At 44.5% G+C, this 72,089-nt stretch overlaps 1 protein-coding gene across 1 annotated transcript; it reads left to right on the top strand.

The window, feature by feature from the left end:
- Positions 1-35,979: 35,979 nt before the first annotated feature.
- Positions 35,980-44,659, top strand: BAMBI (BMP and activin membrane bound inhibitor). Its single transcript, XM_078664361.1, has 3 exons — positions 35,980-36,377; positions 41,595-41,882; positions 43,870-44,659. Exons 1-3 carry the CDS (start codon positions 36,299-36,301, stop codon positions 44,286-44,288), a joined length of 786 nt encoding a protein of 261 aa, XP_078520487.1. The 5' UTR covers positions 35,980-36,298; the 3' UTR covers positions 44,289-44,659.
- The last annotated feature ends 27,430 nt before the right edge of the window (positions 44,660-72,089 follow it).

Below are 72,089 nucleotides of genomic sequence, written 5' to 3'. Positions count from 1 at the left end.
CATAAACTTGTGACGTAAAATAAATGTGAGGAATAACTGGAAAATAAAAATTAAAGATAATAGAATTTATGTTTAGTAGTTTTATTGTATTTCAAATTACCATACAGGTATGTATGATCTTCATATGAAGCCCCAGTAATTATGGAAATAGATTTCCAACTTTACACTGGTAAATCTGTTTGTAATGATAGCGGACCATGATGTTCTCAATTATGGCAGATCATTGTTGTCTGTAATGGCAAAATTCAGCCACAATTATATTTAAGGACTTGATCCCAAGGGATCTTATTATTCATTTCTGTAAGATAAGTATTTAAGATAAACATCCAATATACCTCTCTCCATTTACGTATTTTCGTACTTGCAGTACCTGAGGTAGTTCGATTTTTTTCCAAGATGAGCCAACGTATGTCGTCGACACTATGTTGGGTCTCCAAATAGTGTTTCACCAAAGGGGCTTGTACGTTGTGTGTACGAATGGCTGACCTGGGTTCAGACAATCTAGTGGACATCATGCGAGCTGTTTTTCCTACGTAGCCTTTATTGCAGGGACATAGCAATAAATAGACTATGTTCGTTGTTCTGCAGTTAGTTAGGGTCTTGGCTTGTATGTTCATATTAACAAAGGAGAATTGCCTAGTTTCAATGGCAAATTCATAAGCCACACATGATAGGCACTTGTAATTACCAATTGGTGGGGAGTGCCCAGTGATAGATGTCTGTACTAAGTGTGGCAGTTTATTCTGCATCCTAGAGCGTACAACTAGATCTTTAAGATTCCTATTTTTCCTGTACGCATAAACTGGTTTTGGCAACATACTCTCTTTTGGTCTGGTGGCATTTAGGATATGCCAGTTTGTATTAATTATGTGTCGCACCTTGGCATTCATGGTAGAATGTCTAGCCACGAATACCAATCTCGGGTTGGGACTCTTTGGTTTGTGTCGTGAGTAGGTGTTGTCTATCAAAAAATCTAGCCCGTTTGTAGGAATCACGGATAAGACGTTTAGGATAACCTCGTTTTAAAAACTTGGTTTTCATGTCTTCAGCTCTTTTGTCAAAGTCTTGAACCGTGGTACAGTTTCTGCGCAGGCGCAGAAACTGCCCAAACGGGATGCTAGTTTTTTGTGTCTCAGGATGAAAACTTGTGAAGTGTAGCAGCGTGTTACGTGCTGTTGGCTTAACGTAGAGATCTACTTCTAGGCATTTGTCCCTACTTTGAATAGTGATGTCTAAAAACTCAACCTTAGTGTGGCTCGAGGACGCTGTGAAAAAGATGTTATTGTCACATAAGTTAAGCCAAGAGACGAACATGGGGAGCTCTTCTGGATCTGAGGTCCAAATAAAAAAGACATTGTCTATATATCTGGACCATGCCAAAATAGACTCACTAAATGGGGCCATTTCGTTATATACAAATTTTTACTCATGTTAGGCCATATGAATATTGGCCACTGTGGGAGCACAGGAAGCTCCCATGCTTACGCCTTTCTTTTGTTGGAACAAAGAACCATTAAAGTCGAAGGTATTTTCAGGTAAGACTATGTTTAAACAGTCCAAAACGAATGATCTTGGGCAGTCTATATCATACGTCTCCATGAACCAAGATACTGCCTCCATAGCTCCTGATTGCGGGATATTAGAGTAAAGGGTCTCTATGTCCATGGTAACCATCAGTTGTGTATTAGAATTAAAATGTAAACTTTCTACTACATTTATGATCTCTCTCATGTCCCTAATATACGAAGGGATCCGCGATACAATGGTCTCAAAATGGTGTCGATATATTTTGATAGAGGCTCTGTTACAGAACCAATAGTCGTGGCTATTGGTCTTTATGGGGGGTCACTGCTGTTTTTGTGAATCTTGGGGATTCCATATATTGCTCCCATTTTAGGCTGTTGCACGTTGATGAATTGCCACTCTTTTTCACAGATGACATTCATGTTAAGTGCCTGTGTGGTCAATTGCAGGATACTAGTTTGCACTCTTTTGGTGGGATCTCTATGTATAGATGTATAGTGAAGTGAGAGTCATTGTGCAATAATTGCTCCATCTTCAAAAATATATTGGTCCTTATCAATACCACGATGCCACCGCCTTTGTCGCAGCATTTCACTACGACATCATTGTTCTGTTAAAGTTTCTGAAGTGCTTGATGTTCTTCGCGTGTAATGTTATAAGTTGGGGGTGGAATGTATTTAGTTGCCGCTGTAAGTTTGTTGAAGACAACATGTTCGACTATGGCTATTTCAGGTGCCACCTGTTCTAGTGTAGGTAAGAAGGTCGACGGTGGTTTGAGGCCAGATCTATTTTCAGATTGTTCCAGAGTGTCCATGGTTCCTTCAAAAAAGTTTCGGAGTCTAATCTTTCTAAAGAAGGTCATAAAGTCCTTAAAGAGTTCAAATGTATTAATGGTACAGTGAGGGACAAAGGAAAGGCCCTTAGTGAGCAGTGTTTCTGTAGCTAGATTTAATGAATTACTACTCAAATTAAAGATAGGGATCTCTCTCAGTCTCGCCAATACTGCGCATGTCTGGTTACCAGGTACTGGTCCTGGTTTGGATATGTATTGAGTGTTTGGGGATAGTTTGGAGGTTGAGGGTATGGCTGAATCTGTGGTGGGGGATACTGTTGATTGGAAGGTGGGGGTATAGCTGGTTCTGATGTTGAAAATTCCCCCTGAACCTGGACTGGTATCTGGGTCTTCAGCGTCCTTGTGTGTTGCCTCGTCTGGCTAAAAAAGGACGTGTACCTCTACTGTGTCCTCCTCTAAAATTACTTGGTCCCTGTTCTTGGTAAAGATTTGATCCCTCAGTATCCTCCTGAGGTTATAACTGCGCATGTCAAGCAAAGGGTGTGTAGTAATTAATGAAGGGAGGCAAACGTGAAAGTAAGTGTTTATTTAGAAGATCAACACTAACAGATGTCGTCAGCTGTCATTGCTTGTGCCGGGCTGCTATGTCAACATTCCATAGCGAGCGCCGGCTGTCACCAGGGCTGTACCATGTGCCAGGAAGGTAGGAGGGGGTTAACAAGGGATATGGGAAATACCATTTGCAGGTTACAACACATCATCCTCCCTATGAAAACTGACAACCTCAGGATGAAGGAAGCATGAGGAAAGAACAGTAATCCCCGGGGAGGGAAAGGAAAGACAAGAAATAAACAGGATACCTCCCTGTCCTGGCTATGTGGTTACATCAGGGGATGCACCCGGCTGGCGGGTCTGTCCAACAAGTTTCTACCTCATTTGGTAATGCCTATGCCACCGGGGGGTGTTCCTCTGCCTGTCGCTCCTCCTGCCAGGCCCTGCATCTCCCCTGGAGCCCACGCCCTCAGGTCTGGCTGGGTGATACCTGGTTTCTTCCCCACCCGCTGGTACTATCCTGTCATCGCTCCACAGTCTGCCATCCTCCATGACCACAGAGTTCTTGTTACGTATCCTAATGGTACTAGGGGCATAATACTTGTCTCCTCCCACTCTCAGTCTCTCTGGTTTCTTTACGCATACTCTTTGTCCTTGTTGGAATCCTCTCTCCTTAACTCCCCACTTCTTATCGTACCACTCCTTGTATTTGAGTTGATTGGTTTCAATTCTTCTTTTGATCTCCTGGGGATTGGTCCCCTCATCCTGTCTACGTCCCATCCAACTTGGTGTAAGTTTTGTGCCGGCCTTTCTTCCCCTCAGTAATTCAAAGGGCGTGCATCCGGTGGTAGACTTGGGCGTGGTATGATATGCCCACAGCATGTCTCTTATCGCTTCCTCCACGTTCTGTCCCGCTTGTTTGGCTAGTTGTATGCACTCCTTCATCATGCGGTTAACTCTCTCCACTTTGCCATTAGCTTTGGGGCAGTACAGAGGAGTGCGAATATGTGAAATTGAGCAGTCCTTGAGAAATTCCTTCATCTCCTCCGAGATTAATTGTACTCCATTATCGGTCACAAGTGTCTCGGGCACCCCTTCGCTAGCGAACACCTCCTTCATGAATTCGATGATTGTCCTGGTGTTCACATTGTGTACGATTTTGCAAGTCACCCAGCTGGAGAAGTAGTCCACCATGACTAAGAGATACCAGTCTTGGGGCCCTTTGCCATGGATGGGTCCAGCTATGTCAAAGCCCAACTTGTTCCACGGGACATCGGGTACTTCTACAGGTGACAGTGGTGCCCTTCTCACGATCTTAGATTTGTCACTTAAACTGCACGCATAGCAGTCGCGCACCTTGTCCTCCATCTCACTATCCATAGTGGGGAACCAGTAGTCAGTTCGAAGTCTAGCCTTGCACAGACTCCTTCCCAAGTGTCCTTCGTGAGCTAGTTCTACTATCTGGTTCCTTAAGGCTTCCGGAGGAATAAGCTTTCCAGATTTCAGTATGAAGTCTCCTTCCAATGACAAGTCTTCTCTTACATTCCAGTATGGCTGGATCTCCGTCTCCATGGCCTTGCATTTCTTCGGCCATCCCTTGAGTATATATTCTTTCACTTTCTTGAGTGTTTTGTCTTGCTCCATTTGCGTTTCCCACATGGTTTTCTCCACTGCTGCTAAACGCAACTCCAGGATAGAATCTCCCGGCTGTTCCTCTTCTGTTTCTTCCACTGTTGGAGCTCTTGACAGGAAATCAGCTACCTTGTTTTGTTGACCCGGTATGTAGGTTACTTTGAAATTGTAGGCTTGCAGACCCACTGCCCACTTAGCTATACGCGGTGTCATGCTCTCCATGTCTTTCTTCGTAAACAGTGAGACCAATGGCTTGTGGTCCGTCTGTATTTCAAATGGAGTACCCCAGATGAAGAATTTGTAGTGGCAAATTGCCCAATAGACTGCCAGGGCCTCTTTTTCAATAGTAGAATAATTTTTCTCTGAGGCGGTGAGGGTTCTAGATGTGAAAGCGACCACATTAGTTTTACTCCCTTCTCTTTGCGACAGAGTGGCCCCGATACCTCTATTGCTTGCATCTGTCGAGATGATTGTCACACCATTTGGGTCAAATTTTCCAATATATGGGGCCTCTATTATTGCCTTCTTTATGTCTTTCATGGCCGCCTCTTGCTCGCTACCCCATTTGAAAACACTGTCCTTCTTGATCAAATCTCTCAAAGGCTGCGATACCATGGCAAAATCCTTTATGAACTTGGCCATATATTCCGCTAGCCCTAGAAAAGACAGAATGTCCTCTTTGTTCATGGGAGTGGGGGCATCTCTTACCGCCCTGACCAAATCATGTTTAGGCTTGATGCCCTCTTCTGATAGCGTATGCCCTAAGTAATCTACCGAATTTACTCCCAGCTTACATTTTGACGGTTTGGTGGTGAATCCTACTTCCCTCAGTTTTTCCAAAACCACCTTCGTTTTCTCATTGTGTTCTTTTTCACCCTCTCCATATATCAGTATGTCATCTTGAAAGCAGAGCGTGTTTTCACAGTCTTTCAATACATGTTGCATGACTCTCTGGAAGGCCGCAGCCGCTGACGCCAACCCAAAAGGCATTCGCAGGAACTTGAAATTTCCAAACGGGGTGGTGAAGGCAGTGAGTAACTGAGACTCCGGATGGAGTTTGATCTGATAATAGGCGGAGGACAAATCCAGTACACTGAAGTACTTTGCTCCCTTGATGGTGCTCAGCATCTCGCCTATCCTGGGAAGTGGAAACCTGTCCACCAGAATGTTCGCGTTGAGGTCTCTCAGGTCCACACATAGCCTTATACTGTTCCCTCCATCTTTTGCCGCGATAACAATTGGAGCCAACCATGCTGAGCTTTCAATCTCCCTGATGACTCCCTGTCTGACCAGTCTCTTGAGTTCCTGCTGAAGAGGTTCTCTCATGCGCAAAGGTATGGATCGGGTTTTGTGCACTACTGGTTCCGCACCCTCCTTGAGAATGATCCGGTGCATATAGTTCTTGAAGACCCCTAAGTTGTCACTAAACACCTCTTTGAACTCCTCCGTGAGACTGCCTGCTATGCCCACGGGGTCAATCAACAGCACCTGTTCTTTGTTGTTTGGGTCTAATGTGATCCCTAATTGCTTCTGGTGCCTCCATCCCAGTAGTGTGGAGCCCCTAGAGGATACATACACCTTCCCAACAGTATGCCTATCCTTGAAGGATATTCTCATAGTCAACATGCCCTCAAGTGGGATTTTTCCCTTGTTGTACCCCCTGGGATTGATGTCGGGGGGCATTAACTTCACGGGATGATTGGCAAATTTTTCTTCAAAGACATTTTTGTCTACCAGGGTGTAAGGGGAGCATGAATCTGCATACATACTAAACATCACACCATCTAGAAACACATCACATTTAGGGTACGTGACCTCTTCATCATTTTCCTCATCTTTGACTTGGAATATGTAAGCTTTCTCTCCTTCTACCCCTTGCGTGGACTCTTCCACAACATGTACAGCTTTGCCTGGAGTTTTACACACTTTGGAATAATGTCCCCATCTGTTGCACTTTCTGCATTGTACATTTCTAGCAGGACACTTCCAATTACTTGCTAAATGGTTAGGACTGCCACATTTAAAACACACCATTGCACCCTCCTTACCGCGAACTGCCTCTTTGTGCTTGTCCCCCAATTTACAAACAGTTTCTTGCTCTGCGCTAGACTTGTTTTCTACCCTCTCTTTGTTTGTTCCCTCGTGAGACTTAATTTCCCTAATGCACCTCGCAGTATGTTCTAGACCCTTGGCTATATTAATGGCCTCCTCCAGATTGGGGTTCTTGGTTAGCAATTCTTCTTGTGTCTTAGTGTCATTGGTGCATCTCACCAATTGGTCCCTGATAAGTGAGTCAGTGAGTTGCCCAAATTCGCATGTGGCAGACAACCCTCTCAGAGCTGCTATGTAATTACTCACTTTCTCCTCCCTTTTCTGCACCCTCTTGAAGAACTTGTGCCTCTCCATTACTACATTGATTTTTTCCTTGAAGTGAGACCCCAGTTCCCTCAGAGTGCTCTCATATACATTCACACCTTCCTCTACTTCTTCCACCTCATCCTCCACTAATCTACCTGTTATGTCTTCATATATCTTCCTCCCATGTGTACCTAAGTTGTGGAGAAGTATATGCTGCTTGCGAAGGTTGGTGTAATTGCTCCCTCCAATAGCAATCAGATAAGATTTGAAAATGCCTTCCCACCTCCTCCATGGAATAACTGGTTCTCCTAGCTCATTGAGGAAAGGTGGGGGTTGGCTCATACCAGCTCCCGCCATAGCCATACAGTAACCTTACTTCGCTTAGTGTAGGCTAAATCTCAAATCACATAACAAAAAAAATTGTTAAAACATGCAGGAAATACACAGACTTGTAGAATGACCAAATTGTAAAACACTCTTGGGCCCCCTTCCACTGCTTCCAACGTTATGTATGAAGTGAAAGTTTATAATTCGAAGAACTGGCGGTCCCCTTTTTACTTCTTCAGTTCAAGTTTCAACTACCTATGAGTCATTGAGTCTCCTCCTTTAGGCGGGAACTTCCTGTGTAAGCAGTTTCCCCTCACGAACGGTGCAGACCAAAAGCGGCTGCCAGGCACCCTCAGCGCGCCGGCACACAGTCGAACCTGCACACGATGGAGTTTTTTATCAAACAGCTTGCTGTTCCTGACGTGAGGAGAACCGGCGTGAATTTCATCAAAGAGCCCCCAGGTAACGCCTGCAATCACTGCGCGCGCGCCGCCTTCAGCGCGCCCCTTACTCAGACGACAATGTAAGTCGCTCCAGCTTCCATGCGTGAGGAGATCCAGCGAGGCTGATCACGTCGCGCTCCAAGGAGCTTACCCCTGGGCAATCCCCGTCTACGGGTTTAACTTAATCTCGCCACAGACTCCCTCACACGTAAACAAGCGCTCACCGATCTGAGCCTCTGCGCCCTCAGTGCCCGACCAGACACCCGACAAGTACCAGTGCCGCTGGTGTCCACAACAGAGTCTAACTTTTACCAAGCACAAGCGAGGGTGGAATGCCCGGCACGGCACCCGACAGGAGTGAACTCACCCCGACTGTCTTTCTTCTTGTGCAGCGCAGCCCTGTTCTCAAAGCGCTTCTTACTTGGTATATTTTCGCCGCTTCAGTGTAGACTCGTCTGAAGGTTCTGTTCCCTCTCTCCTCACCGGCTCCGTTTGAGGTTCCTTTTCATCCTCACAGTAGACAGCAATCAAGTCATACCAGGGAGACGACATCCACTGTCCCTGGCACAGTGCTCCCAGTCCTCGTCGCCAGAAATGTAGTAATTAATGAAGGGAGGCAAACGTGAAAGTAAGTGTTTATTTAGAAGATCAACACTAACAGATGTCGTCAGCTGTCATTGCTTGTGCCGGGCTGCTATGTCAACATTCCATAGCGAGCGCCGGCTGTCACCAGGGCTGTACCATGTGCCAGGAAGGTAGGAGGGGGTTAACAAGGGATATGGGAAATACCATTTGCAGGTTACAACAGGGTGGTAAGCGCTCTGTTGAGCTCCTTGCTCGCTGCAGTCTCCTCCTCCTATGCATCCATGCATCTGCCGCATCTCCAATCCACCCCCACGTTTGGAAGTGATTCAGTTGACATATTCCTGGTGGCAATGACAAATGCTCCACCAGTTTTTTTTATTATATTTTAATGACATACATAGGGAGATAAATTAATGTAGCCAGGATCAGATAATTTTTTTGAGTAGGGGAATGCAGTATTCAACCCTAAGTTTGTTGGTTTTTCAGTCTGGAACTTATTTAATTTCCTGTGTATGTTTCAGTTTTCTTCCATTACCTCAAGCAGAATAGAATACAGTGGAAGAGAACCAATGACAGAAGTAAGCTGACCCATTGCCCCAGGCTTGGAGTGACACAAAATGTGAATAACAATTAAATAGACCAATGAATGAAGAGGACTGACTAAAAGCTGCTCTATATAGGTATAAATGTATCTAGTTATTTTTATGAATTTCATCAATACATGATGCTAAGTGGAGCAGTCTCTAGTCTAGACCTAAAAACGAGTGCTTACGTTCAGTGTTGGTATTAGGGATATTTCACACGCTGGCCATCATGCCAGCAAAGAAACCCCAGACTTTTGCCCTGATTAGACTGAGAGATTGCTTTGCATTTTGTTCCAAGACTGAACACAGACAGACATGTTTTTTCAGAATGCAACAAAATAATTCTCAATGCATAGGTTAGTATATGCTACTGTCTGATGGGTTACCAGAGCCATGTACTTGTGTAGATGCTGAACGTTCATTCAACTGTGACGATGCGGAGCATGGTGTTGATCGACAGATGGTTGATCATGTGCTTCATCTCTTCTCACCTCAGTAGAAATGGACGGAAATCAATTTGCCATTGAGCTGCCGGACCACCTCGAAAAACGAGTGACCTAGAGTCTTACTACCAAGATCGGGCCACTCTAGCCACCACTACTGTGCTCTGTCCCCATCGTTCAGTTACTTTCCTAGCTCTCTGACGCGCATTTTTAAAACATTTTATCAGGATCCCTAGCTGACCTGCTTGCCTCTTTCAATATGTTCCTCTCAATTCACTCAGTCTCCTCAGACGTTCTTCCATCCTGTGTGACTGTTTCCTGGACAGAACATATCCAGGGGATTTACAAGGCAACTGAACTATACAGTAAGTTCTCCCACCTTGCCGCCAAGACCTGGAACACCCTCTAAATCCACCTACAGCAGACCCAGGACCTACTAACCTTCAGGAGGCTACTCAAGACCTGGTTATTCGAGCAGTGGCTGCACCCCCCCCATACTAACCTTCAGGAGGCTATTCAAGACCTGGCTATTCGAGCAGTAGCTGCACCCCCCTCCCCCCCCCCCACCCTCTAGCACCTTGCGGCCCTCACGGGTGAGTAGTGCGCCTTACAAATGTTCTGATTGATTGATTGATTAAGTTGGAAAGTTGCTATTATCATTCAGTACTTTAGTTTTATGGTTCAAGTATGCCAAGTAGGTGCCATATAGTACTGTTGCTGGGTACATGAAGACAGAGCAGCAGGTATACATGAGGAGAGGACACTGTTGCACGTATTACAAGGCCAAATGGGCATAAGGGGACGATGGGGCTGGGTCTCATGGAGATGGGAGACAGAAGGCCCTGGATACAGAGAGACAAGTAGGCAAGTGCAGATGCTCACTAGGATTTTGATGACCCTGGCCTGCTACAAATAATTCATGGATTTACTGCCAGTGCAGAACCTGGGGATGGACGATGGTGAGTCCGTGTTGTTCTAGGGAGGTAACATGGAAGTAGGTCATTAAGTTGCCTCCAACGATAAAGCTGTCAACTGCATCCTTCATCATGATCCGCTCCTCCTTGTCCTGAAACAACTTCTTGATTTTACTCATAGCGTGCTTGGTATATTTGTCTTCCTGGGAACTTCTACCCAAAAGGCATACTTGCTTGCTTCTCAATAAGGTCTGAAGCCAGAGTGGGTAACAGATTCACCGCTGACATATGCGTGATTTGCAGGACATGACTTTGAGAGTGATTCAAGCTTCCGTTCTTACGAAGTCTGTAAATTGTATAAAATTACTTTGGGTCATATTAAACTCAATTATTTAGAGTGCTTAGACATGGAAGAAGTAGGAGATGAATCAATAGAGTAAAAACAATTATTGGTTATTGGCTCTGGCTCCGAACTGTTAATATGTTGAGAGTGATTCAGTCATTAATGCCAAATCTTCCCAATGAAATATTTGGATTCTGAGCTGGAATTTCTGCAGATAATATCCGCTTGGACTTTTGTGACTTCTGCATTGGTCTTAGGTGCTTGCAACCGTAATGCCAATACCAGCCTCAAAAATGTTTGCCTGCATATTTTGCAGATGAATATTTATATAATTACCTTTCTGCATTTTGGGGTGTTACATCAGGCAATTGATGACAGAAATATTATACTACAAGAATATTATAGCAAAAACATTTACACCAAAATACTGAAGTGGAAGACATATAGGGGCTCATTTGTATAGCGGGCGGATCGCCACCACCCGTATGGCGGTAGCAATCTGCCCGCTAAAAACCACTGCCCGCTCCCAAATGACCCCCCGCCAGATTACCATGGCGGGGGGGGACCCCGGCGGACATAAATACCGTCCGCCAAAAGCAGCTAACATGGTGGTGGTGGGAGACACCGCCATCCATATTAGCATGTGTGCGGGGAAAGGCAGGCGGTTTCTGCCATTGGGGGTCCGTTGCGGGCCCCCAGGGACTCTGGGGGGCGTGGGGTGCACATGGGGGGTACCTATGATTCCCTCCAGCAGTTCCATGTACAACATGGCAGGCACCGCGCTGTGCCTGCCATGTTGTGCATGGAAGTGCACAACATGCCTTCCTGGCATTGTGGCGGGCTGTGCTGAGAGCACCGCCCGCCACAATGTCAGGAATGCAGGATGCGCCCGCCACTGTGGCGGGCGCATCCTAATGGCCCCCACAGGACCCCCGCACTTATGGCGGGCAGTCCCATTTCACGACAAGATGGCGGGTGGAGAAAGTCCACCCGCCATCCTAATGGGGCCCATAGTGTTAGGTATAGATTTACTATTCTTAACTCCACATGTATGACCTTGATGATATATATATAGTCAAAGTCATACATGTGGAGTTAACTATATTAAACAAATGCATACCTATAGATTGACCTTATTGAGATTTTGTTAGCCGATGTTTTTACTACAATATTTTTGGAGCACGACATTTAAAACTCGGTATTCCAGTACGTTCTGTTATGGAATAAACATCTGTTATTCAGTGCCAAGATGCCCTTCTGGGTGAATATGCGCTTTAGAAATACACTTATTATGTATTATGTAATATTGAGTTTTAATTATTGTGCTACCACAATATCATAGCACAAATATCAACAGAGTAAGTATAGATTTAATATTCTTCACTCCCCATCTACGCATCTTGAAGATATATATTTATTGTCAGGCGTGAACAAGACTGCAAGTCAGTTGAAATCCGTTACTGGCAATACAATCTACAGTTCGGTAATTGATCCCCTGAGTGAGTGCTTACTTGGTCAATTTTCGAATATATTGTCAATGTATATAATATGTAGAGTTAATTGCTAGTGTTCATTGTAGTAAACCTAGTAAATTTATACTTACCTATATATACTTACTTCTTGATATTTAGGTCATCAGTATTTATGCTATGATATTTTGGTGGCTCAATAACTAAAACTCGATATTCTAGTATCATACCTGGGGCGGGGGGTTGCCTGCATACTTTATATCTGAAAATGTCTGCATCTATGTTAAGTTTAGCCGGGATGCTTGTGAGTCACTTTGTGGTAGAGATTACACCCAGACGTAGGCGTAAACTTCCGCCATGGATAGGTTCAACTTCACTTTAAAAAAGAAAAAATGAAGACTCTGGCAGATTGTGTACTGTGTCTTGAGTTTAGGGAAATCTGACTCTGGCTCCACGGCTCGAACCAGCTGGAACACAGCTCAATCCAAAATGCTATACATTAAAGAAGTATCAAAACACAGCTTCCAAAGCTTAGTTTATCTCTTGTTAGCATAAACACAACCATGTTGTGTGTTCTTCTGTAATCTAACAAACGCTCATAGCATTCTTGTCAAATTACAGAGAGAGATAATGATAGCTGTGTCTCTCTGCTGACATTCAGATCAGTACTTTTAGAGTCAAACCATCAGATTTAATCATAGATTTATTTGGATTTTTCATGTAATATGTACATTACTCATTCCGTTTCCCTAAGGGTGGCCGCATCTATTCAGCTTTAAATCTGAATGAGAGGAAAAGGATGACGAGTGTTATTATAAAGCATTACTCCACTGCTGATAACAACGCAGTTCTGTTTACTCACTATTTTCCTGAAGCATCCTTTGTAGGTCTCACCCACCAGACAGCTGCCTTTTTGCCAAATCCCTCTTCTGGACTATTCCAACAGTATACAGTAGGCTTAGAGCCTGTCCATTGCTTACCGCTGCTGAGCGTTGTCACTCTCACTTGATTGCTTCTTAGCCAATGGCTTGCCTTCCTCTTCTCGGTTTATCCCTCCCCGGGAGCATAGCCACTTTAGCATCATTTGGATTGGACGGCTTGTAGTCTTTCACTGCTCTCATTCAGGGACTTACTTTGTTCTTTTTCTTTCAACACTTATGCTGCCTCCCCCAACACCCACCTCTGCACGTTGCATTGCTCCATCATACACCCCCAAGCTTGTCCATTGCTTTCCCCACACCTCCCTGGCATTTCGTTTCTATAATTTTTCTGGCTTCCTCAGGGCCAGCCTCAAATGATTCTATTGATCCTTTGCCCTGTGCCTACTCCCAATTTCTCTCCCCACTGACTCCCTCACCACCTTCTCAGTATCTCTCCAGATCTCCTGCGGTCCTTTACATATTTATTTTTAGTGTATTAATTTTTTACGGCTCTGCAGCTGCCATTTGCTGTGGACCGCTCCGCAGTGCAAAAAGAGCTTTCGTGCAACAATTTATTTATTTATTTACCAATCCAAATGGCATCTGCCTTCTCAAATCAGTAAGTAAACACAAACATAATTAGAACCCAGATCATTCTGTAGGCTTGCGTGAGTGGTGATGCATCAACCCTAAAATGTCCTCCCACATCTCTGCGCCTACGGAATGACGCTGCCTCTAGACGGGAGTAATACAGAGCATAGTAAAGGCAGAACATCTGGCCATGGGTAGCCAATGGAGTGCTCAGAGGACTGATGATATGTGAAGGTGCAGGAGCTGCCTTGTCATTGCATTATGGATTCTTTGCAATGTTGAAGTAGTTAAAAGTCATTTAGGTACAGTGGGTTTGCATAGTCTAGGGGAAACATGACATGGGCAATGGTGGCCTTGAGCTTCTGTGGGAAACCTAGATGGGAGAAAATGCAACACAGAGTTTGCATTGTGTAAAAAGTGCTTATCATGACTTGGAGATCCAGGAAAAGTGTAGAGCCATGATAATGCTCAGGTTTCTTACTTCTGCTGATAATGCTTGAAGAAGGCCGAGGTCATGTGGCCAGACAATTGTATGGTATAGCCCGTCCATTCTCCACACGTTAGGCTCTCTGTTTTTGAAGCGTTCGGATACAGCTGGTTACATGGAATCCACTGGCCACCAGCTCTGAGGCAGTGGTATAGGTGTAAAGAGTCAGTCTCTCAGGATTCTAGCTGTATGTGTGAGAGTGAGTTTACTGACAAGAAGCATCAATTTATATCACTTTGGTGCTGGATTCTTTATTTGAGGGTCTGGGATGTCTATCTAATGCGCTGTGCCATGGCTTCAATTAATCATTATTTGAAGCGAAATGGTGTGTCTCTTGGGTGGAAATGTTTGGCCAACCGGATGGTGTTTGTGCTGCGGGTGTTAGCCTACCAGTAGACAGCCTAATTTGTGCGTCTTAGAAAGGGGGAGGAATGTATTGGCATCACTACATGAGCTTGATGGTTTTGGTACTCTTTTGTTCATGTGAGGGTGTTGGGATTGTGTTTTATGAATGTGTATTCAGACTGCTGCAGTCTGTGAGACTTAACAAGTTGGAGAACTAAATAAAACATGTAGTAACTGCCTGACAACACATTATAGAATATGCATGTTTTGGATCAGTTATAATAGGTGACACATCATAAAACATCATAAATCCTGACAAGCTGGATCATTAAGTTGAATGTTTGCCACTTGTTTGCCGCTGACATCTGCTGTGACTTACAGATACGAGTTAGAATCCTGGTATTGACAACATAGCCTTCTATGTTTGCCAAGTGAGTCAACTGAGCACAGTTCAATTGGGTAAAAGTAGCGCCTTTTAGTTACAGGGGTTGAAACCACATCACTGCAGTATGAATATTAAAAGAAGACGGTATTATTGTCAGTGCAAGCATAGACATTGTCAACCATAAAAATATATTAGATATATTCAATTGTGTTACATTGTAATAGAGGTTTTACTACTTTATGGCTTTAGCTCGCTGAGTATAGTGTAGATGGACATGTTTTGGACTCTGGTGACCAATCCAACAAGTCAATCATAAAACTATGAATGGCTGAACTACTCTGCCATGGTGTGCGCCTTGCATCCTTGCTCGTGCTTGAAGCCCTTCTTCAGTATCTATTAAAAAGGAAAGTCGACCAGCGAGAGTCAGTGGAGTATGGTGTTGAAATTTTGAAAAACACCAAAAAGTTTGTCCATCTGAATAAATGCAAAAACCTTTCTTAGTATCTCATACTTACGGAAATCACAAAACAAAAGTTAAATGTAGTTAATCACATTATAATATCGTAATGCTTTTGTATTGGTGCAACAAGTGTTGTCCACAGATATCCTCTAGTCTAGCTCAATGTGCCTCTGAATGCTTAAAAAATGCTTATACTTGCTACTTCCGCTCTTTCCCAGATATGCCTCTACTTCCCAACAAGAAGACTTGTTCATGATGTCAACATCATCATCAACATTTTTTATTTCGGACATTTGTCCATAAAAGCACAGTTAAAATACAATAGAATACATTACATTAAGTTCACTTTTTAAAAAAAGAAGATAAATAAAATGTGATGATCTAAATGAGGGTCAGAATTGCTCATAAAAGTTCTTGTATATCACATTAATGAGCCATAAAACACTAGAAAATGTCACATGTTCACCTCCAAAGACCTAGGATTTGGCTTAATGGTACAAGTTTCATTAACGTGCATGCACATTACATGTTCAATACCAAGACCATAACAAGATGGAAAGAGCACTAAGCAGTTCAACTATGCGTAGACACGAGCCCTATATCCCTCCACTGTAATTATCTACAGGAAAATAGTGCAAGTGACTTACAACATTTTTGCATATGTGCAAACTACATGGACAAGAGCCCTCTTTCCAGGAGCCAGGGGTCACGTTACTGAAAACAAGGCTGTCACTGCCTGATCACATTGAAAAATGTGCATGAATATGAAAAGAACGAAAGCCCAAGTGTACAACATATTATAGTTAAAGGATAATTATCTGAGGGGCATATTCTCAAAGACTTATCGCCGAGTTGACGGCACCTTATTGTCGCAATACATTTATCGCCCCATGCTCAAGCTGGTGCTAACAGCCCATATCACCAGTGACCCCCGCAACTATCGCTAATGAGATGCAGAGTAGTCGTTCCCGTGGAAAAACCTGCGACAACACCACTCCGCAACATTCTCAACGACCAGCCAGATAGGCAATAAGATCCCAAAACAGGCAATAAGGCGCGTTAGCAGCAGGAAATTAACACCTGCTCTGACCTGGTGTAAGGTAAGACGACAGCCTGCACCAGACAAGGGAGCCCAGCCCAGAGCCACACCTGAAGAGCAACAGATGCCATGGAGCCACTGATCATGCAGCTGGGAGCCCCTAGAGGGCCAAAACACCCACCACCACAGCCCCGAGGAACACCCCCCCCCCCGCGCGCGGGATTCCCCCCCTCGGGGCAAAGGCTTATCACATCAACTCCACGAAATCATGTACAAAAACTATGATTGATGTCGCACAATAACATGTAACATGCATGTGTCGTCACAAAAAGGAGCATCACACATTCAACTTCGAAGTACCAGAATTTTTTTTATTCAAAATAACACAAAAGAACATCAATGATGACTAATGGCAGCTCTCCTCAGGACAATCTGTAGGACACAGCCTGCAAGACAAAAATCTAGATGAGAAGGTGAGTCATGCAACCATCAAAAGACAGAGAGAGAGTGAAGGAGAGAGAGAAGCAGAGAGAGAAAGAAAGAGAGGGAGAGAGAGAGGAAGACAAAAAGAGAGGGAGTGAAAGAGGAAGACGGAAAGAGAGGGAGGGAAAGAGGAAGACAGAAGGAGAGGGAGAGAGAGGAGAGGAAGACGGAAAGAGAGGTATAGAGAGAGGAAGACGAAAAGAGAATGAGGGAGAGACACAGAAAAAAATAGAGAGGGACTGGGAGAGAGAGTGCCGACACTGCGCACCCAGGCCCAACTGCTCACATACTGCCACCAGTGTGTCTCCAACCACGGGCTGGTATGTAGTGCAGTTCACCAGGTCCCTCATCTGAAACAGATCCCTCATCTGAAACAGAGTCCAGATACAAGAATGGCAAAATACATACAATTGAACAAGACATCTTCACCTGTCCGCCCCTGCGCACCCAGGCAACTACACCCCAGCCCCTTCTGCCACCCAACTGTGCATGCCTGCCCCTGTGCACCCAGACAACTGCACCCCAGTCCTTCCCGCCGCCCAGCGGTGCATGCTCGCCCCAGCGCACCCAGGCCTCACTGCTCACCTTCCGCCACTGGCATGTCGCAATGAGGACCCACCATGTGCCGGTGCAAGCCCTAAGCCCGGGCCCACGGACATGGCACCCTCCTCATCATGCAACCCCACTCCGTGGGCCACGAGGTTTCACATTCGATTCTGGGTCTTGATTTCGCCATGGCAGAGAACATACCGGTGCACTCGGCATCATTGCAGGCTGCACACCCGCCCTTGAGGTGCCATTAACTCTGTGATCCGGGAGGCAACTTCACGCGGCGGTAGGCCCGCGCTGCCCGTTGGCTGTGCCCTACACTGACCGTTCAGCGCAAACACAGGCGCTTCAGACTAAATGGTCCCTTGAAATATATCTACACAGATCAAGACCTATCATACAAACAAAGGGGAACCATCTCATGTCACCGAATTCACTGTATATATTGTTCACATTGCACCTGCGCCGCCGTCGCTGATTCTATTGTCACTTGCTGCTACCGTGCGTTCACTCACCTGCACTGAGCACCAAGTACAATTTGGGTACTTCCAATCTTGTTTTTGACTTTGTTCCATGCAGTGCTGTAATAACTGTATAATTGTTCTACCCATGACTTTTTCTTTTGAATACCTTTTTGAATAAATATGTTGCAGCGAGCACATATATTACAATTGAATTGATTCTCCTTCTCTCCTGTTGATAATGATGTTTACATATCGCAAATAATTGTCTTGTTGAACTACACCAGTTGGGATACCTTACCCCAATCCCAACCAGGTTGAAGGGTTTACTCCTGTTGTTTCCACTACACTGCGGCCCAGCAGGGCACATAATTCCTGAGCAGTCCAGACCACCAGGACAGGAAATCGTTGCAGGCTGCACACCCGCACAGCACTTAAGGTGCCCCTACCTCAGTGCACCGAAAGTCACCGTCCCATGGCATTGTGCCTGTGCCAGCCGCAGTGTATCCGGTGCCACCAAGTCTGTGCCCTGCAAGTCATGGACCCTGTATGATTGAGTATCGTGGTGCGGACGACAGCGTGTCACCTCCGGGCCGGGGTAATGTGATGTAGCAGGGCCCTAGGCCCTCAAGCCTACATGAACACCACACCTAGACACCCAGATGAAGAGTGGAAATGGTGTCGAGCACGTGCGCCTGGCCCTTTTTATTGGCAGGGTCACATGTCCTGTGACACGTGTGCTGGATGGGTGTGATGTGGGCCTACACCAGCCGTGAGGGAGTGACAGTGGCATGCTGACAACTAGACCTGTGACCAGCAGATCACTACAGGGAAGACCTGGAACATGTAGTGTTTTCGTCCCCCCCCCTCTGAGCGTAAGCGGAGTGGGCTGGCCTGGCCTGGCGTATGCCAATCCAGCGTAAGGGTCTGAAAAATTACCCTGGGGCCCCGGGGCGTGGATCAGTACTGGGCTGGACAAGGAAGTAACAAATGCTTGTGTCTCTGTTGTAGTGTCGGCACCATCCAAACCGCAATCGTTAATGTGTCACCTGTGAGCCATGTCCCACAACATTAGCAACATGGACGTAAGGGGGAATAACTGACCCTACATTCATCCAGACGTCCACACTTGAAAGACCATTGACACGACACATATGTGTGATCATGAATGTTTAATGCACATTCAGTGGAGTGATGCATCTAGAGCAATACAGGGCCATGCAAACCCCACATTACAATGTTGGCCCGTGGAGGGCCAGCCAGAGTCCTTCAGAGAATGACAAGTCCAAAGGAAGAAGAAGTGTTCAGTCCGCAGTCTGATTGCTGTCATTGGCGATCAAACAGAATATGGCAGTCCATGTCGAGGTCCAAGGTGAGTGTCGCAGAATGTATCGGGACAGTGGAAGTTGATGATGCAGAGGGCAGAACCAAGCAGAAACAGGCCATATGGCAGAGATGAATGCTACTGCGTCCTTCTTACCACTAAGGCAGAATCATCCGCATCTTCGTCCACTGCTGTTTCATGTGCCTCACTTGTGGGTGATGATGGCCTTTCTCCAGCACTGTGTGGCACTGACACTTCAGGGGGAGGAGATGTGGATGTAGTGGTAGCAGCAGCATGCATCAGCACCAGGCCTTGTGGCAGCAATGCCATGAGGATGATCTTGAGGTCATTGAGGTACCCAGCTACCACTCGCTAGTGTGCAGCTGTGGCAGCCGCTCTTTCCGCATTTGCCCGCTCCAAGGTCTCCATTAACCTCCGCATGTTTCCCAACTACTGTGTGACATCGCTAGAGCTACTCTGACTGGACAGTTGTTCTAGTCTCTGAGTCAGGGCTCCAGCGATGTCAGCCATGGTCCATTGGAGAGCATGGAGTGGACTGTGGGTGTCCGTTAGGGACTGTGAGTGGTCTCTGAGGGGACTTAGACACCCACGTATGGCATCTAGTTTGTCTGCTATACGGTTGAAGCCCACCCGCATCTGTTCAGCCAGAGTCTCCTGGCAACCAAACACACGGCATTGGAAGGCCATGTGTTCTTAATGGGGGTCCTGGGAGGCAGCCGTGGTAGTGGGTGCTGCTGCTGTGTGGTCTGTGCAGGGGGTGGGGTCCCCTCAATGCAGCTGGGCTGCCCAGCTCCTGGAAGTGGGCTGTGGAGGCTGTCCACGAGTTGTTGGAAGGTGTTGGATTCGAAGATGTGGTGGTTCTCTTCATCATCAGAGAAGAGAGGTTTGGGCTGCTGTGCAGGAGGTGTTGATTCTCCCTCTACAATGTGAAGGGGAGATGCAGTTTAACAACGTGTCCACATGTATGTTGTTGCATTGTACATGTTTTCATAAAGACTGCATGACTGTGTACATTGTGGCTGTTTGGGAGGTGCTGCCTATTTATTGGGGGACAGTGGACATTTCGACAACATGACATGTGTGTGTTTGTACTTGCACATTATCAAGTCACATTTCCCTGCAATGCCAAATGTGATTGGCCAGTGTCTTCACCCAGTCGGCACCAGTTGTGTCCTCTGTTCTGTTGTGGACATGTTGCGGTTTGTACCACATTGTTGTCAGTGTTGATGTGCCCTGCATGTTATGTGTGTATGCTGCATTTCAAGGGAGTCGCCCCTGCAGCTCTGATTTTGCTGCCCCTTCTCTATTTCATGCGATGTGCCTTTGACCTCTGTGCTTTTACAGTGCTGAGATGTTGCATACTTGGGTACATTAGTCTCTTAGTGGGAGTTGGGGGCTGGGGCATGGTTTGTCTGCAGATGTGCTCACCTTAATTGTGCATGTGTGCCATTGTGTCCATTTCCCGCCATCCCCCAAGTCCCTGGTTGTTACCCTGGTGCTATTGTGTCCGGTCATGTTGAGCAGTGTCCAGTCCCCCAACTCCTGCCACCGTCTCCTCACTGATGACTGTGGACACCATTTCCTCCAGATCCACCAGCTACTCCTGACCAAGAGGGCGCATGTGCTCCCCTCAAGTATACGGTAGCAAAAACATTCCTTAATACTCTGTGTGTAATAGAAATAACTATCTGAGCACTTTCCAGCTGAAAATACCTTAAAGAGAACTTTTTAATCTCACAATGGAGAAGCAGGTTGACTGAATTACATGACTTTAAAATAATTGCTTTCAGGCAGACTGTGATTATGCCATACTTTAGCCCAACGTGACTGAAGCAGTGTATTATTAAGTCTATAAAAGTAGCATTTATATTGGAAAGGCAGACAGGTCCTTAAATATAGGATTGCAAAGGCAACACCATAATACTATAGTAAGTGTATACTCTATTTTAATGTTAGAGGGCAGTCGGTGCAGCCTTGTAGTTATAACACAGACGAGCTATTACATTTTGGAACTGGGGCCAACTTCTAAAACAAAATCTATGTTCATGTAAAAGGCCAGCGCTCAGACACTGAAATTCTAGACGACATTAATGCTTTGAAACCTGGGAAAGCACCAAAACCCCAAGATGGAAAACAGGCCGAGTTTCTGGCAAATAATTGGGTGCGATGAGCAACTGTGCTACGAAAGTTATTTTTGGACTTCTCCAAAGGTAATATGCAACACTTCTCTGGAAAAGCAGTTTTATCGTTCCAATCTTCAAAAGGAAACAATGTTCGAAACTGGGCTAAAATTATTTCTCTTGTCTGTGTGACTGCTAAGTTCACTAATAGGGTTTTTGGCAAGTGTGTCCGGGGTGGAAACGTCAAACCCGCCACCAGGAAGCCAAGCATTTTTCAGTAGTGGATTTCACACCGTGGACCATGTAACAAACCTTGTTATCTAAGAACTAACGCATTTTCCCGAAGGCACCGTTTTGAGCAAAAACTAGTTTGATGCATCAGGGCCCTTGTGTTGTAATATAGGGGAAATACATTGAAATTCTACAGATTATACATGTTTAACATAGCTTGTGCAAGACCACGACGTCCCCATTTGAAAAAAGTTCACCTATTCAAGAAATCGGTGACTAATTTATTCTCTCTCATCTTGTTTTTTTTTTAATTATTATCTGTCCAGCTTTGAGCTTGTCTACGGGTGTCTAGAAAAAGTCCACAAGCATTCAGGAACACAGCCGTTTCTGTGTTTTCTGATAGTCAAATAAGATTAGTATTATGCTAGAGGTAGCGGAAATTATAGCTGCATCCTTTGACAACCCAATGACATAACAGGTTTCATCCATTGGCCGAGCTGTAGCCACTTAACTTCCTTTTAGCTACCAAAGGAGCTAAGGGTTCTTAGAGCCATGTTTTACAATTGATCCTTTTGTTGTTTTCATGGCCCTTGAGACCAGGAGTTGCAAGGACAGAACAGTGGGAACCAAAGGGCATTCTGTTGCCGGCATTTGCTAACCCTGGCCACCTCTAATTGATGTAGATGGTGGATTGAGATCCTTTTTAAGTCTCATGCGCTGTTGCCTGCATAATATTTTGCTGGCTCACAGTGGGTTTGGGGCACACGCATTGCTTACCATGGGTTGGCTTATTCTGCACTTTTTTGTGCTCGCTTCTGGTTTGTTAACGTGTGCAGATTGCACATCCTTTTCTTGTTTTTGGCCTCTCCCTGAGCATTGCCAAAGTATTTGTGTCCTGCTTGTGTTGTGGATGTTCCTTTTTTTCTTTTTGTGAATGTACTCTATAAGTGCACCAGGCGCACACTCTCCACACACTAAATCACACACACCCTCACACACGGTGAACCGCAACAGACATACCAAACTCTTCAAAACCACAAAGCCATACACTAATCTGTGCATGCACCCACACACTGAATCACAAAAACACACACCTGCCACACTAGCCGAACCACAAATACAGAGACAAACACACAGTGCCCACAAATTTCAGGCTACGCACAGACACATATGTATAACACTAAACCACATAAAAGACGTACACATGAATCTCCACAAATAACACACACAAACCACACCCAGAGGTAAGCACACCAATCCTCACACAGGTGTGCATACCAATAAACAGACATACACTGACAAGACATATAAGGCCCACACAATCCCTCCTCCCACACACCTCATTTGCAAGCACACCCCCATCTTCATCATCGAGTAGACATATACATACGTACACACGCAGAAACACAGAAACATGCAGATTGAGATGCACATTTAGGTACAGGAGTACATGGGTGATGTCTGTATTGGAGAGACGGGCCCCTTCCTCTTCTGCCCATTTTTTAGACTGCTTCTCTCAGATTTTTGTCACTGCCTCTCTTTTACGCACGTGTTCCTCAAACCATCTCTACTTCCTTTAGACCCACGCACAAAGTCGATTACTCCTCTTCCTCTCTTTCATACACACACACTGCTTGCCTCACTCCTCATCTATCTGTTTCTCCTCTGTTTCTCTCTCGCTCTCTCCCTTCGTCACATCTTTTTTAGCTATGGCCGGTGAAGAAAAGGTTCCTAATGACAGCATAAATTTGAAGCCTCTCTTCCAAACACTAATGCATGTCTGTATAATAATGTGGCTGCCGCTCTCCAAAGGTACAGGGAACATTTGATGGGCAGGCCTGCTGGATCACATTTTGTAGCTGTACAATACCGCAATGGCGTGCTGCTGCATTTTAATGTTTGACGGGATAGAGCACTGCACTGAATTTCCACATTGGTCGACCTTGGAAACTCTTGATCAGAGCTCCAAGAAATGATCATGCTATCTGCTGCATTTCAACAGCTAGTGCTGGATCTGAGATGTATTTCATGTTTGTCCTCAGAAAAAAAAAGAGTTTTTCTTTAAAAAATGATCACTGCTCTAACAAGCATTTTCAAAGCCAATAGGTTTAGTCTAAGTGAAATCTATTGGCTTAGGCAACATTTTGTTTTTTACATGTTGCACAGCAGTTGCGCTGCGGTGCAGCATCGCTTAAAGTTAAAATAAATGGTATGGTGCAGTACAAAAGCAATATGATTTTAGTGTGTTTTTACTTTAAACCATGTTGCACAGGAGATAACCTGCTCTGCAACATGTTAACAAAAAAATTGACTCACCCAATAGATTTTGCACAGGCGAAACCTATTGGATTTGCCAATCATGTTTCTTTTCTCTTCAGCACTCCATGAGAACGCAAATGTGTTCTTGCTCTGTCTCTCTCCTGTTTCCTTTCACATCATCCCCACCTCCCAGGCTCTCAGTGCTATTTCCCTTTGCCACACCATCTCATCCACTGTTTTACAGCCAGGTTTTTCTTTATAATTATTATTTTTCAGTCCCCCTCACCCCCCTCAAGTCTTCTTTCGCCCCCCCCTAACTCCTGCTCCCCATCATTCTTGTTGAGGCGTTGGCTTCCACTCTCTGTTTCCCCATCCCTCCTTGTTGAGTTGTTTTAAAAATATATATATTTTTTTTATTTTCCCAGGCCCAACAGCTGCATTTTCTACCAGGATTCTCCTTATTCTTTGATGCACTTTGGTACAGATTTTGTTTATTTACCAGTCCAAGATTGGTCTCTGCCATCTTGAAATAGTACAAAAAAATTAAGAAAAGGATAGCTGCCACTTCATAATGCAAACAAGTGTGCACGAGTTGTGATGCATACACTCGTTTATGTGATTGTGCCAAGCAAGCATGAGACAGTCAGAGAGGGAGGACTTGGAATGACGAGTGCGAATGTTCATACTAGACTATTTGAGCACACCAAAATGGCTAAACAGCTCAGATGGGGGACCCAAAACTCCAATGCTCCAAAATTTCCGGGGTTGCAGCTCTTAGGCAGTACTGGGTAACGTCGGCAAGAGTTGTGAGGCCGAATAGCTACGAGTAAGCACATAAGAAGGGCATGACCATGGTGGCCACTTCTGCAGGTCATAGAGGAGGGGAGGAGCCACAGCGCACCTCAGTATGTTACAGAACAAAGCCTTGGTTTTTTAAGCTAAAGCGCTAAAACAGTCATAACACTATTCCTTAACTAGAACAATGGAAAATTGATAATGTCGTTTTTGAGGCAATCGAGAAACTGATTATTCATATATCTAGTATACTGGTATGGAAATATAGTGGGAGTAATGTACAAATTGCCATAATAATGAGTGGTAAACTGGAGCCATGGAAAACTGGTATGGCAATCTGGAAAGTGATTTGACTTTGAGGAAACTGGCACGGATGTTTCCTGGGGGACATATAGATACTGACATGACAATGTTTGCTTTACTAGGGCTTATCAGAGCTCTCAACCCACAATATGCTGCTGTTCACACAGGCTCAGTAGCCTTCACACAGAGATTTTCTAAGGATAAAGTCTCAGACATTGAGAGCTTCAGATGACCAGGAAACCCCTCCATAAAGTATGTTTCTAGCCTCATGGAAGAGACTGTTTGAGCCCATTCAATGTTTTATTGTCTCCCCAGGACAAGGCTGCACCACCAGATGCCTTTTTATGTGGTTTTGAGAAGGTGTGTCTTCTCTTAACATTGGTCTATAGGTGGGACCATGGGTAGGAATGGGTGCCCGTAGCACCGATGCACTTCCATTTCTGTTGCATGGAAATCTTAATGCACAGTGTTGCATAGCAGCGCTCTACGATGACACTCCACATTGCTCACCCACCCGCCTCCTAGGAGCCACCCTCTACCTGCAGTATGGCCTCATACTCTATGGGTGCTCCACCGCCATGCACCCTCAATGTTGAGCACCCCCTTGAATGTCCTTTCGACTTCTACTGCCATTTCTGATAAAAGAATACATGATGGTGGTTTTTCTCAAATTTTTAAAGTCCACATAATTCAATTCAATTCAGAAACTTTATTCGGTTTTACACAAACCATAAAAGTACATATACATATACATTTCACAAAATAATTAAAAACACATTCATTCTAGGCATATATCCGATAAAGTGCAAAAGTGAGAAAGTGCAATATCAGCTATACAACGGGAGAAAAGTGGCTAGTGCATTCATTTCAAAAGAGCCATTACATATCCAAACAATTTCTTAGCCTAACAGTCAGTTTTAAAAATTCAGTAATATGGAGAATACTGTCGTTATGCAAAAGCTGTAAATACATTAGGGCCGGTCTAATCTGAGTAAAATTTAGTTTTTTTAAAAGAGTGACCAGATAGCGCCTGCGTGGGTATTCATAAAATCTACATAAAAAGTTAAAATGCAGCATATCCTGTGGAGACTCTCCGTCGCAGCCACAGGGTGCTGCCAGTTTGTTAAAAGCATCAGTTTTAGGTCTGATCAACAGATGATGAAAAAGATTTAACCTGAACCTTGTTAACAGGAACTTTTCATGGGAGGTCAGTGTGCCCAACAGATATGGCTCTGCAGTATCACATGTTTTCAGCATGACAAATGTTCTCACACTTTGTTTCTGGAATTCAACATCTTCCCTCCGGGTCTTCCTGTCCAAAAGGAAGTCCCGTTTGAATACCTCCAGATCACCCTTTACAATCTTACTAGGATGTTCAAACAATTCCAAACGGTAGCTTTAAAGTCCACATAATATCTTATGCCTCATTATTTTAAACTGGTATCATTTCTACTGTCACAATCAGACTTTTTCCTGGTCAGTATCTATGTGATAAAGCTTTCGTTTTAGGGAGAAATAATGCTCCCCTTTTCTGTGGAAGACCCTAAAGTAGTGGAGTAAATCGTTAGGAGCTTCTTTAAAGCCTACTTCTTTTAAGTGCCCTACAAAATGAACCTACGGCCCAATTGTATCCAGACTTTCTTGGGGAAATGACCCTTTCTTTCTTTAAGTCTGATACACGTCCAGCAGAGAGGAAATATCAAGAAACATTATTATTATTAAAAATTATATACATTATTGTGAAGCAATCTGCAGTTGATTATTAGAATCTTAAACTAAGTTCTTAAAATATATTTTGAAATATGTTCTTTAAAAATCCTAAATAGTTTTCTGAACATGCATTTGATAATTCATCAATTTAAAAAAGATCTTAAAAGTGTGTCTAATGTCTCACAAATTTTCGTGACGAGGTGGTTCATTCTCTCAGTTATTTAATTTTTATGAGTTCCAATTGGAAGCGAAACATATGGCTTTTCAACAGATGTCTTTGGGAATTTGTGTTGCACAATATGCTGGATGGGACTCTCCCGCCCCCCTTTTTCTAGGACGATGTGGGCGAGGGGTGTGGCTGGTGGACACCCTCACTTATACTGAAGAAAATACGAGTAGGTACTGTACCCTGCACTAGTTTGAATCTGATCACTGGCTGCTTGTGCTATAAACCAGTTTCATCTGGTCAAATGGGATATGAATCAGGTTGATCTTGTACAGAACATATTTGGCAGAGTCCCCAACTCCTTCTCTCACAGCCATCCCTAGAGGGCTATAAAACCAGTGGTCAGTTAATGGTGACTGGACAATACAGCGATCAAGTAATTCAAATGCTCTGTATCGCACCACTTTGAATTTTATTAACTTCTACATTTAGGCGGGCCTCGCTCTCCCGTAGAAGCTGCCCTGAAAGATTGGCAATGCTGAGTCCATTTAACATAAGTGGGTTGGGGTATTGACCAAATTACGAATGAGAACCAATTATGGTGTTGTTCAATAAAACAATCTCAATGAAACCTCGGGTAATTATTAATGATAAAAAAACTCACTGACAATCCATGAAAGGCGAAAGTTAGGCAATGGTATCAGAACACAATAAATAAGTAGCTTCTAATTTGTCCCTTGTCAAGTGACGCCTTCGGTCAGCCCTGACTCTTAAGCACTCAAGAAAAGGAATTCTGGGACTTGTCGTTTTTTTTTAACAGGATGAGCGTCATGCAAAACGCTGATGGAGCTCAATCAGGTCATGATGAGGCGACTTAGCAGCTCTTTTATTCCTAGGAGGACTGCACTAATTGTTGCAGCGCGGTTTGGGGGCCCTCGGTGCTCCTGTGACAGAAAGGCTGGAAAACGCAGCATTCTTGTGGCCTTTTAGCAGTCTGTGAAGTCAGTCTGGGGCAATTTTCTTTTGAAAACGCTTACATGTAAAGGAAGCCTCGCACGGGGCGATGGACAGGACTGAGACGGATGGCCCACCTGAGCGTTTCCAGGTTGATGCACAATGTCTGACACTCATTCGTTGGGGGCGGGGTGCTTTGAAATGCGCCGGGCCGAGGCCTGGAGCCCGGCGCCCTTTGATGGGCCGAAGCGGTGCTCTAACGCCAGTATTAGCATATCAGTGAGAGGATCGCCCGGGGGCCGATATAGATCAGGCCGGGCCGAGCTGGGCTAGGGGAGAAGTGGGGCCGGTGATAATTGAGTGTCAGCCGCTGTCTGCGCTGTCCCGGTGGCGCCAGCAGCCTTTGACTTGCTAATTCTGCCCAGCGTCTGCCTGCAGCTTCTCCTGCCCCCCTCACTCCGAACGGCAGGCTGGGGGTGGGGGTTATTGATCACAGGAGCATACGGTATGTGTCTTCTGCACACGTGGAAAGAGGTTTTTGATGTTACAACGTTACGTTTCTCTCTCTGGAGGCACACACAGTGCGCATGGGTGCGCGTGACTGCGCGTGCAACAATTATCTGCACACATTGGCCTAGCAGGGGCCTGGGCGATTACTTTACACAAGCATTAATACTCATAATCACTACCAGTCGCTTCCGGAGCTAGATGCTGCGTAATATGTAAAATTACAAATGTAATTCACGGCCACCTCTTTTCATGACGCACTTTAAATAATGGCAAGGACATAACTATTTTTTTTCATTATTAGCTTCGTGGCACTCTATATAAACGGCTGCGAAGCTCAAATGCATCCGTTTAGTTTCTAATCAAGACTGTGTAAAATGTACAGATTTCTGTATGCAGATTTCTGAAGCAGAGGCATTCGGCCTCACTTCTTGAGATGCTTGCTTCCGGTCCAGGGAAGACCTTGTCTGGCAGTTTGGGCTGGACTGTTCCCATGAGGAGCAGGGTCAAGATTGATTTGCATATGACTGGGTCCAAACTGGGGTGGCATGGTGAGCAAAGAAAACGATTAATTAAACCCAGATCTTCGTGATTGGGGGTGAATGTTTGCATTGTTCAGCATTCCGTCCATTATTTGTTCTTTTCACTTCTTTAATACCGCAAGAAGTAGTCCCACTAAACCCTTAGTGTGCCAAAGCTCACAACTGCTCAGCGCTAGGATACCCTCCTGGGTGATCGTTCACTCTACATATCTGCATAACATAACCGCCATTCACCCACTGAGGTATTTCACTGGCACGTCAACTTATATTCCTGTGCTCTTTGAGAGGACAGCTGCCATTGAACGAGGCTTGCCTCCAAGTGATAAACTAGCATTAAACTGGCCAAAATAGTATGGGAACCAACATGAGACTGCACCCCAACAAAAAGTGGAGTTCGGGGTGTGCCCCATGTCTTAAAAACATGTGCAAAGGCATGAGACCTCAAACATATGAAGCTGACCCAGGTGAGGTGGCCCTGTTACTTTCTTACATTTGAAATGAAGCAAATCTGCTTCAAGAGACATAAATAAATAATAATGCAAATCAAACACACAGAATATATTATTTTGTTACAGAATGCAGGGCCAGACTGAGAACGCAAACCAGCCCTGGCAATTAAGTCAAACCGGCCCTGGGGGGGGAGGGTGTGGGAAACACTGCTGCTGCTTTTGTTACAGGGGGCTGATATTGCAGCACTGCTGCAAAACTGACCCCCAGTAACAAAAACGACCCCCACCAGATCAAAACTGGCACCCACCCTTCCGGCTCACTGGGAAAACGCCCGATGTCCATTACGGCCAGTCCGGCCCTGACTAAATGTTTAACAGGCAAAAAAAAAACAGAGGCTCAATGATGCAGAGAAATATTGCAGGCTTCCCGGTGCAATTCAGAGGAAATACATTTTCACCATGTTTGGTGTTTGCAAAAGAGGATACGTTACATTAAACGTTGCATTACAATATTTACATCATTGCATATGAAAGTAGCCTATTTCAAACTATTACATGTGTGCTGTCCATATTAACTATGTAAAAAAACAATCTAGAGGCTGACTTAGTACTATATTATGTGCATATCAAATACAAAACAGCGCAATGTTTTCCTCACTTTTAGCCCCCTCTCTCAAATTTAAAAAAAAAACCAAAGACAAATGTAGTTGCTCTTGTTGTAATACCAAATATTATACAATCCAGTTTCCTCAATATTTTTTACACAAGGTAGTAGCAAAAATTTGATTTAAGTGTTTCTAAAAAGTGAATGGCATCATCTAAAGGGCTCTTGTGTGGAGTCCTTGACAATTGCAGACTATTAAATAAACTCAACAAGTTCATAGGAGAAAAAAAGAGTGCAGGGACCTACATGTTTTCTGTGGAGCACACCACTGGTGCTGCTGAATGCATGGGTTGCTGAATACCAAGGCTGCCTAATGTTGATGCCACTTCATGCCTCTTTCTTCCACCACCCTATACTGCCTGTCTATCACACTCTTGTGGGTTCTTCTTCACCCTTAGTTTGTACCTTGGTAACTGTTTTCTTATATTTTCCTTTCTCCTCCTGTCTCCCTTTTGTGCGTTTCTCTCTTTTGCTCTGGATGAAAGTCTGATGATGAAAAAACATGTTCACACTATTTTATCAGAATAGTCCTAATGGATTGTGTATGTACCTACAGACTTAGTGGAAATGGGGTTCTGGGAAAAGCAAGGCCCATACCCATGTGTTGTGACATGCTTCATCACCAGGCTTCCCACGCCTGAATCTGTGAGTGAGTCTGGGTAGGCTCAACCACCTAATTTTGGAGTGAGGGTTCTTTTCATATATATTTTTGGCACCATTTTGTGCCAGAGAAATTGTGGTTAAAACAGTCTAAGGTTGTTGTCACCAAAATATTCAGGGATGCCTTAGTTTGTCAACATGTTTTGGCTGTCATACTTTATGACCTATGGGGCAGCAGCTTTCATCAGGACATCTATAGTCTGTTGCTCTTATGATTCTTAGTAGGAGGGTGTTGAGATTTTTTCATATGTAAGTATGCAAGTACACATGACTGCAATTACCAGCAGAAATTAAGAATTTCCAGGCCAGTACCAACTCCTTATTGTTCACCAAAGTAGTCTCATTCATGCTTGTCAGCCTATTGTCTGCCCAACACTGGGAAGTTGTGTGTTTGGGAAAGTGATGCTATGGAGGTTGATAGACATGAATCAATGTAAATCATTTTTATAGGGTGAATGATGGAAGTGTGCTGGACAGCCGCGGCCGCTGCAGGTAAGAGCGGTGAGGGGGTATTTCAAGAGATGACCATGAGGGAAAATTAATTATTTATTTAATTTTCTCTCGTGGTCATCTCTCGAAATCCACCCTCACCTGGCCCCACCACCCCACCGCTATTACCTGCCGCGGCTGGTGCTGGAAGGCTGGCCTACTGGAATTGATTGAGGCATTTTAATTGTTGGGAGGATGGAGGTGATTCCGAGATGGGGGAGGGTATTTTGAAAGGTAGCAAGTTATCCTCACCATGAGCAGTAAAAGGAATGATGGTTCTGAACTCAGACATATGCACTCAATCTCCACAACAGAAAAAAATACAGAGACCCAGTTTTAAGGCATACATTCTTAACTATCCCTGGTGAACCACCCTGCCTGACTGATGTGTTCAATCAGGCACATTCTGTAGTCTCTATGGTCAGCAGTCATACAAAGGAGTGGTGGTGAAAAGCAGTTGTAAGGACAGTGAGACTGCAAGGTCTGGCCCGGGAGTTCTCTGGGCATATGGTGCCCCCGGATGCAACACCTATGGGATGGGGTACACTGAGGAAGGGTTATGAATTAGACACTGGATGGGTGAGGTGGGGGGTTTGCTAACTGAAACATTTGGAAGGTAATATGTCCAGTAGACGAAGGTGGATCAACCAGACTGCCATATGGACAGATCAGCTGGGTGGGGAGAGGGCAGGTGGACAGATTAAACAGGTAGGTTTTAGGGGGAGTGTGTGTGCTGATGGGGCTGATGCTGATGGGTCCAAAGTGAGGTTCAGGAGGCTAACAGGGTTGAAGGTTGAGAAGTCAAGACTAAGAGGATGGGACAGTTCAGTAGATAGGTCCACAATCGAGAATACAGAACAAGGAGGACTTGATGCCTAGTAGGTTAAGTTTTAATGCAGGCAGTAGGAAAAGCGTGCAGTACACAAAAAGAGGCATAAGAAGGTTTAAAGACCAGCAGGGGGTGACACTCCTCAAATGTAATCTAGCAACACAGAAAACACCCCTGGGTCTGAAGTGAGAAAGGAGTGAGGGGGAGTCCCTTTTTAAAGGACGGTTTCCCTCACCCACCCGTAGGTGGCATGCTTCATCATTGGGTAACCTCCTTGCACTGCGAACCTAGTCGCAGGGTGGGCTACAACCCCCTCACTGAGAGGGAAGAGCTCAGGGATGTTGTATGATTTGCCCAAGAGGTATTCTAAAACCTTCAAATGAGCAGAGCGTGGAGGGAGTGAAAAAAGGGTAGCAAAAGTGAGCTAAAACAAACTCCCTGGTATTTCAAAACAAACATTAATAGGACATCTAGGGGTCAGGATTAAAAGAAGTGGCTGTGGCAGGAAAATTCAACCTGCCATAGACTCTTACTGGTCGACGTGTTTCAGCCTTTATACCCTCTGTAGAGGTGTCATGGCTTTCTCCAGGGCCAAAAACATGCAAACAAAAGTGAAGGAACCACACATACCAATTTTAGAAGGTGGTTAGAAAAGCATACAACCGGCTAGTAGGTATTAAAACCATTTGAAATTTCTGTGAAATGTCTGAAATCATGGTTACTCTTGTGGGAATACGTCTAGCACCTTACACGAAGGAAAAGTGGTAACATTTAGGAGTATATTCTTGGTTTCTCACATAAGGAAAGAATGGTAATATATTATATAGCATGCTCAGTCCCTCATAGTTACTATATGGTAATGCAGAGGGGCCTGCGTGTCTCTTATATTGTACTGTACTTTCAGGAATAAAGTGGAAAAAACCCCAATACATATGCAAATCTCTAGAGATGGGCGAGGCTCTGAAAGCTCTAGCCAACTCAAGCCTGATGCCTGGCTCAGCTCAAAGTCCTGTTAGAACCTCGCAGGCAGGGGTGCGTCCTAGCACCCACGCTATTCTCCCTATTCCTCAACGGTTTGATCACCTTTCTCTTGGGAGCAAAAAATCTAGACTTACCAATCCTAGCGAGACGGGAAATACCGGCACTAATGTTCGCCGATGATACCCTCCTATTGTCGAAATCATCGGGGGGCATTCAGCGTACATTGGAGGCCTTTGCCAGGTTCTGCAAGGAGAGGAACCTGGAAATCAATTTCACCAAAACCAAGTACATGGTATTTAACCTGAAACGCCCCAATTGCCCTCATCCGCATTTGGATGGCCTGGCTCTAGATCGCGTGTCGATCGTTGAGTACCTGGGGGTCACCTTAACTGATAGGATGGATTGGGGGTGCAGATTGCTAAAGTCAACCTGAGGCTTGCCCAATGAACGGGTGGCATTTTAAAAGTTTTTAATGAATTTCCTCTTAAACAGGTGGGACCCCCCGTTGAAGTATACAGAGCACAGGCGAGAGGGGGCGCACTTTATGGTGCGGACTTGTGGGGACACGTAAGTGCGGCGCCCCTCTCCATTACTGAGAACAGTTTTATGAGGCGTATCCTGAGGTTACCCCAGAGCACACTCCTCTTACCTCTAGGGTTGGACCTGGGTTTGGTTCCTATACAGGATGTTGCCTCGAATTGTCCATTGTTATTCTGGAGACGACTCTGGGCCACCCCTGAATTGGAAAGCTATAGGGAGGACCTACGGGACCTGTTAGCTAGCAGGGGCGCGGGGAAAATATCCTGGCTAAGGCACATTCGGTGCCTCTCCAAGGCGTTAGATAGGGAGGACTTATGGTCCTCTCCTGAGGTGACCTGTGCCGCTTTACCCAGAAAAAGTCTGAGCAAAGCTTTGAGAGAGCATGGCCTGGCCCTTTTAGCTTCTTGTTCGTCCCAGGGCAGGTTTACCAACTCTTTCCTGGAAATTAAGGCACTCCCTGTCTTTGAGAGATTCCTAGATGATATCCAGCCCCCCCTGGCCAGGAAACTGTATATCCAGCTCAGACATGGCTCACTCCCTCTCAGGGACGTTACAGAAAAGTGGATGAAATTTACAACCCCAGCGAGCACTTGTCCTGGATGCCGGGGAAGCAGAGAGACAGATCTGCACGTTCTGCTCTTCTGCCCCTCGTATTCTAGGCCTAGAGCAAAATGGATAATCCCTTTCTGCAAGTCCAGGGGTCTTATAGACTTTAGGGAGACCTATAGAATCCTCAAAACCGATACTGCATTTATGACAGTATATGTAACATCTAAATTTTTGTTGTCCATGTGGTCTACTAGGTGTGCTATACTAAAAAAAGGCACTCCACACTTAGTACCTTCCCTGGGCATTTGATGCAAAAAATGGAGAGGTCCCCTTTTTGATACTGCAACTTGATACAGCACTTATGGGACTTGTTATAGCATTTTCGAGATGTTTATTCTTGTACATTCTCCTTTTTTTAACTTGGAAATTTTGCATGGTGATTCTATGATGCTTTTTAACGTTTTTATAGCCATGTATAAATAGCACTGTACGTAATATGCCTTTTTATGGTTTTTAACCGAAATAAAAGTGTTTTTGACTTGACTTGTTAGAACCTCAGGCCCATAAGGAACTGAGCTTTCATGCGGGTTCTGCCTCTCTCCCTCTTCCAGGATTTGATGTTATGGCCAGAACTGCAGACTTTGGAACTCTAGAACCAGGTTCGAGTCTCAGCGTCAACTTATCATCCTGTGATTCTGGGCACATCGCTTACTCTCCCCATTCCTACTAACAACGCATGTGACTTTGTGTAAGGTAACTGGTGTGCTTGTAAAGCAATGCAATACCTTTGGGTTAAGTTTGCTGTTTATATTAAAAATTACAGAAGAATGCACTAAGAGGTAAAAACAATGCCTTAACATAAGGACAAATAGATACCAATATATTTAGTGATTTGTAAAGAATGAAACCAGAAAAACTAGGTAAATTGTGGCTTCCCTGCTTAAATTGTATGATGTAAGTAAATATTTTATTTAATCAAAATTCTTTTTTCTTCATTATCGTATTATACGCACTTTCGAATATGTGAGTTCAGAATACCAGTTGCACCTTTAATCAGTACGTCTGAGTGCAATGCTATAATGAGCCCCATTAATGTCGAAGAGTGCACATGTTAAGAAATAGCCTTTTTTGAACTTTGAACAGACTATCGTATTTTACGTGTGTTTGTGGTATGATTTACATTACACATGTATTCAGGGCTCGTGCATGGGCTTTGAGTTCAGAGCCAGGCGCTTGGCTCTGCTCTCCCTGCTAATTTGTTGGCTCGCCCACTGTTGTATTTCTACAGGAATAACAACATATCAAGGCAGGAGTATGAGTAGAAGATTTATTAAGAATAAATCTGTAATTATATAAACCCACAAGAACAGGCTAAGGAAGAGCAATGCTGTCGTGTCCAAGTCACGGAATCGAATGACCCGACAGCAGAGCTCAAACATAGAACATGGAATGCGGTATGTGTCATTATAGAATACAGTACACGTCATAGAATTGGAAATAAAAGGTACAGATACAACACCCACCTTTACTAATTTCTCACAAGGAAGAAGTCTGACAATGTAAAGGGCATTTTAAACTCAAAGCGCGTCTTAGGTTTAGTTAAACAGTTTTATTTAGGACCAAACCCAGAATTGCCAGCCAGCAACTGTATGCTTTATAAATATTTTTTTCTCTCTCATTGATAGTTGTGGGGAATTAAGTTTCAGGCCTCATTGGTTCTCACGCGTAAAATATATAGTTAAACAACGCCTATAGAAATCTTGCAAAAATTAGCTGTAGAAACAATCAGATAATTTGCACGGTTAGTCATATATTCATTTTAGTCTGTAATTTACTTTTGCATCTGCCATCAGTGTATTGACAGCTGCAAGCATGAATTATTTGGGGCATATATTCTGCAGAGTAGCACAGAGTCGTGTGTATTCTTTTGCTCCCATAGAGGGCGGTGTTTCCTCACGCTGAGATGGTTTTACTGTTCGCCGGTCGCACTCGGCTTCCACAGAGCGGGGCGGGCGTCAGTCCACGTCACACAGCGTCTCTTTTGAACCCGCCCATTCTCCCTCCCCTTTATGAATGACGGGCGGGCGCCTAGACCTGCGAGCCGTGTACGTGTGGGCGTGCCCAAAGCTCGAAGAGGGCCAATGGCTGCGCGCGGTAGGCGGGCGCGTGGCTGCAGGGGAGGACCTGTGAATATGCAGGGCTGGCACGGCGCGCGGCGGCAGGCAGAGCACTCTGAGGCTGCACCTGGATGGGCACCGTCTCCCGAGGACTAGTGGACTGCTTTGAGGACCTGAGTGTTGTGTGGCTGCAGACAAGACAGCACAGTGTGGCACCGCGGATCCGTGTGGCGTCCCGGAGTTGGAGGGTTCTCCCCATGCCGCAGACTGAGCGGGCAGACGGGCACTGAGCAGCGCATCTCTCCCCGCCCTCGGGAGCGGGCCGGGCGGCTGCATGCGGCCAGTTCCCCGCGGGTCGGTGCTGCCCTGAGGAAAGAAACCGGAGCAGAGTTCCGCCCCCGATGGATCGGCGCCGCGCCAGCCTGCTCGCTTTGTGGCTGAGGCTGGAGCTGTGCGCGATGGCAGCGGTACTTACAAGAGGTAAGCACGGGGGCAAAATTGTGCGCTGACCTGGTGCCCCCTCCTACGGCTCACCGGGAGTACCACATATTCAGATTCGATCTGGGTGGGTGTAGATTTAATTTCCACATTCATTGAGTTTAGTTTTATTTTATTTTTAAGACGTGACAAGTTTCCTACAGAATGAACTTCTTTCCAGTTCACCTTGCCCGAAAAGTGCCGTCCCGTAGTTACTGTGGCCGTTAGAACGCTTACCACCTCGCTTGGTGTAATGTTGTACCTTTGTTGCAACTTGCGCCCATCTCCCACGTTTACATGCGAACCCTTCCAGAGCAGACCCCAGGGCACGCGCTTGTCACAATGTTATTGTTAGCCTGTCTCTAATGAACTTCTCAAGACTCGCAGCCCTGGGCCACCGTAGAGGCCCAGCCCTGTGAACTGAGGAGCTGGTAATCTCGCACACACTGTCCAGCAAGCACAGCATCGTGGAACTGCAACATGTACAACTCACACACACGTACAATGGTACAAGCTCATGCTATTTGGGCTAGATCACATACATCTCACCTGATCTGCCTTGAGACCCTCTGGGTATGTAGTGCGCTATATAAATTCTATGACTTGACTTGACTTGATCTCACTTTGAGCCACACAACGCTATAAGATCGGCGAACAGCCACATATGTATCTAAATTCCCCCAGACTAGGAAATTAAGCGAGCGTGCCTGCAGAAATTGTGCATGCATGTTTAAAATTTGTGTGCCATCATAATATTTTACATATGTACAGTGCTCTTAAAGCTCAATAGAGTGGACACGGCTGCGTACCTTTTTGTACGCATTGTAAATAAGAAGGCCCCTGAAATGCACTTCTACCAGTATCACGTGCATGCAGGCGAGTTGTATACATGCTTTAATAGTACAGGAGTGTGAAGACGCCAGGCCCGGCCTGCCCCACTCCCTCTCTGCTCTGGTAGGCTGTAATTAGGGCTGCCCGGGGAGGGAAGCGCCTCTGAAAAGGCTGGGCTGGGAGAGGCAGCAGGGAGGGACCCAGACTGATGCGGCGCTCCAGATACTGAAACTATGCGCCTGATAATGAGATAATTAGGGGATCACATACTTCTGGCTGCTGTCGACTTCAAAAGCTTTTAAGAGCAGCCTGCAGTCTCTCCTGCAGCCTTCGTGACTAGAAGCAGACATTTTTCTTTAATGGCTAAGTACAGTAACCAGAAAGGGGAACAGCGGGGGCATTGTTCGGCGGCTGAAAACACCACAAAACCCCCGACGGCCCGCTGTAGTGGGTACAAAGGAAATCGTTTAAATAAAAATGCACCTTTGTTACACCCATGCAAGTCTCTTCTTTTGGGAGGGTAAATGTTTTTTAAATGGTGAGGGGCACCAGTTCCATAGACTGCACCCATCTAGGTTAAAAAAAGGTAAAATCAGTTTACATGATGCAGATTTTGTTGTGCTTGCTAAACATACCATCATGCAAAGTTTCATTATTTCTGTGAGACAAAGCAGCTCCCTCAAACTTTTGCTGTGTCCTCCCCGTAGAAACAACGGGGCAGTTTTTCGTGTATTCTTGTACCTTTTTCGATTTTATTATGTTCTACGCGAGAGTTTGCTAAGTAGGTAGGGATTTACACGTTTGGGCCTGGGGTTTACGCGCAGGGGGGTTTGCCCTGAGAGTTCTGAGACATGGCAAACACATGCTGTCTGTTAGTCGGGACACACCCTTCACTACACTTCTATCACCAGCAGGCATCTTGAGATAAGGGCCTGCAGCGGGGGTTGGTAAGTCTAGAGGCTAACACCATCGAGAACCCAATGGCACCATTGGTTTTCTTTTTCAAGGGGGCGCATGCTACGTTTCAGATCTTGTTTGCAGAAATCCTAGTACAGGAAGAGCGATTTAGAACCCTGTAAGCCTTTTGATGACACCTGGCGGAAATTCCAAGTTGGTTTCTTCTGGGTACGATTTATCGTCTGGATATTTGGACAATTGATGTATCACCCTTGGTAGGCACTACCCAACATTATCCCAATGTATAGGAAAAACAGTTTTTCGCTGAAGATCATGAAATAACACTTATCATGGTACAAACTCACTACTTAACTGGAATGAATGTGATTAAGAGTCACTGAATGATTTTCCAATTTTAAAAAATTGACTGATTTGACTGAAATCATCGAATTGTGCACCCCTTCACCTTATACCACCAACATTTCACATTTCTCCACATCACAAGGAAAACCGCAGGACCACAGTAACCAGTTAAAGATGCTGCAGGAATTTCTTTCATGGGTGTTCATTGAGTATATACATCCTCCTATGCATCCAAATACACCCCATATTCTGTCAGCCCCCCGCAGGGTCCTCCGTGACATCATGGCACTCGGTGTTGTGAATGTGTGCCACAAAACCCAGCTCACAGTGGGGTTTTTCGCCCCTGTACACCTCGTCTTTGGAATGTGATGTTCAGACGCCGGGGGCGGGTCATCCGGCTGGCACGAGTGGCTGCACACGGTAAGCGCCAGGCGGCCCGGGATAGACATCAGTGAGCAGAGGCAGCATAAAGTGAACTCTAAGAGGAAGGGCAGTGAGACGCCACACTCACTCACTCACCAGGGCGTGTGTAAACAAAGCTACAGCCAAGCACGTGAGCTGAGAGCAGATGCCAGTTTTTCAGACCGGAAATAGAAAGGCCAGGTGCTGGTCCGACAGTACCCAAAAATTCTCGTTAAAGACGGTGGCACTGTCGGGTGGGAAATGACGCGCTTCCGGCATGAACTCAATTTTGAGCATTTTCGTGTGAGAAATGTATGTTCTTCGCGAGCACAGGTAACGCCACACGAGCAAGGATGCAGACTAGGATGCAGACTCCTTTTTCCAGAGGTGGCGGTAACGAGTGTTTTAGTGAGTGTTTCAGGTTGCCAAGAATTAAGCACCGTGACTCCCTGTTCCTTTTAAACCTAGTTGCACATTTCCTGCCCGCTACTGCTTTGGCAGGAAGTGCGAGCTCTCACCTCCTATCCATCATGCGTTTCCACTCCCAGAAGGCCAGAGTGATTCCAATCAAAGGTGGCGTGGGCCACTGTAAAGGGACTAGCAGTGCAGGGGAAAAGTTATCTTGTTCCAGACCTGCATCTTTGAGAAAAGGGTCATTCTGTAAACTTTGTTTGATATCAGCTGTGGTTTTGAGACCTATAGTGACGTCGTTTTCTGTATGGCCCCTTTAGGTCCTTATGTGGCTGCAGTACTGTGTGGACAACATATTTTATTAATGCTGTTTGTTGGTACTTCAACTCTGTGCTAGAATGGGCGGGCGTAGTCCATGTACTTCCTTCCCTTATGGAAAAGGAAATACATTACAAATACTATGGTGGTGCTGTCATGTAGGCTGACAGTTCTCATGGGGAGATCATTGGGAAAGATGTCACGAAATGTATTCAGTAAAAAAACTGTTCTGTTCGCATTTCTACCAGGTTGCTTCTTTTATTATCATTTTCTGACCCGTTATTCTTGCATAAATTGACCACGCAGATTAATAGCGGGTGCTTCTGGTCCACACTTATTTTATCACACACCGAATGGTGACCAATGTGGAACTACAGCAGGCTTCGAGCCACGAAAGGACATTTTAGATCCATATTTGGGGGAGATGATATATAATACGCCCATGCACCCCACAAAGTTTACTTGGTTACATCATGCTAAATTGTTTTCAAGGGAACATTTCGTCATCCCTTTGACCACATTCTGTGTCACGCGAAAGGAGACTGGAGTCTCTGAGACGACTTGTTTTTTACAACCTTCCATTTGGGTTGATGGAATTGACTTTGGCACGTATACCCGCTCGTTGTAAACTGCGCCGCCTGTTTTATTGTGCTGACTAAAGGTCGCGCTGCACGAAGGGCCCTCTCGGGAGAGCCGCCGACCCCCTTCTCTTCAGATATCGCGGCTAGTTGCCCAATTTCACACTGTAAAGCGCGGCGTAGCTGCTGCGCATGTCTCTGGCCTGAACCCCGACGAGTACCTTTTTACGAGGTGCTACTTGACACGCTTAAACCAAGCTGCTGGCATAAAAGTGCCAAGTAGTTTACGACCCAGTGGTTCCGATTAAGGCGGCCTAACAAAAAAATCCCTAATGAGTGCCGTTTCCTCATACCGCATTAGCCTTTTGGAAGGCCTCCCGGGCTTTGAGTTCCCTCCTGCGCATTTATTTGCCCGGTTTACTACCTCGTTGTAAAGTATCCTGAACTCTGCATCCCTGGCTGTCTGCACAGTCGATGGCACTGCATGTTTGCTTTCAATTAACCGAGGGGTGACTTTAGTCTGTGTGGACTTTGTTGGTGTGTGAGCCCTGGCTGTGGTAGGAGTGTAGGTTGTGAGTTATGAGGCACATGCTGGCTTCCTGTAAGACCAACGGACGTCAGGCTCGTCTGTCAGTATTTAGGGATAGGGGACGACTGATCACGAGAGCGGTTCTTGTATAGACCCATAAGGAGACTTCATAATAGACAGCCCTTCCATAGACCTTTGGAGACAGGACCTATATGTGATGGAATCGATCCCACCCCTTCCGGCATGCCAGTTTATTTTATTTTGAAAGTTTTATATAGCGCGAACAAGATCTTTGCAGATATCAGAGCGCTTTACAAAATCAAGGGGTAAGAAAAACAAGAGAGTGATTAACAGGCTTTTGAGCAAAAAATAGTTGTAGGTAATAAATGAGTAGCAAAATAGGGTAGGTACATGAGGGAGCATAGTCAATCAGCTAAACCAATAATACAAATAGACAATCAGATAAACGTTATTCCCCATTCTAATATAGGCCATACCGGCGCCCATAAGGAGACGTCCCAATAGGCAGCCCTTCCATAAGCCTTCGGGGACAGGACCTATATGGATTGAATCGACCCCACCCCTTCTGGCATGCCACAGTTATTCCCCATTCTAATATTGGCCATACCAAAGCATCCCCATTTCGCTATTGTATTGGAAAACACTCGATTTTTGTTAATCTTCCTTTCATCCTGCCACATCTATTTATTGCAATGGTGGGTGGTCTACGCACACCTATTCTCGCAAAAGTTTTTAATTATAAACTCAATAGTTTGATCAGTGTGCTATGTCTGATAGTGTGTACCTAATCAATCTATTTATTGCAGCACCAAAGAGCTTTTTTTCTGCGGCTAAAAATGCAACATCTTAACCCGTATCTTTTCCCTCCAGGTGAAATTCGGTGCTACTGCGATGCCGCGCACTGTGTGGCGACGGGCTACATGTGCAAGTCTGAACTCAACGCCTGCTTCACGCGGCAGCTGGACCCCCAGACCCCTAACTCCCCGCTCATCCACGGCTGCCTGGACTCCGTGGCCAACACGGCCGACCTCTGCCGGGCCAGGAAGGCCCACAACCACACGGGCAGCGCCGTGCCCACATTGGAGTGCTGCCACGAGGACATGTGCAATTACCGGGGGCTGCAGGACGTCCTCTCACATCCCAGGGGCGAGAGCTCAGGTAAGACGCCCCCCCTCGGCCGCTCCGGCGGCCCAGGCCCGCCATGTCTGCCATCGATTGCCTTGTGAATGTAATTAGACACCAGAGGGAAAGGCCTGGGTGGAATGAGAAGATGTATTTCTATTGAGCGGCTTTTATGTGTCTGCAGCAGCATTAGAGACTTGTCTGGCCTGTACCCTTTGCCTGGATGCAGCATTGGTTTCTGGGAAATAAACGTGCATTGTTACTTGGTAAAGTGCAGCCCTCCTGACCTTAACATGCAGACCCCCCTGGTCAACAGCAGCACTGAGCTGCTGTCTCCTGTACTCAGGACTAACATTACAAAATGTTAAATAAATGGACACGCTTTTATTTGAAGGTTAATTGAGGGTAAAGAAGCCTGCACCGCTTATCTTTAGGAACATACATGTTTAAAGATTTCTTGCAGCAAAAGTGTAAAAATATGATGCAAGTCTTTCGAAAATATAAAAAGTTTATTTCATTAACACGCAGAACTGTTTCACCGTAGTAAATCGGGTTGCATCAGTGCACTGAGAAGTCTTTTTTTTTTAAAGTGATAGTTTTCAGACGTATTTATTTAGTAGCATTCATTCTTTCCCCCACCTTAAAACAATGGCAATAATGAACTAAGGCAAATCAGTTATGTTGCACTCTTTGGGTGGCCAGTGTCCCTGTTATACTTAAGCAACATTATACTTTATTAAATCGAACACATTCAAACGTTTTGTGCAGTGTGCATCCTGTATTTCAGAGTCCTCTTTATTACATGTATGTGATAAGGAAGAAAAAAGAGTACAACAATTGCCTAGTATTTCACAATTTGGTAAAGTGGAAGAGCCAGAATGAATCTCCTGTTTCCTGGTTTCCCAGTGGGCAATTCACTAGATGTGTATGCCTCACCGCCCTTCTACATACCTTACTGTCAACAACCCACAGAGACCCCGTACCCTCACCTCTGGACCACCACCCTCCGGGCAGCAGTGCAGCCCGCTATTACACCACAGGCCAAACCTTTTACCCATGTTCTAATACATGGATGTGGAGTTAAGAATATTAAATCTAGGCTCTCCCTCTAACGGGACTTGCCTTCGATATTTTCTCCCACCATAATAGCATGCCACAATATTCTACTCTATTCGAAGATTACACTCTCCTGGGATATTGTGCGTGTGGCACTACAAGAGTACCTCATTAACTCATTCAGGATTATTATCTGAGAGGTGTTTTGTCCTGTAGAATTGTGGTGCTAATCACTTGAGAAGCCAAGAACCGTTTGAGGTAAATATTGGAGGGATTAGGACATTTTACATTTGTGGGTTCTGGACAAATGGAGTTCTCGTCTCTAACTAATGTTTTTGGTAATAATTAAAGAGGAGTTGGCAACGACGCGTGCAGTTATAAGGCAAAATACACATGCACGGATGCTGTACATTTGCAAGATAATTATAAATATAAATATTTAGTAAAATAAGTTGAAATACTAAAAGGTAATAAATATACAACACATAGTAAATGCCCAGGAGCTAGGGGAGGAAAATTACAACATTGTAGCCCATAGAAGAGGTAGAAAAAACGTAAAAACCCAATAAAAGCGGGGTGGAAGAAAGAAGCAAAATACAGGAAATGGGACTCAACACTTGAGTAGTTCTAGGTGTGTAAATCAGTCTTAGAAAGTGGGAGTAGATTGCGGTGGAGGGAGAAAAGGTAGATCAGGTCTGGGAGCATCTTTAAAAGTAGGACTTCAAGATCCTTGGGAAGTAGCTGTGGTTATGTTCTGGTCTAGGGCCTGTATAGCTACTGGTTGGACCATGGAGTTGTGAAATAAATTTACATAGAAGATAAATGGCTGAGTTGTCTGGTGAAGCCCAATATAGTGACATCTCCACACATCCTTGTCTTTTGGTAGCCCACATTTGCTTCAAGTTCTTTTGTGTTTCACAGTAAATGTCATAAATACTAATATGCAGTTTTCTTCTGTCTTGCACAGGTCAGGGTGGCAGATACCAGCATGACAGCAGCCGGCATCTCATCTCCAAGGTGCAGGAGTTAAACTCTTCGAAAGAACTGTGGTTCCGGGCGGCTGTGATCGCCGTCCCCATCGCGGGCGGTCTGATACTGGTGCTCCTCATCATGTTGGCACTGCGCATGCTCCGGAGCGAGAACAAAAGACTCCAGGACCAGCGGCAGCAGATGCTGTCCCGCCTGCACTACAGCTTCCATGGGCAGCATACAAAAAAGGGGCAGATGGCCAAACTGGACATGGAGTGTATGGTACCGGTCACCGGTCACGAAAACTGCTGCATGACTTGTGACAAAATGAGGCACACAGACTTGGGCAGCGAAAAAATCCTCTCACTTGTCCACTGGGGAATGTACACTGGCCACGGAAAGCTGGAATTTGTGTGACCATTTTAAAATGAAAAACCCAAGATAAACATGGTTAAAACACTGAGGCCTTCTTAGGGTTCTGCTGGACAGGAGCACTTTATCAGCAAAAGAAGAGTACATCTTTTGCCATCCATAATTTGGGAGGGAAAGGACCTCTCAAAGCCAATCTTGGATATTTCTTCTGAAGGATACCAGAAGTTGACGTCTTTTGCACAGAAAAAAAACTGTATTATGTGCTTTCATTTTACAAACTCAAGAAGTGAAAGTTGTACACTGTCACCAGGGTTATATGAGCTATCGGGAGCAAGTGGATGCAGTAGCGAGCTCCTAATGTATGTTAAGTTTCCTGTTGTAAAGATTTTCTAAAATATATATATATTTTGTCTGAAGTCAAATGGTGCAGTTTGGTCTTCCTTTCGGTTTGGCATGCCATTGCTATTAGACATATGCCTTTGTGGGAAACATTTATTTGTATGTATTTTTTATGTTACTGTCTTTTCCATATACTCCATAACTGTCATTTATACAGTGGATTTTCATTTTTTTTTTTAAATAATCACACACTTAGCCAATCCCCATTTCGAGCCGACCAATATTAGATGTTTCTGAGAAATGTCCCCTTACCCAAGTTTAGATGCACAGCATTTTACACTAATTTTATTTCTACCTCTAACTGTACTCCATGCTATGTATAAGTAGTTACGGTGTCTCTACCGCAGAGGTGGGTTTATATTTGAGGGAGAAAAGGAAGCGCAAAAAATCCAAGATTGCTCAATATAGAATCCATTCAAGTCACAAGTTTGAAGGGAGGATTGACATTACCCTTGGTTATTCGTAAATTGATTTTGTCCCCTGGAGACTGTTTTAGGTAGCTCTGGGCATTTTTTACTATGGGTTTGCCAGAGCGAGGCTGCGTGATAGTTGTCGGTTTGGGATTTTTATGTGTAGGCACAGCAATGTAGCACATTCAGAGTTACTTGGAGGTCATGCACATCTGATGGCCGGTGGAACGGTGTCTTGTAAGGTTATCTTTTCTCTAGCTTCAGTTCAAATGCACTGTAATTTTCTATTCTAGCAGCTAAAACGTGGATCAGTATTGAACCTTGAGAAGATTGTTACTCAAACCTGGCCATGACCGCACCTACACTACAATAAATTTGAGCTGGTGCCGGTGACCACGCTAAAGCCCTGAGGCTATTAAGCGCCACAAATGTAGTTAGCGACAGTGTCACAAAGCGTTTCTGTGACTGTAGATCTAACGTATAGGGTTGTACTCAGAAAGGCCATTCTAGAGTAAGGCCCTCAATTAGCCATTGGGGGTTTTAAATAGTTACCAACTAGATATTGCCCCATCAAAGTCTTTTAGTGTGGGGTGGGGGGGGCTAGGGGGTAAAAGGACATTGGGGTTCTTGCCATCAAACAAATACATTGTTCTGATTATGCATAACAGGATTATAGTACGCCCAATGACTTTTATCTTGGCGGCTAATTTTTGGCATTGTTAAAGGTCTGTTGATTTACAAATTGTTTTACTCCCTTTTGAAAGAAAGTATTTGTTATGAAAGATAAAAAGCCCCGTGCTCTGGCTATGACCAGAGCCTGCCCTTCCCTGTTCCTTCTCTCGGGGTGTGGCTGAAGACAAAGGCTGCTCGCCTCTCCTGACTCCTGGGATACTGAAGCACCCTGTCTGTTATCCGGTACCGGTTGCAGATAGAAATATGTATCAAAACAACTGTTAGATGAAAGGGGATAGAAGACCTAATGGGATCGAGACAAGACTACACCATTATATACGACAGGTGGGGGATGGGGAAGAGAAGCAGGCGGAAGCCTCAGAGCAAAAGGGTGAACGGGAGGAAGTTTAAGAGAAAATCCTGAAAAAAGGCAGACATCACACAGAACAACTATTGGGGCAAGAAGAAAAGCATTTTTGGAAAATAAGGTAAACCTTCTTTAAAGTTTGGCGGGGTCTCCCCGGTGGTACGCCCAACTGGTGGGAGAGTTCCATATGCAGGTTGCACTGCCGAATAAAAAAGAATGATTACGTCACAGGCTTTAAGGTGCTATGGGCACTGTTCAGCTAGCTGCTCTCCATATTTGGTGTTGCAGAACTTTGGTGCACTCACTCCGTAAAACATAAAACACCCCCATGTCACGCGCGGTTCGGGGTCAATGCATCTAAGTACACAATCTGTGTGTTTTTTTACGTGACTTCTGCCGGAGTAAGACAGAATCACTCTACTAGCTAAACCCCGTCTACTCTCGTGGTAATGCCAACCCTGGGGGCCCAGTTTGGCTCTTGACATTTTTACAACCTCTCTCAGTATTTGCATCGCATTCCTTTGTTTAAGGTCATAAAGTTAAAAGAAAAGAAAAACAGAAGTAACTTAAATTCACAATTCATTCCCAGCACATTTAGCACACAAATGCAGTTTTTACGATCCCAGTAATTGCTTTTGTGCTGAAAGGAAATCCTGTTTCACACGCACCATACTCTGGAAAGACCACGCATTGCAACGCTCTGACATAAATCAGTGAGCAAGCTCCCATGGACAGGATGAACAAGGCGATGACATTGTCTTGGTTCAAATGACCAGCAGTCACTTAGCTGCGAGGTGATGCTTAGCTTCCGGGTTAAAAAGCACCTCCCACCCAACCTGTAGCATACCTGCCTGGAGAGCAGTTTGGTTGCATAATTTAACATCCCATCACCAAGCGACCCTAAATTGGGGCGGGCACTGATCTTGTGTCAACACTTACCTGATTCGGAAGCTTTTATAGAGGACTTCTGGAAGGGAAAAAAAGCATTTAAAACCCAATTCACAAAATAGAAGTGAAGTACAATTTTCACATGTAATTATGTTGTATGTGTGAGAAACTTTTGCCATTAAGGTGTACATTACACGCATAAATGAAGAGTGAGCATGAGGAAGGTGTACCAGAATAGTACTAAGCGTTTGCCTTGACCATTTGGTTGACAGCCACAAAATTGACACTTATAGTGGCGTTAAAATTTGTAAGTAAGATATCAGCGACAACACCTCCTTTTCATCCTAATTGGCCAGGCGCAAGTTATTCCTAAAGTTTAAAGAAAAATGAACCGTGAACAACAAAAGCAAGTTTGTAGGAGAAATTATTGTATCTTAACCGTAGGATTGTTTAATGTATGCATATTTACTTGTTAAAGTAGTTATTTAGCGCTGCCTGATAGTAGCGCTGAAGACTGGGAGAAACTTCCGGAAGAGTGCTCCATAAACGTAAAGGTTAGAGACAGAGTTGAGCTTTTGAATTGAGTCTTGTTGAATGTCTTTATTGTCTAGCACCCTTGAGGTGTGAGGGTGAAAGTCTGAGTACTTCTGGGAATCAACTAGATGTTTTAGGTTTGGATTTGGTGGCTTTTGGAATTAAAAGATTAATGTGCCTTTTTTTCCCCTCCCCTTCTCCAAAAACCCCTATGGTCAGTTTATAATTAGGGTGGGGTAGATGATGGCAAAGTATGCCCTTATAAGTGATGGGCAGCGCCCATATAGTTTGCAAACCACTTGTATCTCAGGTAGTGCTTTTCTTGTATGCAGGAGTAGAAATTTAAGTGAGAGCTCTGCTAGATTGGAACAAAGTGTTGTGGCCTAAAACTGGTCCAAGATCAATCAATCCATTTGTAAAGCTAAGGCGCTCGACCTCGGACCTGGGGATCTGGGTTCGAGTCTCGGTAACGACGCCAAAAACCCCCTGTGATTCTGGGCAAATCACTTAATCTCCCCGTGTAACGTAACTGGTGCTATGTAAAGCGCTCTGATAACTGGTTCGGTTCTAGTTCGCGCTATATAAAACTGCACAAAAAAAAAAGGCGCTGGGGGTTGAGGTAAGGTTAGGGTCCACCCTCATTGGTGCGTGGTCAAAGGCACTCACGGGAGAACAATGTTCAGATCAGCTCATCCTCCGTGCTCAAAGGCGTGATGGTAGTACTTCCTCTTGGGGTACCTCAGTTGTCATTCGATGGATCCCGAGGTCCCATATAAAGAAACTCAGCTCTTCTCTTCAGCAGGCCTGAACCTGCTCAGAAGAGACCTGCCAAGTGCAGCAGAATCTCGGGGTCCACCGTATCGAAAGCCTCGGAGAGCTCAAGTTAAGCCGCAGAGAAGGTGACCAAAATGTCAAGGATTGGTTGACCGTCCTTCTGTACCTGCAAGACTGCAGTTTCCACTACTTTCGGGAAATTGACCATGAGTCATTTTGATGGTTTGGCAAGTGGTTCTTCTATAGGATTAGGTAAACTAAATGAGCAGAGACAGCCTAAATCCCCGGAAAGAGAAGTGAAAATCTTTGGGAAATTTCTGCTAGAATAAAGGTGAAATCTGACAGTCGAAAAGCACATTAAATGATGTTGCAGCAATATAAAAAATAATTAGAAACTATAACCACTGTATTTATTTTCAGCATTTCTGAACGTTTATAAAACAGGTTTACGGGAATGTGATGATTTCAAGACCCCCTCATGTACATTTTACCCTCATGTACATCTGTACAACTATATTGAGTGAGTACTCTGGGTGAAAGTCCTGTTTTTTCTTGACATCTCCCCACATACTGTCTCCAGCAGCCTTTTATGTGTCCTGAAGCCCGAGTATCTGCATCATCAGCGCATCTTTTGCCACGCCCATCTTTGCGTGCTTGGACACCGAACCACTTGCCTGTGCTTGCTGAATTCATGTGCAGTGGATGCTGGGCGGGCGGGCGGGCGGGGGGGGGGGGGGGTGGGGGTGGGGGTGAGTGGGATTTGGAAGCCACCCTGTAAACGCTAATAATGTTGGTGCCAAGGGTATACTGTGGAATATACAGTACTTCAACAAACTAAAGGAGGAAATATCTTGAATATCATAAAGGGCATGTATATGGGTTATCCAAGACCGGTAAGTAACTGCACCCAGGTAAATCGGTGCTCACCGTACATTTGTCTCAGACTTGTTTGAGATTAAACACCTCAAATGAATATAAAGTATCACAATATTGTTCCACACTAAAAATTAGGCCTTGGTGGAAAATTACGTTCCGCTCGCGGAATTTGCGAAATTTGGGTAATTTTGCCTTCCGCAGAGAATGCAACATTGGCCAAAATTCAGCATTCCGCGACTAGGCAACATTTTTTGCTTGTTTGCGTTCTCGCATGCGTGTTCGCAAGATATTTTCCCTCGAGCGCAAACAACGATTGCGAACAGTAAAAAAGCATCGCGAACAAGCAATTCCGCGTGTTTGTGGAGATTTTTTTCCTTTTCGCGGAGATTTTGCGTAAAGCGATTACGCAAATTTCGCCCTCCCCTACTAAAATGCGGTCAAAATATTGAAAGGTAAGTGCATGCAGGGAAGCGTACATTTTCTAACTTTATCTTTACCTTGAATATATGTATATATATATATATCATGGTGCATATTTGTCCCTTGATGTTCTGTCGATATTAGTGTTCCAGGATAGTCTTTAGTTGTTAACCAGGGGTTCTGCTTTCAGTGCTTCAACCGGTGCTGTGGCTAGGTGGTACGAGAGCCCACTGCACCAGAAATATGCTACCTACCCTGGGGCCAAGGGGCCCATTTCCTTCCTTTGGTTATGGCCCATGGTCAGGGTTACGGGAATTATGGTGCAGGAGAGGGCCAAATCATGCGGTAGGATTGAGTAAATTGTGCGGCAAGAAAGGGCAAATTGTGCGGCAAAATACACCAGTTTGTACTAGTACTACTTCATTATTTCACCATTTTAAACTCTGTAACACTGTCTGGGCATTGGTTGCATCTCATTAGTAGCAGTGTAATACCCAAATATAGCAATAAGCAACAGGAAGTGACTAGTTCAGTTTTGCAAAGTGCCTTGCACTGCACTGCAATACGCGTCACCGTGGTACCCTTGCTATATAACTACAGGTGCCCGCTGCTCATCCAAACCTGTACCTCAGCAGTGCTGTTTAACAAAAATAACAAACTCGTCAGTACTCAGTGCAGTGTTAATGTCCATGTATAAGAAATGTATTTCCACAATACCATACCTACCAGTGGCTCTGAATTCTGCACTTTAGTAAATAGTATTGTGATGCGCCCAGTAATGCGACTATAGACTACTCGTAGTGAAATTTCACAGGCTGGTCTATTTTTTTGTTGTTAATTGATTGGTACTTGATTAGCACAGTCTGCCAATGGCACGGGATCGTGGTGTTTCCTGGAACGAATTCCTCGAAGTTTCACCTGCCAGAGATTGGACATGTCTGCTCTGGATCTAACAGTCTGGAGCTGCACTAATGCCTGGCTTCTGTGTCAAGCACTAGCACTATCCCATGTGCATTGTCATGCTACAGGGTGGTCACATGACCTTGGTTGCCAATATAAACACCTTACATGCGGATCTATACACACGCTTGTGATTCATCTACAGACGACCATGAATAGTACATTCTGCAATCAAAATGCACAGAAATAAAACAAAAAAAGTGATGGGTGGAATGCTTGAATTAACCTCTCAGCCACTGGGCCGCATCTCAGTCCATAGTTACCCGGTACCCCATGCCACCTGAGGCTAGACCCAGCCATCTGCAAATCAGTGTTGACCCAGCTCCAATAGGAACAGTCCAACCTGGAGAGGATGTGGTCTCACAGCTAGACTGCTGACATTGGAGCCGAGAAACCAAGGTTCGAGCCTCGGGGTTGACTCCGCATCCTGTGATTTTGGGCAAATCACTTAATCTCCCTGTTTCCACCCCAAAAAAATAAATAATGTATCCTTGTGTAACATAACTGGTGCTCATGTAAAGCGCTCCAATTCCTACAGGTCGAGTTCGCGCTATATAAATGTGCAAAAAAAAACTGCGACACAACATCCAGTTACTCAGGTGTACAGTGAGTTTCTTCACAAGAGCCACTGCCACCATGGCTCTCCACTGTAGTTTTTGCAATAAAGCTAAAATCTAGCTATCCATCTTTATGCAACTTTCATCTCACCATACCACTCCTGGAAGTTTGATATCTCTTTTCAAATTAAGAACATATTCAACGCTTACACACTAACCCAACTAAGATACAATGTTGCACACTCGACAGTGTGTGTATCTCCACTAACAGGATCTGACTCCAGGCTTCAGTGGAAACGTCAGAACTGGTAATGGAAGACGCTCCCTGAACTTACAAAAAAGTGTTGTGACTAGTGGTCAATTGCGTGAAACAATTGTCACGCAATAGACCATGGGTACTCCACAAATATTTCCCAGGGGCCAAAAAGTTTGGTCTGTGGTGTGACAGGGCCTCAGTCATAATGGTAGGGTGGTGGGGTGTGTGTGGAGGGAGGGGTTGTAAGGTGGGTGTATGGGAAGTGAAGGATGCATATCTATGGGCTGAATTGAATTTCCCAATATGGAACCAGATAACTTGGAATCAATAATGGCTTCCCTACTTGACCAACTTGTTTGATCCTCAGCAGTTGATTTAATTCAGATTCTCCTTTATTTTTCTTTATCACATATAAGAGGACCTCGAAATCTATAACTTCAGGGTCTGTGCTGTACAAATTCTTTCTGTTTGATTGGATAAACTTTAATGTTCATTTATAAGAGCAACTCGGCCTCCCAAACAACGCACACTGACTTGTCTCTTAGTTTACCGTTGGCCTTGTTGTCGATTTGGGGAGTAAAAATGATTGCTCATGTCTGACAAGTGCTGAGTTGAGTAAACAGCAGCCCAGTGCTGCTGTTGACCAGGGGGCCTCATATAAATGGCCAGGAGGGGCGAATACGACCCCAGGCCGTGCTTTGAGTATCACTGCAAATAGACGAATTACATTTCTCAGGTGTACTGTCTCTGTCTTGGTGTCTCTTCCATGGTTGGCCACCAGATAGAGGCAGGTTCAATACAAGACAAACGTTCCCTCACCTATATGCAGGGCCACTGGAAGGCAGCAGGGAAGGACCAAATTCTGCGTCACGGTTGACTAAATTATGTGGCAAGAAAAGGCAAATTATGCAGCTTTTTATATTTACTGATCGTATTGCTTCATTATTATGCCGTTTTGATACATAAGCACTGTTTGGGCAAAGGTGTAAACATTTTAGTACCAGTCTAACACACAAACATAGCAAAAAGTAGCAGAAAGGTGAGCAGTCAACCTCTGCGAACGGCTGTCCATAGTGCTGCCATAACGTTGCTGAGGTTTTTGTTACTTGATCCATTCAAGCTAGAAGATATTTGTTTAATTGTTATAATCTGCATCAGATAATGGAATATGTGGCATATCCATTATTATGCAAAAACGCAGCAGCGAAAAAATCGCATAATACCCTGTATGGTATTATGAACCAGTTTTACACCAGCATAACAAGCAAAGAGATGGTGATTTAACAAGCATATAGAAGCCCAATGTTTGACAGGCTTTACTTGCAAGTCATATAAATGACACCTTAGTAAGACATCTTTTGAAACACATAAGTAAGCTAGCTCCATATACCATTGAGGTAGCACCCACTATCTAAATAATACGTGACACCCATGAGAGACTTGCACCATACTGCAATTGTATGGGCTGTGGAAAATCTCGAACTCTGAAAACAAGAACATTTAAATTAATTGATTTCTTGAGTAGTGAGAATATGTTGAGCGATGGTCTTCAAGAGTTGAATATTGGAGAGTAGGGCTGTTCAACATGAAGGGTACAAGTGTTCTTTGCACCCCCATGCCTCAGTATGGGATACACGGGTCAGAACATGAAATGCCTGCCATGTTTAAAGTCTCATTGGTGGCAGGTTTGCTTTAGCAACCCAGTCTGTATGCAGTGCAGGGGCCCAACGTTTTTCTCATGAGACTGCCACCAGTACTGCAGAATACGAGGTTGTTGAATATCAAGGCTGCCTGTCTTGGTTTCACCTCTTGTCTCTTTCACCAGCCTACACTCCCTGGGGCATATTATCAAGGGCAATATCGCCACTTTTGCAGCACTTTTTGCCGAAAAAGCGGCAATATTTTTATCGCCCTATTAACAAGCCTGCGCTAACAGGCGTTAGCTGTCTTTTTTCCATTTGCATGTCAGCAAAATATATCGCTAATGACATGCAAAGTAGGCGTTCCTGACTAACACGTCATGGAAACACTCATAGAAACAACTTTGCTCTATTATAAACGCTGCCCCAGAACCGCAAAGCGATTAAAAAAAGCCACGCTAACCGCGGTTATCGCCGGTAATGCTAAAATCCTGACTTGCCTATCTGTATCATGGGAGGTGGATTGTATGGCTAAGCCCACATCTCCCTATCAATAAGGATTCGCTGCAGGTGTATGGCTGAAATCCCGCATTTCGCCGCTATTGCCAGATTTTTAATCGCCTTGGAGATATGCGTTGATAATAAAGCGATATCTTGATGACTAAATCGCGCAAAGCGGGAAATGCAATATTTATCGCGTTTCCTTGATAATATGCCCCCCTGTCTTTATGCCTTTCACACACTTCTCACAGTTTTTCTCTCCTCTTCCTCATTGCTTCCTTTCTCCCATTTGCGCTGGTTCAAGAGGTGATGATGGAAAATAAGCAGTCAGTCAAAAAGAATGTTTATTTAGACCATTAGTTTTTAAACAGCATAAAAACCCAGAAATTAGTCATCAAAGTGTGTATATTCAATTTGACATTATAAAAATTTATATACGCCATTAAAATCTTCTCATAAAATTCATAAGAACATAATCATAAAAATGTACGTGACTTAAGATCTTATCATAGGCTTACATAGCAGATTCTGGCATTTCCACAGAAAGATTGCAACCAACTTAAACACGGCGGACCTTCTAACAGTCCAATAAAATATTTTTATTTGCAACCATATATCTCCCTTTGGCACAAGAAACAGCCAGATAATTAATATTCGTTAAAAGTGACCCTGCTTGCTCACGATTGCGGGTGCCATATTTTAAAAAAGGTGTCTTAAAATGGTTTTCCGAAGAGTCTCAACATTTAAACAGTACAAGAGGATGTGTAGATTACCACATTTTACACTCAGGCCACAGGTCATATACCAGATGCGTCCACCATCACCATTTTTACCTTGTCACTGCTATAACTTGGATTGATACAGATTGTCTTCCTTAACAATTGCATATTCATGCCAGTTGTTAGGCAGTGAGTTCACCTAAGGAAACCACTCCTTATTTTACCATGAGTTGAGCATAAATTGGGCTGAAGACTTTCCCTTTACGTACTGCCTTTCGGGTTCTCTGCCAATTTCCTTTGCTAAGATGCAGAGTTCACTCCTCATGGTTTCTATAGGCAGATTCTGGGAGCCCATCCTAAGACCCATTACCATACATATGTCCTCCAGATTTTTCCGACACCCTTGTCCCAATTCACTGTGTGTCATCTCATTTTTACACTATAGGGATACCTTTTGCCCATCGTCTGCATTCAACCATAGCCAGAATCTAACTACCTCCACACGTGCCAGATAACTCCAAGACATAGTGCCCTTTTCCATTCTTACTGCCTGAATCATTGACCTCAAGAGGGACACTAAACCATTCGGACATTTCCCCATCTCAGATTCCTAATTCCCTTTTCCACTTAAGCCTAACAATTCTTCTTCATACTGAAATTGAGGACGGATCATAGTGGTGTAGGCTGTTAAAACTGGCCTTAGGGACATATCCCTGTAGTCTCTATTACATTTTTCCAGACCACTTATTGATGCAAGGGCTTTTGAGGGCTTTTATTCTAAGAGATTTAATATGGTGCTTCCGCAGTAAACTCTTCTCAAACCATACCCATAAGTACTTCTATTTATTAACTGATTACAATTTCGTGGATCCTAAGTACCACCTACAATTTAGTTTTTTTTTTGCCAAAACCCAATGTCTTAATGTTCTCCAAGTTTGCCACTAGCTTTTTGTTGTTGCAATTCTTCATGAAAACATCCAGCCTCATTAGTAAGCCTATCTTTGTCAGATCCATAATAGCAAGATCACCCGCATACAGGAGACATGTTATATGGTTCCCATCCACCATGGGGCTCGCACCATTTCCAACTGCTACAACTGACAGTAAGTCTGCTATATACAAGGAGAAGAGTAAGGTGGCCAAGACACATCCTGTCTCAGCCCATTGTTGGTTGGGATTCTCTAAATCATCGTCCCATCATTTACCATAATTACCGGAGCCCAATTGTGTGAGTGCAACCCTTTTATTATTGCAAAATAAAAGATATTGGGGATATCTTGTTTCGCCAGTGTCTCCCATAAAACAATTTCAGTCCAACTCAAAGGCAGCACAGAAGCCTACGAAGAAGCAAAATAATCTGCCCCTTTGCTCCATAAACTTCTATGCGAGGGACCATAAACAGAAGCAGGGATCTATCGTAGAGTGGTCTTCCTTAAAGCCCCCGAGTTCAATATGGTATAATTCAGCCCATTCCTTAAATCTACCTAGGATTTTTTTTTGCAAACAGTTTTTGACCCACATCCAGCAGGTAAATGAGCTTGTAATGTTTTGGATCCTTTGTATCGCCCCTCTTGTATATCGGTATAATGATGGCCCTTGTTTTCACTGTAACGGCAGGGAGGTTATCTGCACCCACCGCTCTAGTCAGTGCCTGTGACAAGATGGTGTTATTAATATTGGCCAGTGAGAACCGATTTTCGATATCCTCAACCACCCCATTCCATTGTACTGATCTCAGACCCAACTCTGTATATTTATTTTAAATATTCGACCCACGCTTCTTTTTCCACCACAAAGTTCATTGCCCCCATCTCCTTGCCTGTGCCCAGCTGCACGAGTTTCCAATTTTTTTTAATAAAAAAAAAAAACTTCTATATCTTCTAACAGATTTTCCCAGCGGCTCTCCTTGTATGCTTTTTTCAATCTCTGACCAGTTTTTATATACTGTCTTTGAGTTCTGGAGGCTGACATAGATCTCCTGGTCAAACTTTCGGATTTTTACCCCTTTCGTGATCTGGGGCTTTAACTTTCTACAGTCCCTTTCAAACCAATTGTTAGGTTTCCTAGTGTCGGGCCGAGCCCTTTTCTTCAGCTTCCTGTTATCATTTAGCTCGACCCTGAGGCAAAGAACAAACAGATTGATTGTATTTTCATGCCATTTTCTAAATTTTACAGGGGTTTATGTCAAATCTTGGCCCTGCTGCAAATTAGCTAATTTAATCAGACATACCTCAGAGATTATGGTAGTGAGGCACTTGGAGTGATCTATATGTCGTGATGAAACTGTTTCTCAATTCCTATTTCACCCCATGTTTATTTCCAGTTGCAAGGGATAGTGGTCGCTACCCTCTACTTTCAATACCCGGAAGCTCAATATTTTTATAAAAGACCGAGGCACACATATAAATATTTTCAATTGGGTAAAGTTGTGACCCATTTTTAAATGTCTGACATGCAGGGCGATTGGAATCCTTCCGCCCATTAACATAAAAGATGCCTTTGGAGTCCACAAATCTTCCTAATGCGAGGTCATGCATGGCTAACGTACTGGGCGGGAAACTAGCAGTATTATTATTACAGGATGACAATATCTCCTTAAAAAAGGGATCCAACTTTCTTGGGTCCAATTTATGGTTAAAATCTACAAACAATATAATCACATCCTCCTTGAATCTCTTATGTTCAGACCAATATTTTTCCGCACTCCCACCTGTATGTAGATGTTAATAAATAGCATACTGTCTTCTCTCTCCTGTCTGGATTATAAAGATGCGCTCTGCAGGCCACCTTCCAATTACATTTTACTTCTATTGGTGATACCTTTTTTGCAATCTTGGGGGATGTAAACATTGGTAACACCCCCCCCCCCCCCGGATGGGGCCCCCTGATGTCTCTTCTTCACTGTAATATTTACCGGCACAAACCCATCAATTATCAGTGTTTTGTCGCATAGCTAGGTTTCCTGTAAGCATACAATATCATATTGATCCATTATAACTTTGAACCTTTCTGAGCTCTGAGCATTACATTTATGAATACACACTAATATTCCATGATAGGACCCCAAGGCTGTGGGACCATGCTTTATCCTAGTCGATTTCACTCAGCCACCCGTCCTCACTATAGGCGGGTGATTAAAGCACAGCATATCTACTGACCACACAAGTTCCTTCTGAGCTGGAATGTGTGACCATTATTTTTAGGTCTTCCTTCTTTATGTACCCTTGTTCAATCAGCATGACCTACCTTGGTCCTAAACCTGTGTGACACCCCAGAAAGTGTTTATTCATTAAGCCAGCTTCTGGCATTTCAGTTTCTGGTATGAATTAATCCCTTCCTTTAACAACTCACATTCTCCCTCTGCAAGCGCTGCCATAACCAAACCAAAGTACAGTAATTCCTTTATTACTTCATTCCCTTTATTATTGTTTGTGAACCCTACTTTTCTGAGGTCCTTTGACCCTATTGTTTTCAGACTGGGCCATTTTGAGATGGTTTATAGTAACTGAGTGCCAGTGGTGTAACGAAAGTTTAAGGGGGGCCCCTGCAATGTACACGGAGGCACCCCTGCTCTGGATTTTATCCGGAGCACTCAGATCTGAGTACTGTGCTGAGGGCACCCCCTGTAGCTAGGCGGCCACCCCGCACCGCGGGGATGCAGGGGCCTGTGTTACGCCCCCTGTTGAGTGCGATTCAGGGGGACTAATTTCCTTTTGTATGGGTTCAAGATAGATCCACAGCTTATTTACTCATCTCCCCTGCTAGTATCCCTTTTTTACTTTATTTGCATTGCTTTCAACACCCTGGTTCATCAGAGCCTCCATATCCTCCACTTTTTTCCACCTTTTTAAGATTTCCAGGTTCTTTCTTGCTTGCAGGTTGGGGATTGTTCCACATTACACTCCCTACGTTTCCCTTCCCAACCCCTTCTTCCCTCTACACATTATTAGATCCCATTGGAATGATTTCATGGGATTTCCTTTTTTTATCTTTAGCTTTTTGTTTTGGCCCTCTAAGTGTGTTTATGGTTGTTTTCTTCTTTTCCCCTTCCCTTGCTTTCCTCCCTGGGCCTTTTGAAACTCTCTTTGTACCAGGGATATATTGCCTATACATAGTTGGTTCTCCCTGCTTCTTTATCAACCTTGAATGTTATGACACAAACACTTGGAGCACCATCCACCTGGGAAGCAGCCCCTTCCGCCTCCCTGCAGTCTTCATTACCCATGGATTGCTTATTTTCATCAACAGGCTTTACCAAGGTTGGCATATGGTCCTTTATTTGTTTTAGTTCTCCTGTGATAATTTGTAGTTGTGCTTTTTTTTATTTTAAGATGTCATTGTTAATCACTGCCAACTTGGTAATCCATGCATGTTTTATTGTAGGATCAGCATTATGTCCAGAATTGAGGCTAATGGTGACGTTGAAATCACCAAATTTAAGATTTAAATTTGCTCGGATCCACCTGTTCATTTACTGCTGCTGACGTGAGCTGGTTTTGTGGGTTGTCGAGCTCTTCCCTAATTTTTTTGCAGTCCCTTCATCTTTCTCTTCGTTTGATCCACCTTATGTCCCCCCTGCTTGCGTCACCCTATTTTCTAATAGGGAGAAAAGCTGGGGTGAGGAGGACAACCCAGGTTCTAATGTGAACTTGTTACAGTCCAACATATCAGGATTTTTTATGGAGGGTCAACTTAATCAGAGATCCGATTACCATTATTCCCTGTACCACTTGGTGTCCTTTCTCTAGAGACTAATGCCCCTGGTTGAGCTTGCCTTTTTTTAAAGCGTTTGCTCACAACTGTACTTGCTAATAAGTGCTTCGCTTCAGCTCTGGCTCCAGCTTGTTGGCAAACTCCTCCGTAGCAGGTCCAGTGGTGGGTGAGCACAAACACAACAGTGTCCGCCTTCACAGTATGCACAAGAAGCGTTAGAAGACACAGGTCTCCAAAAGGAGTGCCATTACCCACCACCTATAATCCTCTCCAAAACCAAGCCCTCACTTCTAAAGGACTATGCATTTGTCATAAAGTCGTACTAGGAATTGGTGCCTCTCTTCTATGCTTCTTCATCAAATATCTTCATCATCGCACTCTCCATTCACCTACTGCCAATCTCATGGCGGTTCCGACTACTTACGGAGTCCACCCACACAGCAGATATTTCTCAGCTCTTTTGGCCTGAATCTGGAACAAAAATGTCTGTCAGATCCCTAGCCAACCACAGAGTCTTTCATAAACAGCTGATAACCTATCTGGGTTCCGGCTAGCTTAGCAACGTCTCATTTATTCCCAGTTGTGTTAGGAGTTGGTACCAGGGCACCCTTCTTGTGGTATGATAATATGTGGCCAAAAAGAATAAAAAGCTGGGCGATGTTTGCCAGCTAACATTCTTAATTAGTCTGCATGACAGCAGAGGTGTACTTAAAAACACTACTGTGGTTCTTTCCTGATTGGCACCATGACTTCAATTTGCTTGATTTGAGGTTTCCAATCCCTAAGACACATGGAGCTGATTCATAATTATTTAACATCAGGTTTGCATTTCTGTAGACTGATCTTGTCTCTAGGGCCTGATTATGAGCTGTATGATACTGGTGGGGTTACAAACTCCACACCAGGAAGTACCAGTATTGTGGGATAACACCATGCCCATACAGTGCCGTTATGAGTTAAACCCCACTGGCTGGGGAATACCTGTGGATCCCTGTTTTACCTGGCAAAATCTGTACAGAATTCACATATTTGTGAGAATGAATGCTCTCATTTACCACCCGCTCTGAGCAGGGTCTTACTGGAGGTGGGGAGGGCATGTGCTGGAAGGGACAAATGTGGTGTGGAGGGTATCTGGGGGAAGGTCATGTTGTAGGGAGCAATCCATGTTCCCCACGCCATACAAGGGGTCAGGTGGGGACCGGGCTTCACTTGATTTTATGGTCTGGATTTTCCATCCTGTAAAATAAGATCCGGCGTTCTCACACCTGATAAATGTGGGTATGGGAACATGATCTGCAGTGGGTTAACATTAGCTCCCTCGGTGCTGGAGTGCCCGAGCTACAGGGGTGCACCTCCGGCTCTGTGCACCGGTGCTGGGCCCCTGCCCCGAGAGCTCCTGACTGGGTTCGGGGGTACCGCCTTGTACTTTGCAGGGGGGCCCCCTCAAGTTTTGTTATGTCACTGAAGATCTGCTGGAGCAGTATTCCTCAGAGGGATACCGCTCTGGCCGAATTGTAATCAGAGCCTTAGTGTCCCACTTCTCTGCTGATGTCTCACTGGCTGTTCTTTGTGTAGAGTGGCATGGACAATGATATAGAAAGCTAATAGCTATGTTAAAGAAATGGTGAATACAATAAAAAAATAGCTACTGTGAACAAGACTTGTCGGGACCATCTGTCTGCAAACTGTATACAGTAGAAAAGAAAATAGCCTTGTGATTGTTTAAATAATACTAAGACAGTCCCTAGCTACTGTTCTTAGCCAGGCACAATGTTTGGGGATTAATGGTTAATTATTTATGTTTTGACTCCAGGGTAAAACCAGTGGATGGCAGAAGAGGTGAGTAAAGCACAAAAACAGGCAATCTGTCAGGAGTTAGGTAGGTAACAAAAAATGACGAAAATCCATACATTTATTTATTATTAATATTTCTCGACAGCTTTCCATGCCAGGGGCTCTTTGCAACATTCTAGGAACAGATACAATAGTAGGATAACAGACCTGTATGTGAGAAGCCTAATATAGGACTCTAACATGCTACAAAATAATATAGTGTCACATAAATTAGCACACACGTTCCCATTCAGTTTCAATGTTATAAGGAAAACTGGTTTAAAGTCAACTCCTAATAAAGCGCCAAAACTACTTTTATTGACAAGTAGTATTCATGAGGAAATGTTGCCAACTAGTGGAGAAAATATACACCAGGTTAAGAACATAGGAAGAGAAGCACACTTTGTGAACTAGTGATAAACCTGGTACAAATCACAGGGCTTTATGACCTTGCCACGGCTATAAAGCGCTATATTAATAATGCAGTTGGACCACCCAGATACTGCTCTAAGTCTCACAATGGATATGGAAATTGCTATATAAATAGTAATACAAAGCATCACATTTCAAAGGATAGGCCAATAATCGGGCTCTACAAGAGACTTCACTTGCATTTTAAAAACTTCACATGCATGGATTTTATATGAACAGGAATCATCTGGATAAAAACCTCACGATTACCAAGATCATAGAATTTGGTAAAGAGTGGTAACAATGTAAAAAAAAACTTTTGCCAGCTGGAAAAGTCTTTCTGACTCACAAAGGGTGTTGGCTGAAGTGCAGCCCTTGAGTAGAATGTTTTGGTGTTTCACTACAAAGACTCTGACACACAACCACAGGGTGTATAGAAGTGGCACTTGTTAAGTTGTTGGAAGAGAGGCCAAAACACCCTTTGTGAACCACTCTGCAAGGAAAACTCAAGCCATGAATTAGGTGAAAGGCTTGAGTCTTCCTATGGAGTACTACTTTCAAGAAGAACCCGAATCTAGGGACCAATTCACTCACTCTTGCTCAGACCAGGTGATGAACACACCCCCTGAAAAATACAATTTACAGGGATAGCCTGCAATCACAGATGTCTGTCTCCCCCTAGAACGTTAAGCATAAACTAGGACAGAATAGCAAACACTGTTCTATATAAGAACAGTGTAACATAAAATAGTGCCTGCATATTTATGAATCAAGAGAACATATCTTTACGTTTTGGGTTTTGAGGTTTATACAACACTGCAGTTTGCGCAATGTGTACAGCTTTGTCTCCAGATTTACTGGAAGGTCATCTTTTTGTGTGTCTAAGAAATGTCTGTTTCACATCGTTATAGAGAATACATGAATTAGTCGGTAACTAAAACCTCAGACATGGAGTGGCTTAAACACAGTCCAGTCACATATCATCCCATAACTAAATGCACGATTGAAAAGGAAGTAAAAAAAAAAAACAGGTGACATATGCAAATGGCTATGACTTTAACATTTTTACAGTACTCTCAAAGCCTCGAGGCATACATTAGCGAAACTCTAGAATTGCTGTACCTTAGAACGCAGAACCGGACCCTCTGAAATAACAATTATTTTTATTTTCACATTTTTTTTCTCCATGTACAGCATTTCCGTGTCCAAAAGTCGAAACTTAGGCGGCCCTATCCCCACACTCTGCACCACTTAGACCTGGTTGGCTGAAGAATACGTTTAGAAATGTAGATACGTGTGTGGAAACACACTAGAAATGTTTGTGAGCACAAAGGAAGTTTTCGTTTGTATTAACACCATTTACATTGCTCACTCCCCAGGGACCCCATACCGGACATAAAAAACGTTACAGATTTTGTGCAGTCCTAAACGCTCCTAAACATTTGCAGATTTAGGCTTTTTGTATTCTCCGGATTACTCAGGCATTTTTGCAACTGTTTCTGCTCCTAAATCACATATATAGTGCCCGAAAAATGTTTTGTAACACAAGGCATTACTGTTTTTATGGGTGGAATGAGTGCATTCGTGATTCAAACCTTTGTAGGTACACAATGTAAACAAATTGTAACCTGTCTGACCATTGTACAGCCAGGTCATCATTGGATAAAAGTACAATTTCACCAAGCAATCAGCAGCTGGGGTGAAATCCAGTTGAGCTAATGTGGCAGTTCCCGTTCACCAGAATTGACTGGTGTGAAAACACATTGAGGAGCCAACCTGGCCAGTACAACAGCATGTACTAGACACCGGAAACTTGCTTTTTGTCAGAGAGCTTTCCCAAGAAGACATAATCCTCCAGTGATAAGCCCTCTGAGGAGCAAACTTGGCCAGCACAACAGCGAGGAAAACAAATAGGTTTTTCGTTTTTTTCCCTTTTATCAAGCTCACATTTGCGCTATCATTTAAAAAAAAAACTTTTTTATTGTGGTTTTTCAATAACAACATAAAACAAGAAGCTAGAAGCCAAAAAGAAACAGGGAGGGAGAACAATAAGACACCACACTGGGATATTCAAAGCAACATATTTGGGCTTAAGTTACAGTACCATAATGAATACAGATCAGTCAGTGAATAGCATTAGAAGCAATACTGCACTCAAACCAGTAGTATTTATTTATTGGTTTTATGTAGCGCTAGCTAGACCTGAAGGTATCAGAGTTCTTTACATAGAATTCCGGGCCATTCCATAGTAGTACATATAATAATACAGATCAAACATAGAGGTACATCCAAATAAACATATCAAAAAAATTATTATGCAGTCGAGGTAGTTACAGGACATTGTAACAGAACAAGTTTATGGCGTGAATGACAAAGAGGAAGCTGAAACATCAAATCAAATGCCTGCCTTAAAGGGTCTAAATGGATCTTGTGACTCATTGGGAGCATGGCTCAGTTAGTTTGAGTAGTAACCCCTTTAGTGCGGCCGTTGGCCAACGGTCGTCGCGAGCACTACCTTGCCAGTGCTGCGCACGTCCGTTGGCCGACGCGGCCGCACCCATTTCTTCGAACGTTCAGCGCTGGTGCAGATCGTTCGAAGAAACAAACGGGTTAAAGTATTTGTTGAGCAGAAGGTATTTAAGGTCCTATTTGAAGCATGGAAAGGAAGGGTAACAGCGGAGATCTCTATGGAGTGCATTCCAGATCCTAGGAGCATTTCCAGAGAATGAGCGAGTCTGTGAGGATTTATTTTTCAGTTTGGGTGGGATGAGAAGAAGTGAGATGGAGCTTCTCAGAGCCCTGGCTTTTCCTGCTTTGGAAAGTTTGGAACCTAGGTAGTTTGGGTTATGGGTGTGAAGGGCTTTGTGGGTGAAGCAAGCAGTCTTGTGGATACAGCTACCTTTGATAGTAAGCCAATTGAGGTTCTTGAGGGTCGGTGTAATGTGCTCAAATCGTTTAATACCAGATAGTAGCAGGGCAGCCATCTTGAGAACTGTTGTAAGGGGGGCATGGTGGGTTTTCGGAGTTCCTGTGAGGATGGCGTTGCCATAATCTAGTTTTGAGAGGACAAGAGACTGCAGTACTGTCTTAAAATAACAGTACCTCAGGTGTCTCAACACATTAGAAGGGTGCGGAAAAAAAGAGAAGCCAGGTTATATATCATACTGCGTGCAACTTGTACCCCATTATTGGAAAGGGAGAGTAAAAGTTAATCAGGGTTCGTTAACATGTATACCCAAGCTCGTATGCCGGGGCCCCCCAGTATCTGCTCAGTCAGTCATGAATACTTTTATTTGATTTTAAAAAAGTCATAAAAGGGTGGGGAACCACCTTAAATAAAAATACATTTAAAAAAATTTAAAACAGAAGAATTTAAAACATTAAGACAATGCCGTTGATGGGTATGCTGGAACTGATTAAATTAGTGAATGATTTCCTTTTTATCCAGCTCAGACCAGAAATGTTATTGCTCTACAGGACAGTTGGATTGATGACCACCCAAGGCATTGGATGACAGCAGCTTTGCATGTCCGTATTTCTTCCTTCCTTAAGGCTTCCCGGAGGACCGTTCTTCGGGTAGCTGCCAGGGAGGGGCATATGCATAGCAAGTGTAAAAGGGACTCGTCCCGACCTCCGCATAAGCGACATTCCTTGGATTGCCAGGGGTATTTCCATTTTGGTGTCAGATCTTTTGATGGAAATGACCCCAGCCGCAATAACGTTAAGTACTGTTTTCTCTCCTGGGAGAAATGATCAAGTAAATATGGTTGAGGTTTCAGCCGCTGATAGCCTTGAATCACGGTCCAGGCGTGGTTTTTTTTGAGACAGCTGTTTTGTCCATTAATAGGGAGTTCCTTTTAATTGCGTTGTTCAATTTCAATTTTGAAACTGGAGTAAGTGGGGAGGGTAAGCCAGGCCTCCTCGAGTTGCTGTGCCGCGAGGGAGTCTTTCAGAACGCTGAACGTTGAATTACTTAGCCTGGATTGGGTTTCAATTTCCTTCCAGCAGTGGTGTGCTAAGGGGTTATCCTCTGCGTCCCTCATTCTCCAGTAGTATTTCGCTAATGCCCCTTGTCTGTCGGGGGTCTGGTTTCTCAGGCCGTACTCAAGACGAATTTGGGATGGTGAAATGTGTCGGGGGATTGAGAACGGGGCTTTAAAGAGAGTTGATTGTGCTGAGTTTAAGGTGATAACGTCTTTCATGTTTAAAATTTCTGCTCATTCCGTCTCCTCTGTGTGAAGTAATAAATAAGAGTGAAGTGGCTGCCAGATATTTTTAGGTGTGTAGTAGAATGGCTGCAGTGTAGTGTAAGTATCGCTAGTGGGGACACCACAGACGCTCTTCTTGTTGCCGTGAGGGGAACGGCTTGGGCACTACCAGCACCGTGAGGGGAACGGTCCAATCTGGGCAACACTCTCACTCGTCACCGTGAGGAGAAAGCCTTCCGAGTCCAGGCGAGTGGACTACACGCCCCAGCATTCCCAGCTCGGCGCAGGCTAGGTGTGTCATCGCCAGCACCTGGAGCCCTACAACAGTGCTCCCGCCCTCCCGCAACGCGGGACGCGTGCGGGAGAATCCCGGGCCAAGGGCGGGCCCGTCCTTGCCCGTCATCGCCTGGAGGAGTCCGGGCAGGGCCCACTCTCTTTCGTTTCCTGTAGAACAAGGTATTGTTTTCATTGGTATTATCAACTGGCAATGGCTAAAAGGAGAGGTCCTAAGGAGAAAGGAGGTGCCGGTGTGGGTGCAACTCTTGATTCTTTTCTGACTAGGGCAACCAACATTCTTGCCCATGAAATAGACTTTCACTTCCTTTTGACCCGGTTTCCTCTTCAAACTTTTTAATTGAGTCCCCGGGTATTCCTCGAGTTTTCGTCCATAATGAGTCTACCCTTCCTGTTCAATGTCCCTCTATAGAGTTAGAACAGGACTGCAGTTTAGCAGCATCTGGTGTGGATGTATCTCTAGAGGAACATGTTCCCTCACCCAAACCAAGGCGTACTAGTGGCAAGAATGCTGCTGTGGCCCACAAACCTGAGCAAGTGAAACCTGTGTGTGTCGCCAAACTGAAGGGTCCCACAAAAAAAACGGTCACCAAGTCATGCCAGTCTAGGCTAACATTTGCCTCTTCCGCTCTGCCCGTCCTCCAGTTATTGACCAGACCTCTGTGTGGGACGATTTGTTGCTAAAAATGGACTCTATTATGTTGCCAATTATAGAAAAACTATCAACTATTGAAAGCAGATTGAACGATCTTGAGTCACAGCTCCATTCTGCTCCTGTTCAGGGTTCCAGTCTGGCATTGTCTGTAAATTCAGCCCTGCTACAGTCTGTCTATCTAGCTGCGGGTGCTGAAGTAATCCAACCATCGCAGCTTGTGCCTGTTCCATCAACTATCACGACTTTTAAAGTAGCACCAGCTCCCCTCCCAGACATACCAGCTCTTTCGCCACATAGTCCCAGCACTTATGAAAGGGAGGCCCCAAACAATGCAGCAGTACCACGTATATCAGGCCATGGAGGGTGTATTCAGTCGGAAGTAATAAGTCCTCTAATGTCTAAAACCATCAATACCTTCCCTCGATCAACTTTCCATCTTCCACCTGCTGCTGCTCCTTTGGCCCTGGTCCTGGCCAATGTTCCTCGGCTCCGATGTGCTCAAATGGAATCCACAATCGATCTCATGGACAAATGTCTGCACTGGATCTCTTCCAACATAAATGTTACTGAAAGGAGCTGCCCGTTTATGGCAAATTACCTTATCATGGCAAGGAGGGTGGAATGGGTGGGCAGCCAGGAAAAACTTTTTAACCGCATGCGTGCGGGCGGAATTCCGCCCGTACGCTGGGTTTTGCGGAAACGCATGTTACGTGACGAGCTGGGCTCGTCATGAGCGTGCGAGGAGGCTACGCCATGACGAGCCCAGCTCGTCATGAGCGTCGAAGGGGTTAAAGGGGACTGTGCCATTGTTAACTTTTCAAATATCAAAACTCTACCCACATTTTTAGTAAATTTCTACCCTCCCCAACGTAGGAGCTATGAGATAGTCCCCCTAACTTTAGACTCTTTTTATAATAGTCACTTTCCTAGGAAGAACAGACTAAATAGGGCTAAGCCCCTCCATGCCCTATCTAGTGAAGTAACCAGGATGCAAATGCCCAGTAGTGGTTCTGTGCCAGTACATAATAGATTTGAAGTTCTCTCGAATCTGGAGGACTGTGACTGACTAGCGAGCACGTCTCCCTACCTAACTTTGAAGACAGAGGACTCATCCCCTATGAAGATCATTGCCTCTAGTTCTTACAGAGAAATAGAATGCAATACAAATCTTCTGCCTCCAGTAGTTATTATCCCACCATCAACGGCAGAAGCAGGGACATATTTGGTAAACAACCGGTGGTTAACCCAGTCCTCTAGAAAGGGGCTTCCTAGTAAGCCTAGTGATTGTACTTTTAGGGGCCTGAATATAAAGGTATTATCCTGGAACGTGGCAGGTATTAAAAATAAGTTACAGAATCCTGATTGGGTAAAGTTCATATCTCAATTTGACCTTTGCCTGTTCCAGGAAACTTGGGCGACTGACGTTATTGTGAGCTAGGGTTATGCCACCTATAATGTACACGCATATAGAGGCAACAGGGGCAGACCCTCAGGGTCTGTCTGGGTTGCAACTCATTTGGACTGTCAGGTGGAGGAAGTGACCACATTGTCAGATGATATCCAGGGTGTTAAGTTTACTTTTTCCCTAATTTTAAAATTGTTGTTATTAATTTGTATTCACGTCCTGTAAGTGCCTCGAAGGAATCTTCTGTAATTGATGATCTGTCTGTAATCCTACAATCCCTACCCAAGGATGTAAGGAAGGTGATAGGGGGGATTTTAATTGCCAATTTGAGCCCCTTGTTAACCCTTTAGACACAGTTCCCAGTGACGAGGACAGATTCTGGTTTATTCCAGACCCACAGATTAAGCAGGTAAAGGAGTGGTCCCCACTGGGGATGCAGATTAATAAGGCCATGCTATTGCACTCCTTGAGGACCTGTGATGGCCGTACTAAGTCCAACCAACCAGGGAAGCCCACTTTTAACAGATCTGTACAGTTTCCTCTTTTTGACTATATTCTGGAAGAGACCAGTGGGTGGTTGATTTTACGGTCCTGTCGAGATACGACAGTGACTGTAATGCTTTAGTCCTGGAATTTCGGATTCCGGGCTATCAAATGATGAGTGTGCCCAACGCCTGTACTAAGTTAGTCTTGGCCAATAACAAGAGAAGGATAAGGTGGGAATCTGTCAGGCTAGTTCCGGAAAAAATGGCAGCTTTATATACTTTAACCATCCCTTCTCTTACGAAGGCCGTGGAAGAGGCAAACCGATTTCCTATAGCTTGGGATTTGAACTTGGTTGAAACAATTCACGCCGAATTAACGGCGGATCTTAATAAATTTTTCAAGCCCCCCCTCTAAATCCCCAGTGAATAGGACTCACAAACTCTCATGGTTTGATAAATCTTGTTGCACGGCCAAGGGTGCTCTAATAGAGGCAATACGGAGTGAGAATAGATCACAAATAAAAATAAAAAGGCACTTGTATAATGTAACTACCAAGCAAGCCAAACAATCCTGGGAGTGTACTAGATGGGAAGACATCAGAGTAGCCCTAAACAATAAGGACATGAAGGGCTTTTGATATTTAGTTTCCAACTCCAATAATTTTGCCGAATGGTCACCGGTAGAACCGAACATCCCTGCTTCAGCCTGGGAAGTGCATTTTAAATCTCTTTACGCTAGCCATCCGGCATCAGTATCCTTGGAAACTAACCAATCTCCTGCTCTTTCACCTCTTTTAGAGGCAATTACTCTAGCAGAGGTTCAAGGTGCAATTAAGTTACTTCCCGTTGGTAAAGCCCCAGGATTGGATAAGATCCCTGGGGATTTATTCAGGGAGGAACCAGTGATCTGGGGCCCTAACCTCTGGATAGTTTTTTTACTGCCATTGTGAGGGGGATGAAAATACCAGATACATGGCTTGGAGCATTTCCGATCTATAAAAAGGGTTCACCATTACTGCCCATTAATTATAAGCCAATCAGCCTGATTGATGTCATTCAGAAGTTGTTTTCGAGAATTGTTCTCGATCGCCTACACTTGTGGATGGAAGATCATGACATACTGAGTGACTATCAGGCTGGTTTTAGGAAAAACTTATCGACCATTGACCAACTTCCTACACTCCAACTCCTTTATTTGAAGACCGTATCAATAGAGGGTGGCAGCCTCTATTTGATATTTGTCAATTTAAAATCAGCCTTTGATATGGTACCCAGAGCCAAGTTGTGGGTAGTTCTTGACAAACTGGGAATACCCCCAGAATTACTAGCCATGATCATTCGCTTACATTCTGGGAATTTTGCCCAGGTTAGATTCGGGAAACTAGGTGAACTGACATCACGTTTTCCGGTTGACAGGGGGGTAAGACAGGGTTGCGTTTTAGCACCCACCCTGTTCTGCCTTTATGTCAACGCCTTGGTATCCCAACTAAGCCAGGTTGAGCATAGTGATGCCCCGAAATTAGATCAAAGGAGGGTTTCCGCATTGTTGTTTGCGGACGACACCGTGTTGCTATCTAAGTCCCCAAGGGGCATACAGTTAATTCTAGACAGTTTTGCCCTATTCTGCGCAAACAGGGGCCTGGAAATAAACACAACTAAGACTAAGTTTATGGTGTTTAATCCAGTAAAATCATCTCGCCCCAACCCTACGCTAAATGGCATCCTGCTAGAAAAGGTGTCACTCTTTGATTATCTTGGGGCTACTCTCTTTAAGTCTTTTTCCTGGGGACCTCAAATGGAAAAAGCAGCTTTAAGGCTGGTGTAGTTGTCTGGTGGCATCATGAAAGTTGCCAAGTCCTCAAGTTTTATGGTCCCTGGACCTGCCGCAGAGATATATAAAGTACAGACAAGAAATGCTGCACTATATGGGGGCAGAGCTTTGGGGCCATTGTCCGATGAAGGGGCTGACTCTAGTTGAGAATAAGTTTATGAGACAACTTCTGAACCTTCCGTCAAGCACTCCCCTTGTTCCTCTTCGTCTTGATCTGGGCATTAGACCCATTTCTGAAGAAGCGAGCCTGCGCCCATTGACCTTTTGGCGTAGAATTTGGCTGACCCCTGAGCAAGCTTCATAGAGGTCTGAGCTTTGCTCGATCTTGGAGCTAACAGGGGTAATGAAATTTCCTTGGTTCGCTTATATCAAAGATCTTTGTGCTAAAATTGGCCATTCTGACCTCTGGTCTAGCCCAGAGGTTTACTGCGCGCAGATTTCTGTCTTGAGCTGGTGAAATCCTATAGACAGTATAGGCTCAGGGTCATGCAGGAAAATAACACTCTTGGCCATCTTACAATAGACTTTTTAAATCTTAAAGACGAATACATGTTTGAACCTTACATGGATGAAATCCAACCCGCACTGGTGAGGAAGCTATTTATACAATTTAGGCTGGGCACCCTTCCCTTATTCGATTTCACAAAGAACTGGGTACATTTTTCTGTAAATAGGTGCCCAGCATGTAATGGCGCTAATGAGTCAGTGATACGTGTATTCTTTTTTTGCCCTGGGTATAGAACATCAAGAAAACATTGGCCTATCCCACTTTGCAAAAACATGGGGTTCACCCAATGTACTGAATCTTATCGAATATTAAGAACTGAAACAAAAAGTATTGTGGTATTTGCCGTTTCTCGCTTTCTTCTTTCAATGTGGACAAGACATCAAAGGCTGTTGAAGAAACAATCGTAATTGTGCAACTAATCTTTTTATACCCCTTTTTTAGGTCTCGCCTGTCGATGCGCATGCGCATCGAGCAAGCGAGACTATAGGGGCTCATCCAGACTTTATCTAACTTGCAAGGAATCGTGGCGATTCCTTGCAGTGCCCGTGACTTTTAAGCTCAATGCGCATGTGCATTGAGCTTAAAAGCGCGTGCACATGCCCCCAGCCGCCTGCCTTGCCTACTCTCTCTCACAGCCTCCCCCAGCTCCGCCCCCTCACTACTTGATTGCACGGCCGCTAGGCCGTGCCTCCCCTACTCTCCTCCCCCCTCCTCCTCTCCTCCCCTGCCTGCCTGCCGCTAGGCCGTGCCTCCCCTACTCTCCTCCCCCCTCCTCCTCCTACTGCCGTGTCGCACCTCTCCCCTCTCCGCCCCCTCCCCTGCCAGCCGTGTTACGGTGAAAGGCTTGTTTTGTTACACGACATTCCTGGGGATTTACTTTTCAAAGTACAGGCTATCTTAGGACCGTGAAGAGGATACAGCGTGTACACATAACACTGCAGCAAGCATGCTGAAACGCCATGCACAAACGTTCAAAACAATAAAATAATAATGTATTTGCACTATTCAGAGCTGCAGGACTTGATTTGGATCCGGATTTATTATGTGAATGTTTTTGTTTTTCGAGGACTCATGTGATTCTCTCACTTGGAATGAACTGCCGAGAGTCGGGAACATGCCTAGCTCGTCGACGGAAGACACTCTTGGTGTCTCTGGCTAATTAAACTACTTCTTATGTACGTTGACCAGAATTTAAAAACGATATCGGGACATTCTGCAAGGATATAAGTAGGGCTACACATTTACATTGACAGAATAACTTAAGCACCACCCTTACCAACTTAGTGAGCTACTATGGGGAATGATGTGCAACGTTTAGCCACCGTGCCATCTAACTGAATCACCTAGTCGGAGATTTTAATCGCTTCTTGACTGTCAGTATTTCCATCAACTGGGGCTTGCATTTACAGTATTTCAGTTCTTACAACTGTATTGTCGCAGATACCATGAGCTGGGTTGCAACAATCATTTAAATGTTCAGAGAACATGTACAATTATCAGCTAGGAGGTTGAAGACTGTTAAATCTAAAA

The sequence above is a fragment of the Lissotriton helveticus genome, chromosome 10 (genome assembly GCF_964261635.1).
Source record: "Lissotriton helveticus chromosome 10, aLisHel1.1, whole genome shotgun sequence".
Classification (NCBI taxonomy): domain Eukaryota; kingdom Metazoa; phylum Chordata; class Amphibia; order Caudata; family Salamandridae; genus Lissotriton; species Lissotriton helveticus.
The sequence above is the reverse complement of the archived record's forward strand: the minus strand, read 5'-3'. Positions and strand labels throughout refer to the sequence as shown.

Excerpts from the sequence above, each read along its gene's own strand:
- BAMBI (XM_078664361.1), top strand. The coding sequence starts at position 36,299 with ATGGATCGGCGCCGCGCCAGCCTGCTCGCTTTGTGGCTGAGGCTGGAG. Across the intron at positions 36,378-41,594 it reads GGCAGCGGTACTTACAAGAG|GTGAAATTCGGTGCTACTGC; the intron begins GTAAGCACGGGG and ends TTTTCCCTCCAG. Across the intron at positions 41,883-43,869 it reads TCCCAGGGGCGAGAGCTCAG|GTCAGGGTGGCAGATACCAG; the intron begins GTAAGACGCCCC and ends TGTCTTGCACAG.